The sequence below is a fragment of the Rosa chinensis genome, chromosome 2 (assembly GCF_002994745.2).
Source record: "Rosa chinensis cultivar Old Blush chromosome 2, RchiOBHm-V2, whole genome shotgun sequence".
In the NCBI taxonomy this organism is placed as follows: Eukaryota; Viridiplantae; Streptophyta; class Magnoliopsida; order Rosales; family Rosaceae; genus Rosa; species Rosa chinensis.
Window position 1 is genome coordinate 62414640 of NC_037089.1, and position 72089 is coordinate 62486728.

At 38.6% G+C, this 72089-nt stretch overlaps 4 protein-coding genes, 1 long non-coding RNA gene and 1 other non-coding gene across 7 annotated transcripts; 1 reads left to right on the top strand and 5 right to left on the bottom strand.

The window, feature by feature from the left end:
* Positions 1 to 4744: 4744 nt before the first annotated feature.
* On the bottom strand, positions 4745 to 25402 carry LOC112185624 (GDSL esterase/lipase 1). 2 transcript variants are annotated; one of them, XM_040513499.1, is made up of 6 exons: positions 25209 to 25402; positions 24851 to 25116; positions 5909 to 6059; positions 5595 to 5819; positions 5256 to 5508; positions 4745 to 5119 (listed from the first exon to the last, which is right to left on the bottom strand). In XM_040513499.1, the coding sequence occupies exons 2-6, from the start codon at positions 24925 to 24927 to the stop codon at positions 4896 to 4898; spliced, it is 930 nt and encodes a 309-aa protein (XP_040369433.1). In that variant the 5' UTR covers positions 24928 to 25116; positions 25209 to 25402; the 3' UTR covers positions 4745 to 4895. The 2 variants fall into 2 exon arrangements, with proteins under 2 accessions (XP_040369433.1, XP_024179655.1); XM_024323887.2 differs by lacking the exon at positions 25209 to 25402 and having other exon boundaries at positions 5909 to 6045; positions 24851 to 25198.
* A 5349-nt stretch (positions 25403 to 30751) lies between these two features.
* On the bottom strand, positions 30752 to 34087 carry LOC112185820. Its single transcript, XR_002930480.2, has 3 exons — positions 33780 to 34087; positions 32267 to 32688; positions 30752 to 31614 (listed from the first exon to the last, which is right to left on the bottom strand). It is a non-coding gene; the product is annotated as an uncharacterized LOC112185820 (transcript).
* Positions 34088 to 37036: 2949 nt separating this feature from the next.
* LOC121051507 lies at positions 37037 to 39114 on the top strand. Its single transcript, XR_005805913.1, has 2 exons — positions 37037 to 37593; positions 38898 to 39114. It is a non-coding gene; the product is annotated as an uncharacterized LOC121051507 (long non-coding RNA).
* A 6438-nt stretch (positions 39115 to 45552) lies between these two features.
* On the bottom strand, positions 45553 to 46285 carry LOC112186038 (RING-H2 finger protein ATL2). Its single transcript, XM_024324389.2, has one exon. It carries the CDS (start codon positions 46283 to 46285, stop codon positions 45782 to 45784), a length of 504 nt encoding a protein of 167 aa, XP_024180157.1. The 3' UTR covers positions 45553 to 45781.
* A 17397-nt stretch (positions 46286 to 63682) lies between these two features.
* Positions 63683 to 64177, bottom strand: LOC121051304 (secreted RxLR effector protein 161-like). Its single transcript, XM_040513525.1, has one exon. It carries the CDS (start codon positions 64175 to 64177, stop codon positions 63683 to 63685), a length of 495 nt encoding a protein of 164 aa, XP_040369459.1.
* A 4676-nt stretch (positions 64178 to 68853) lies between these two features.
* LOC112184720 lies at positions 68854 to 69939 on the bottom strand. Its single transcript, XM_024322955.1, has one exon. The coding sequence runs from the start codon at positions 69937 to 69939 to the stop codon at positions 68854 to 68856; it is 1086 nt and encodes a 361-aa protein (XP_024178723.1).
* Positions 69940 to 72089: the final 2150 nt, after the last annotated feature.

Here is a 72089-nt window from a genome sequence, read left to right on the forward strand (position 1 = left end):
GAGTGGCATGGGGAATAAAATTAGAAGTTCAAAAACAAAAATTCAAGAGCATGGCCTATATGCTTTGAATTTCTCTGTGGTTGATCCATGCAAAAGTACAAGTAAGGATAGTAAATTCCCAAATAACAGATATTGTGTAGAGATGCTCAATACTTCAATTGAGCTTTCGACACTGATTGTGAGTTTTATACCGTATTGTTCAACATGTGATAAGCACTTAACATTTTGACCATAAAAATTTAATCAAAAGTAAATAAAGAGTAAAAGATACATTTAACAACACTCATATCATCTCTCGTATCGAGTATACATTCACTAAAATTATTCGTAATACTTAAAATGCATTCAACACTCATATCATGACATACTGTTATTATTAAGGGAGCATAAAATATAAATAAAAAGGAAGATAATTAGCCCAAAAAAAAAGCAACAGGAAAAAAGGCAGAAACGAGTGTGAGCTCAGTAGGGTTGGACACTTGGACACTCCCACAAAGACACTGGAACCCAAGCGTGCTGCCGATACACACCAGGCCACAAAACTGGATTTTGGATTGAGGATTTGGCAGCAAGTCACTTTATTTAGTTAAAGGCTTTCTTTTGCCACCGCACGTGACGGGAAGGGCCACCGTGCCCCAGCAGCTGTCGCGCATTCACACGTGTACGCAGGGCGTCACAGATCCCAATAAATATCCGCTGTCGCCACCGCCAACTCATCACCTGCCCCTCTACGGCCCAGCAACGACATCACCACCACTCGTGCTCTGACACCTGCGGCAGCTTTGGCGGGTGAGAGTACGAAACTGACCTCGGAAATTGTATGGAGGCGTGGTCTTTCGATGGGTAGTTTTGGGAGGAGGGGGTGACAAGGCAGCTTTAGGAAAAGAAAAGTGTTGGTGGTAAAATGGTGGTTTGTGTCTATGTGTCATTGTGTGTGTGTGTAAAAAAGAGAAAGTGGTGGAGAATTTTTAGGTGATCCCAAGGAGATTGCTCGTAGTGATGGAATTGCACACAGGGGGACTCAGAGGAGTTGTCCGTTGCACCTTTTGCTTTTCTCCTTCCTTTTTCTCGAGGAAGGGATCAGAGAGATTAAGAGAAGAGTTTGAACATAGACCCTGACGGGCAAGTGAAAAATGATCACTACCGAGTGATTTCGAATCTATAGCGGAGCTTATATTAATCAATTACAAATTATGAGGTAAGAAAATAAATAATGAAAATCTTCACATTAAAAGTTAAATCAACAAAATAATTATATTATAGATTGTAACTCTGATTTTGATTAACGTTATTTAATATATATTTGAATTATTTTATACGATTTAATAATAAAATATGAAAAAATGTAGATGCCATACTAACGTATTCCGAAAGAATAATCGGTCCCATGGATCAAAATTGGTATCCTAAACATTGATTTGTCACTCATGACGGTGGTGTGCTAACTGCTAACTAGCAAACGTCTCTCTCTCTCTCTCTCTCAGGAAGGAAAATCTTCATTTTCATGCAATTAACAAAACTTGTCCTAATTGTAATGCTAATGTTAGCATTTAATCATGTAATTAATGATCATGACAAAGTTTGTAGTTCTGAAAACCATGTAAGGAACAATTACAATGAAAGTGATAGGCTAATGACAAATACTGCTTTGTTCATATGGGCCCTAATTTTCAGTAAAAACTAAAAGACTAGTGAACCACTGCAGTGGTCTAATAGTTCTTGTCTAGCTAGATGTGCTCCCCAACTTAGGTTCGAACCCTGAAGCTGTTAAAGTGGTCAGACACTGTGCTGCAATGCACAGTTGAAGCATTTCACATGCACCGAAGAGATTTATCTTGGATTTAGGAAGCCTTTGACTGCCCCTTGACAAAGTAAAAATAAAATAAAATAAAACAGTAGTGTGGATGAATTAAAGGCTCAAATTAAGCAACAATACTCCCGAAGTTGGTTGTTTTGTGGTGACAGCAACAGGTCTAGAGAGGGTTTGGTAGGGATCTGAGAAAAAGCTAGCCATCCTCCCACCAAGAAAAACTAGGGCCATGCATGCACCCAGAATTAGCTCCAAGCAATTTGAATCTCTTTGAGAACTTGAATGGTAATTCAGCAAAGTTGACACGAGAAAATCATGTGTGGTGGCTAATGAAGTGTGTATATATATATATATATATATATATATATATATATATGAAACTGCCAATGCGCCCCCCCCCCCCCCCCCCCCCACTATAAACACCATTTTCTTGGTCATCCTGCATGCACAGATCACATATATACTTTGTGAAGTCATTTTCAGTTCCCATATTAGTGTATAAAGCATAGTAGGTGCTCTGAATATTCAGAGCAATAAACCCGGGGAACTTATTTCTATCCCGTTGCCCTTCTTTTTGCTGTTAAATTGATTGAACTTTCAATTAATTTATTTTTTACGTACAGAATATTCGTTTTACTACTGATCGATCATGTGTGCAGGAAAGGAAAGAATTAGGAATTTGGACACCTCAAGCAACACCATCATACAAAGAAATGATGAGTCACCGGTCGGTCAGTTGCAGTCCTGACTAAAACCATATAGTAGCTATGCAAAGCCATGCAAATTGATATAGAGATATGCAAGTGATCGAAAGTATGGTGTTGACTCGCACCTAAATTTGAAGTTGAATATGAATAGTATATTTGGCGGAAATGAAAGCAATTGATGTGAATAAACATCACTACATAAGTCATTTTGATTGAGACTAGAACTTAGGCATCCATTTGCAGTACAAGTATCCATCTGCTTCGTGTATTACTAATTACCAATCAGTGGCATCAAAATCATGTTCCTATCTATGATGTAAGGGTTTAGGCATGAGTCTTGGTTGCCTAGATTCAGTTATTTTCCTTTGTCAAACTTTTCAAATCCAGTATGAAAATGAAGCGCATGGAAATCATGGATTCAAAGACTTGACTGCTTAACCCTCAATTTTTCCAAACTCTTAGAGGTTTTGGATCGGTAGGATGTGACGGCTAGTATTTGGCTTGACGCAGAAGCAGGGGCGGAACCATGTTGAAGGCTATATGGGCTCAAGCCTAGACAACTTTTTGGGCTAAAAACCCTTAACTATACATATATCTCTCAACCCATACCAACCCAAAGAAATAATTTTTAGGTTGATTCATTCACTCATCGCATGTATTCCTAGAAGGCCAGAATCCCAGCTGATTTGCGTCATCGACTCATACCAGCTCCGAGCCCAGTAGCCCACAGCAGCTGACAGCCTCACGCTGTCACGCCGTCAGTCCCTCACTGCCTCACTGTCTCTAGTGTTTTGAACTTTCGATGGAGCCATGGAGGATTGGAGGTTATCCCTAAATCGATTGAAACAACTCAAACAAGGTATGAAGCTCTAAACCTATCGATCTCCCCTGTTTTGAATTTGTGAAGCTCTAAATCCCAGATCTGAAATCCCAGAAATCCCAGATCTTTCTGAGTTTGGCTTTGCTGATGCTGATTCTGTATCTTACCACTGAGGGAGAGAGGGAGAGGGACTGAGGGAGAGAGAGAAAGAGAGATAGAGAGAACCCGGTGGTTATTGGTTAGCTGAGGCGGTGAGGCCTGAGGAAGTGAGGATCTTGATTGAGTTGATTCTTGATCTGTTGAATGTTGATTACTTGATCATGGTCTGAATGTCTGATGGTCGATAGAGTCATAGAGGGGATTAGAGGCTATCTGATGAATTGATGATTCATGAATGATGAATCATGATTTTTGATGAACATCAACTCCAAATCTAAAACAGAAATCGTACGAATATATAGAAAATAGATAATGGTTTAGTCATAGTAGTTCAGATAGGATTAAATATAAATCAGTTATAATTAGCATAGACAGGAATTTGATCCTGGTTCCGCCACTGCGCAGAAGCAGAAACAGAGGAAAGAACAACTTAATTGTTCATTGAGTGTTGATATTCATTTGTTATTATTTTATTTTTTTGAGAATGGTATTCTTTTGTTATTAGGCTTTGACATAAAGACACATCTGCGATGGGCCTGTCGTATGTTTTGGTAGTAGGAATATGCATGGCCGCCTATCTTACAGAATCATAATGGAAATTCTATTCGCACCCAGAAATTTAATCAGAACAGTAGCCGAGAAAAAAAAATAAAATTAGACAATCATAAGGGGAAAGAAAAGGGGTAACTCTTTATGGAGGTACGGTGTATCTGTTACTTACTCAAGAGTCATGACAGTTAACATTAGTAGAGAAAAAAAAAAAGAACTTGGACAATCATTAGGAGAAATACAACTTTATGCAGTGCGGTGTATTTTTTTACTTAAAAGCCATGACTGGAGACTTTGATAACAGGCCTGTTGAGCGGAAGTGTTAAACAACAACGAATCGAACATAGTCCGTATGACTCGTTATAGCACTGATCAATCACTTATTAGCTAGGTGTCGGATTAAAAGTAACCAACTGACAAGTTTTATTTTCTTCTATTACTTTTCTACTATGAGATCTCTATTCTTCACCAGAAAGTGGTTGATGAGTCCGACGAAATACTTGTTCCCGTCTCATACTTTCATGCATATATGCTCCAAACACATCACATTAGTGTGTGTAGTCTAGATCTTGTTATACATCATATCGAATGTGAGACTATATATACAGATGGCTTTGTGCCTAGACCATGCCAAGCCAATTTTTTCAACATAACCATACATTGAGTTAGTTTTAAGGATGTTAACATGGAAGACACGCATTTACGTACTGCAGAAACTATTAAATTATTGAGAACTAATTAAGAGAAATTCTCACCGTTCAAATTAAAGCATTACAATGAACTTGTAGGAATAAGTTTAGCTTTTATTACATAAAATCATAAATAACTTTCAAGTGAGGGATTAATGATCTCAAACTTGCTGAAAAAGCTGTTGGACATTGTAAGGCCCTGTGGTATTCGGGGTTCCACTCCATATTAGCTTTGCATATTGGAAGTTTGCCCTTTCAGTCGAATGGCCACCATCAAACCACACATACTCTGGTAGGTCTTCGCATAATTCAAACGGTTCTATTGCACAATCAACTCCCCTGTACGGTCCTGTACCACAGCATCCATCCGACCCATTTGTGAACCCTGATTCCAATTCCCGATATATTAACAACAGTTAAAGAGTTAGACAAGCTAAACTTTAAAATATACGTACATTAGGGATTTCTCTAACATTGTCATCAGTTAGCCAAAGTAGGTAAGAGAAATGCGACGTACGTACCATATGTTGCAGGGTTAAGGTATCGATCCTCAGTCGCATCATAGTAGTTAAATATTGAATATTTGAATCCTGATAGTTGGCTCTCTAACTCTTTGAGGACATTAGCTAGAGCTGTATTGTGTAGGTTCGCCAAACTCAGAAGTCCTTCAACGCAGCCTTCAGTAACACCGAATATTTGTCTCATTGCAGGTAGGCACCCAAGAGATCCCACATTCTGAAATGCAATTTTCCTTCCTCCTAAGTTATATATCCCCTACAAAAACAGTTATACGATAAATACATATAGAATGACTAAAATTGGCAGAGCCCAATTAACAAACCCTAATGTATACTACGTACTTGAAGCACAGTGGTCAAGTTACCAATCACGATTGCTACATATTCCTCTTGCTGGGGCTCGGTCGCATTTGGGTTTGTAGCATAGAAGCTGAAATAATCACAGCCTCCGATGCTAATCAAGTACACAGCGTTTCTCAGAATTCGCTTGGCTTCTAAATGACCCAGTTTCTGTTGTAGCAACTTTGTCACATTCCTAAAATAACTCAACTGCATTGGAAAACTTGCCTGGCCAAAATATTATATATAGAGCACACAATCAAAGATCAATTGATTAGAGGCAAAATCCAAAGAGTCGGTCAATGATTAAAACTGACCACTGTTCCTGTGTTGGTTGTTGCAAGGGCCCCGGCTCCACCCGAAGCGAAGTTGGATCCATCGGTGAAATCATGTGGACCGGGTTGCAAGTATGGTGGAAGCATCGGCAGGTTTGCAAACTTGGCTGTTGAAGCGTCTATGTATGTGACTCTGTGTGTATATATATACTAGAAACAAAACACACCCCCATGGGTGTAGACACTTGGTTGAAATATACATGAGAAGTAGTAGACACTAGACAGTTAATCAATTTGTGGGGTTATTCATTTTCTTTATATATATATATATTAATTTTACATCATTAACCCTAAATGTTAACTATTTTATAAAGTTTTTTAATGTTTAAAGGGTACTTCGGTAAACATATTCTATTTTGGTTGACAAAGTATAATCTCTTAAGTATAGCAAGATGCCCAATATCATACTATCATTTGATCTAGTGGCATTAGTCTCTCTTCTGTAAGTGAGAGGTTGTGAATTTGACTCACGAAAGACTAGTTGTTGTATTTGAGTTTGTTGATGTAATAAAAGAAAAATATAGCATTGTTTTAGGGAATCAGAAATTGAGAGATAATCGCTGTGTATTCTCATTGATAATAGGGGCCCCTATTTATATAGAGGATTACAATGCATAGAGTTAGAATCATACAAGGAAAGAGAATCTAGAGATTCTCTTAATCGAACCCTATTACTACTAGGTCAAGTAACCTAGAGTTTGGATTAAACACAAATAGAGATATCCTTAAACACTCCCCCTTGTGTTGTCTAAACGCGGTGCTTCTCTCGTTGCCTCGTTAAAAACCTTGCCGAGTAACTGACGCACTCAAAGCAAGCGCGCAATTTAACCCTGAAATATCGTTAGTAGTATAAGTAAGTAGGGATCGTTCTATCCGGGGATTGAGGGTACACCTGTAATTGTGAAACAAACAAAGAAAAGTATTATTTACAAAAATAAAATAAAGAATATAAATATATACAATTGTATAAACAAATAAAGAATTAAAATAATAAAGTATTATTTACAAAAATAAAATAAAGAATAAATATATACAAGTAAACACAAATAAGGGGGGGATTAGGATTCTTAAAATTGAAAATTAAAATAAATAAAATAAAGAAAACGTAAAAACATATATACAAGGGTGGAACGCAAGGAACAAAGATCAAAACCACATCCATATGCAAGAAATCCAATTACAATTCCTATAGTTGATTTTAAATGTCATGAGAGAGGAGTTGATCATGTGAAACATTCGAAAGCAAATGAATTCCCATTTTTTACTTTTCAATGCTAATTAACCTAAGCGAAAGCACCTAGATTAATCCTATCAAACATGCAATCAAGCCCTAGAAAGCTAGTCAATCATGTCATGTTTAACACATTACACATAGAGAAAGGCTATCAACTCAAGTGTACAACTTAGTATGGAAAAGTCCACCTAATTGCAATCCTCTTTAATTAAATTCGGTCTTTGCACAAAACCTTTACTACTTTGATTCAAGTTTACACAAAACGAAAAGTCGATTTCATGTTCTTAAACCTAGCACCAATTACATGCAAATCCTATAAGTGTCGACCCAAATAAGATAAACATATAAAAGTTTTCTATCAAGCAAATTCAATCGAACAAACTCACATAAGCAACATAAAAATCAACATATAGAAATCACAACTTTATTTCAAAACATATAAACGGGCTTTAAACTTTGCCCTTAACATTATTTGTTAACTAGAATTCATAGTTCTACAAATCTAAACAAAGAAAACCAAAAGAAATTACAAGGAAAAAGATAGAATTACACCATGAAGGGAGTGGATGATGAAGAGCTTGAGACATTGATCTTGAATCTTTAAAGCAAGACTTCACTATCACGGCACAAGGTGGATGATGACGGTTAGGAGGCTTCATGGCTTCTTCTTCTCTTCTTCTCTTTGCTTAAAAATGCAGAAACTTAAAACTAGAGAATGGAGAAGGAAACTAGAGAATGAAAAAGAAATATGGAGAGGAAATGGAGAGACAAAGAAGATGAGATGGATGAAGGAATTGTGTTTTAGAGTGAGAGGAGAAGGTGTTTATATAGGGAAGAGAAAGAAGAGTGAAATTGGAAAAGATTGAGTAAATTAGTGTGAGTAATGATGGAGAAAACATGATGATTACACCCTAAAACATGGAATGTTTTTGGGTGATGATGATGGTGGATTAGTGTGAGAAATGATGGAGAAAACATGATGATTACACCCTAAAACATGGAATGTTTTTTTTGGTGATGATGATGGTGGATTAGTGTGAGAAATGATGGAGAAAACATGATGATTACACCCTAAAACATGGAATATTTTTGGGTGATGATGATGATGGATTTCCTACTCATTTACTTCAATTTTATCTCCACCATTTGTAGGTAAGTGTGGACATAATGCTCATTTCACCATCATTTACTCCAATGTACCTAAGAAAATAGAAATTGAGTTAAAAATCGATTCGTTAAGGAATTAACTAAGCAAAATGTGAGGAATTAACTATTAAAATATCACATTAAAATGCTCCTATCAAATTCCCCCACACTTAGCTTTTGCTAGTCCCTTAGCAAAACAAAACAAAAAAATCCAAAACAGAACAGAGACTTGACAAAAAGCAAGTAAATGACTCTATTGCTCCTAACTGTTGTCTCAGAGACTCCAAACTCATGACTTTCACGTTAAACACTTAATCAAAATCACAAAGATAATTTCATGGTTAATAAACCTGTGACATTCATATGACTAAGCAAGATATGGAGAACTTAAGTTATACAGTGAATGATAGCATGTTTCGAACAAGTCCAATCCAAACTCACAGGGCATACTCTCGATTTTTCTCTCAGAAATGGCTATGCTTAAAAGCTTCACACTCAAGTATATGCAAGAGAACAAATTGTAAGGCAACAAACAGCTTGCATATTTCATCAATAAACACATTTTGTGAAGAATTTTTAAAGACCTCATGAAATGACTAAGTGCACAAATGGACCTAAACCATAAGCTCGACTGCGTAACTGACTCCACTAACCAAAGACTGCCCATCTCAAGGATCAAGTCAGCACTTAAAACAGGTTGTAATGGGGCTAAGCTAGGGTTTTCGAAATGAAGATTAAGGATACAAAAAAATCCTAAGGACCTAGCAGAGCATATAAGGACCACCTTATGTCATTATTTTTGTAGACCAAATATCATTGTTTTGGGCCAAACCTTCACTCTAACCAACATGGGAATGGACAAAGGCATAATTTTCAACTTTGAGCCTTCTACAAATTTGCAAGTCCAAAACCACACTTCAACATTTTCCCAAGAGTTTTCTTTTCAATTTTTCTTCTCTTTTGCCGCTTTTCTTTCTTTCTTTCTTTTTTTTTTCAAGGCAAATTTTTTTTTTTTTTCTTGGATTTTCCCCACCCCACACTTGTCTTTCATCGTCACCCCTACATACTATGTCATGCTCTACTAAGTCCTTAAGACAAGGGTAGAGATATCCTGTACTAAGCTCATGGTAGGGTAGTGAGGGTGATGAAACAAAGGTTTTTAACGTAGGCTCAAAGGGGTTCATTCTAAGGAAGTCCCATGACGGGCACAATTAGGGACACATGCTTATTTGGCAATGGTGATAATTCCTAGGTTGCCTCTATCCCTTCCAGAATCAGGGCCATGTATTGACAAACGTCTCAACAAGCACAAGAGCGAATTCTAGCATTCTCTAGTCCATCAAACTTAATCTATGGCAAGCAATCAATCAAATGAAAGAGTAATGAGATCATCAAAACATCGCCAAGAAATTAAGAATATGTTTTTCATTTATCACTCCAAGAAAAAGGGACCTGGCTCAAATATCTCACATGGGCTTTTATGAATCAAAACTCATCCTAACATGCTCATATTCTGTACCAAGGTTACGAAATCCATATCCACTACACATGCATGCATTTTTCATATATCTCAATTAACCAAAGAATACCATTTTAAAAATCATCTCAATTTTGTGATCCTCTTTTAATCATGATTTTAGAGATATAGAATCATCTTAGACAGTTGAAAGGGCATTCTAAGACTCAAAAACAAAAACAAAAGTAACCAAATTTTTTTTTTTTTTTAAATAATTTAAATTCAACACTTAGGTACGGGAACAGGGAGTCTCGATGTGCAATGGGACTGAAACAGCTACCCTTTTTCAAGACTATGTTTAATCCAATATACCTTAGTGTATCACACATCAATTAAAAACACAAAAAACACAATCCAACATCAACTATTTTTTTTTTTTTTTTTTATATACTAACTACTAAAAACACAATAAAGCAATAACCCTTCCCCCATACTTAATTCATGCATTGTCCTCAATGTATAAACAAATATAAATCATGCAAAGCATAAATCAAGCATAGAAGAGAAAATTAACACAACGAAACCTAAAACAACCTAAAATTCATGAAAATAAAATAGAAGGAAGAGTTCAAGAAAGCAAATCTGCGTTTGATGGCTCCTCCACAGCTACAGTTGAAATGGGTTGCCTCCCATGCAACGCTTAATGTTTAAAGTCTTTCAGCCTAGACTTGTACCTCCATTTACTCCTTTGGAGGAGCGGTATGCGGGCGAGTGGCAGCCCTCTTACTGGTTTCAGCCTTCGGAGGCGGGTCCTCATGTTGTGATGCAGTAGCGTCCTTGCGAGGAAACCCAGGAGGATAACTCTGCAAGTTATTGACTTCCTGAGCAAGCTTGTTTATTGCAGTGTGACAGCGGATCAAAGAGCAGTTCATCTCAGAGATGTAATCGATCATGCAATTGACTCTCCAATCTGTCACCATAATACCATCGCGGAGAGAGGAACGCAAATCATCAATCAAATCCGACAAGCTTTCCAGGGTGGCCATAGGCCGAGGAGCACGAGCAGCTGGTGAGGAAGAAGACTCTCCGGGATGCAGTCTGGGAGAGCGACGAGGCAGAGGAGGGGGACTGCGGGTACGCTCACGGATAGGACGATGGTCCCATGGACGAGTAAGTCCTGCTCTAGTGGCCGCTTGACGACCTTCTTCTTCCAAAGAGAGAACACGGCGTTGATTGACGCCCCTGCGAGGGGTTACCTTGGTTCGAGCCATGAGGAAGTAGAAGGAATTTGAAACTGCACGCTTAGACAAACCTTAGTAAAATCTGGAGGAGACAAAAAAGGATGTATATGTAAAGCACAAAATAGGGTAGAAATCTCAACAGGCACACGGTTTTAACAAAGCTTCTCCGGGAAGGAGAAGAGTTATGATAGTTCACGGCCCAAGAAACTCCCCCACGTGTAAATATTCCTTTCTTTTCCTGGATTTATGGCATGCTTTCGGCTATAGCTTGTCTGTCACGGATCCTCGAGATTCGTTTGATTCCCCCACGCGTCCTTTCTTTTCCTTGATTCACGGCAATTAAACCTGCTTTCTGCTGTAGCTTGTCTGTCACAGCTCCTCGAGATTCGTTTGGTTCCCCCACGTGTCTTCCACGCACCAACAGCTTTTCCGTGTTTTCGGGTGACTTTAATCCAACGCGTAGATTTAATCTCAGAGATCGTCCATCCAACGGTGGAGATCCTCTCACTCGTTCTATAAATAGGTGCATTCTGAGGGAGCGACTATTCACTCCAAAAGAAAATTCTTCCGAGTTCCAGCCTTTCTCTCTCAACCCTTCAGCCTTTCTTTCGAAACTCAAATCCTTTCTTCATCAACATGGAACCACGAACTCTGCAACTAATGGAGCAACAGACCCAGCAACAAATCGAGGATGGAGGAAACAACCAAGCAGCCGGGACTAATAACCGGTGGGCTCCCACACCGCCTCAACTAAGAATCCTCAAGGGCCTTTACTATGATAAGGGTTTTAAGTACCCAACTCCAGAGCAGATTCAAGAGATCTGCCTCCATCTGAAACAGTATGGGCAGATCGAGGACAAAAACGTCTTCTTTTGGTTCCAGAACCTCAAGGCTCGTGAGAGGCAGAAGTTGAAGGAATTTCGGAACGTTCCGGTTGGTGGATCTCTCGATCTCAATTTTGGATCCACTAGTTCTACTGATGATGGTAGATCCATTGATCTAAACTTTGGGTCACGTGTCGGCTATGGTGTTGACCCATATTCCTCCTCACCCTTCAACACTAATACTAGTACTACCTCCTTTGGCACAACAGGAGGACAATCTTTCATGGAACAACGAGGAGGAGATCACCAGGAGATTGAAACCCTTCCACTATTCCCCATGCATGGTGAGGACATCTTTGGCAACATGAAGACTACTTCCGAGGGAGGTAGCGGCTATGGCGGTGACTCTCGCATTTCCCTTGAGCTCAGCCTCAACTCCTACGGAGATGCAGACATGGTTTAGTATAGAGTATTTTTATTATTATTATTTTTTTTTAATTTTTTTTTTTTTTGTAAATAGCTGAATTTAATAAGACTGAATGAATGCAGTTTTTTTTTTTTATATATATATAAAGGACTCAAAAAATAAAAGACAAATATAAATATATATTGGACTCAAAATGAAAGACAAAAATATAAATATCTTCCCCCACACTTAAATATTGCATTATCTTCAATGTAATCAATTAAAAGCATGCAATGAAATAAGTAAGCATAGATAGAAGACATTTACGAAAACAAATCCTAAAATAAAAACTAAAGAGAAAAATTGAAAAAATAAAAGAAATAGGGAAAGAGAAAGCAAATCTGATTATATTCTGAATTGGGTTGCCTCCCAAGTAGCGCTTGTATTTTACGTCTTGCAGCCAGACGGTACCTACATTAAATAAAGTTAGTAACTATAATTAACAAAGAAATACAAAATAAAAACAAGTATAACTATTAATTACAAACTACAAGTAAAATTAACAAGTATATTGTACATAAGACACAAGTTAAGTACACAAGTGAGTATAAAACGTGAAAAGTATTTTTACAAGTTTAAAGTGTGAAACAAGTAAATAATTTACACGTATAGAGTATTCACAAGTATTTCTTTTGTTATAAACATTATTGATATCGAATCAAATTCCAAGCGGTAAATCAAGTGAACGTGCGGCCCAAGTATAGTCGCCTAGACACAAACTCCCTTTCAAATCGTTTGGGCAACCTTACTGAAATGGCCAGGTGGGGGAGGGCGAACACGAGAGGAAAAATCCATTTTGGCATGAGCTACTCCCACATAGTGGTTTAGGCCCATTTGCAAGCACTTCTGGATTCAAAAACCCGTCATGAACGTTGTCCCCTTCCTAGACACCATTCCACATAGGCTATACTTACTAAGATGAAAAAGTTCATAAGTGTGAAGATAGTTCAACAAGTGTTAATAAAGGCCGCCCTCAACCTTAAGGGACCTGAGCTAGGTACCAATAAGGGGTTTAGGCCAATATTAACAAAAGAGACTTCACCTATTCCTCTCAATTTACAACCTACAATTAAAATTCGTGTTCAATAATATAAATAACATCCTAGTTAATTTAAACTAAGTTTTTATATACAACAAATATATACAATAAATGACACAATTTAGCAAGTGATTTTTCAATCCCCGGCAACGGCGCCAAAAATTGACGCACTCAAAGCAAGCGCGCAATTTAACCCTGAAATATCGTTAGTAGTATAAGTAAGTAGGGATCGTTCTATCCGGGGATTGAGGGTACACCTGTAATTGTGAAACAAACAAAGAAAAGTATTATTTACAAAAATAAAATAAAGAATATAAATATATACAATTGTATAAACAAATAAAGAATTAAAATAATAAAGTATTATTTACAAAAATAAAATAAAGAATAAATATATACAAGTAAACACAAATAAGGGGGGGATTAGGATTCTTAAAATTGAAAATTAAAATAAATAAAATAAAGAAAACGTAAAAACATATATACAAGGGTGGAACGCAAGGAACAAAGATCAAAACCACATCCATATGCAAGAAATCCAATTACAATTCCTATAGTTGATTTTAAATGTCATGAGAGAGGAGTTGATCATGTGAAACATTCGAAAGCAAATGAATTCCCATTTTTTACTTTTCAATGCTAATTAACCTAAGCGAAAGCACCTAGATTAATCCTATCAAACATGCAATCAAGCCCTAGAAAGCTAGTCAATCATGTCATGTTTAACGCATTACACATAGAGAAAGGCTATCAACTCAAGTGTACAACTTAGTATGGAAAAGTCCACCTAATTGCAATCCTCTTTAATTAAATTCGGTCTTTGCACAAAACCTTTACTACTTACTCCAATGTACCTAAGAAAATAGAAATTGAGTTAAAAATCGATTCGTTAAGGAATTAACTAAGCAAAATGTGAGGAATTAACTATTAAAATATCACATTAAAATGCTCCTATCAGTAACAAAAAAACCCAGTGGGACAAAAATAACCTCGGTCGAAGGGAAAAAAGAGCACAACACACCATTCACGATTCGAGGTGAACATGTAGACATCTCCCCCTGATGTCTGCGCCTCCCCCTGATGACTACGATCATGGGAGTTCAGATAATTTCCGCAAGTCAATTCTTGCCACATGTTTCTCGAACGTGGATTTGGGCAATGACTTAGTAAACAAGTCTGCCTCACTGTCCTCAGATCGAACCTAGTTCACTTTGATCTCGAGGCTCATCTGTTGTTGCTGATAATGCTTGGTGTTGTCGCTTTTGATGTAGCCTTGCCTCATTTGTTCAGAACAAGCAGCATTATCCTAAATGCTCGTAGGCTCATTTTTGGAAGACTTCAAACCACAATTGTTCGAACATGCGTAATTATGGATCCAATCCATATACATTCACGAACCACTTCGTGAAGAGCAATGATCTCTGCATTGTTCGAAGATATAGTGACGATGGTCTATTCTGTAGACCTTCAAGATGTCACAGTCTTTTCCCATGGTGAACACTTAACCATTTTGGGAATGACCTTTGTGTGGGTCAGAGAGATACCCAACAACAGCAAAATCTTCTAAAACACTTATATCGTTTTGGGATGGGGATAGAGAACGCAGGCCAGTGTTGGCGGCGCTCCTGGTGTGTGATGGGTCCGAATCCATCATATCTTTGTAGGGATAAAACAAGCCCATATCAATCATACATCTCAAATATCGAAAGATATCTTTTACACCAATCCAATGACATTGCGTTGGCGCAGGGCTATATCTAGCTAACAAGTTCACAACATATGAGATGTCCGGTCTTGTGCATTGGGATAAGTACAATAATGCGCCTATTGTACTAAGTAAGATACTTCTGCCTCTAGCACATCTTCGTCATCATCCTTTCGACGAAGAGGATCCTTTTCAAGATCAAGACTATGGACGATCATGGGGGTGCTTGAAGGCTTGACCTTGTCAAAATGCCTAAGCATCTATTGACACGATGCTCAAGTTCCAAACCGAGACATAATCGTGTTCTCCCAAAATCCTTCATCTCAAACTCGGATTTCAAGTGTTCAGCGGTTTCCCTTAACTCTTTGAGGACTTCTAATGAAGATGATGTCCAACATGAACCGCGACAGAATCCGAAACTTGTTATAGAAACGTGTGGGCATATCCCTTCCCAATCAAGTAGTCACTTTAGTGAGCGTTTCAACCTTATTGTAAATGCGCTCCGTGGTCTAAAACCTCTTGACTTGGGTAAATGAAGTTCGCCATAAACCTTCATGTATATTCCGTATCTAGATCCCTATAGAGATACGTAGTGACCACATTTGTAAGCTGCATGTTCAGTTATTCGGAAACTACCAAACTGACAGGGTAGTGGAGTGCAATGACATCCATTACGAGAGAATATGTCTCATCGTAGTCGATTCCAGGGCGTTTTATGAGAAGCCTTGCGCCATAAGGCGAGATTGCCATCTCTTTTTCTCATCACGCTTTCTAACGAAGACCCATTAGTCAACAGGTTTTATGTTAGGAGGTATTGACATCTCGAAAACCTTCCTCTTTATTAGAGAATCCATCTTAACCTGGATTGCATCTTTCCATTTAGGCCAAATCTCACTACTTTGGTATTCAGTCATCAACGGAGAGTGGTTCGATATCATCTGACTCAACAAACTTATGTGCAACGAAGTGCGTGGCTACATCATCAATTATGATGGAGTTTCTATTCCACGTCTCATGTACACTAGCTAGTGTAAGTTTCATAGAGCTCTATATTCTCAGGAATAGGTTCTGACGTTGAGGCGTCTCCTAACGATAACCATAACTTGGAAGATTCTCATGAGACAGATTTTGAGTGTCGATGATCAAAGGATTGGAATGTGCTAAAGTATCATTCGAACCCACGGGCCTCCCACGCATCCTAGCTAGGGCCATGGCCTGTAACGCCAGAGTGCCACTCTCTTTGGCATTGGCGCCATGCCTACCTCCGTGTAAGGTGGCGCTACGTCCTCTCTAGGGACGTACTTCCTTGCAGGCATGTTTGCAGCATATTTGTGTGATCTCGTCACTTTAATAGGGATCGAGATGAGACATAGTGGGGACATACCACGATAATTCCTGTCATTCCAGTTGAACATCTGTGTTCTTATCTCCCCCGAACGATGGGAAGACTGTCTCATCAAAGTGACAACCCGCAAATCTAGCGATAAAGAGATCGCCTTGTAAGGGCATTAAGTGGCGGACGATTGTTGGAGTCTCAAATCCAACGTAGTTACCCATTCGTCTGTAAGGAACCATCATAGAGCGCTGTGGCGGCGGAATTGGCACATAAATGACTCACTCAAATATGCGCAAATACAAAATACGTGTACCCAGTCACTAGGTGTAACACATAGGTACATTGAGTGGTGGTGGGTTGTAGACGAATTAGCATAGCTTTATGCTATATTGCATTATCCCAAGCGGATATAAGGAGATAGGTGCGCATTACCAATGTCTGGACTACCATCGTAGTCGTTTCCGCAAGACCATTTGGGTGTATACATGAGAATGTGATGTCCAACATCAAACCCATCGCAATATCCATCGAAAGTATTTCGATGTAAACTCTCTAGCATAGTCAAATATAATTGACTGAATAGGATGATCTGGGGAGTGAGCCCGTTGTCATATGATATGTGCTAGGAGTGTAGCATAAGCAGCATTTATAGGTGGACAATGGCACAACATGTGACCGGCGTGTTTGCGTGTCAACCAACATCATGAAATAAAGCGTCCGCAAGTTGGTTGAATCAATCCACAAAATCCCTACGGATTCTTTGTAAGAATAGAATGAGTATTGTCATATCCTTTGCATAGGACGGTCTCAGTCCTAATTTTCCTAAGGAACAGGCTTTGTAAAACGAGCAAGAGGCTTTAGAAGCAACCCATGAGAATATTGGTTAAGCCTGAGCATCATGATGGACGCCATCCATAGCGTCATGGATAGGGACTAAGCCAGCCCTAGGCTGGTGGTGGACAGAGGCGGTGGCCAAGGCAGCAATGTCGGTCACACTTAGTCCAGGAATCAACGTTTGATTCATGCTTCATTTCGCTCGATAGAAAAGATGTCAATGTGAAGTTTTTAGTATACGGATCATCATATCATGATCAGGATGACCTATCCTGTCGTGACAAAGCCAATATGTGTCTAAATTCAAGAGATCTTCTCTCATAACTTTATTGGATTAATAGCTCGAATAGTGACATAAAGTCCACTAGAGAGATACATAAACTTCTCTAAGATGCGCCTTTATTCGCAATCATTAGAGGTAATGCAAAGGAAATCATTTCCGTTCTCTACATTCATTTTCGCATGGAATTTGTTGGCTATTCATAAGGTACGATTTGCCCTAAGAGCGTAGAGAGTTTTTGTGACAACTGTAATCAAGGTGCCTTTTGGCAAGTGGAATTTGGGCTATTCCATACCCTTGAATTAATATTGATGGCCCAGTCATCGTAGTCACAAAGTAATATGCTCAGAATCAAAATTGAGTCATAATGAAAAGAACTCGAAATTTTATTCATAATCCAACGGAGTACATCATTGTTTCTATGATCAAAGAAAATCTAATCCAATAAAAAGTAATATGGCAATCGCCTACTACATCTCTTGGAAAAATAAAAACTTAAACAGAATTGGCGATCTATTGATCCCAGCCAGATTTGTAGTCTTCAACCCTTCACCTTAGATCATCTTCTTGATCTTCTTGTTCCACATAGTGAGCTTCTCTTGCTTCACAATATGCTTTGTAGGCGGTGACAAGTTCTTCACGAGCTCTACAAATGTGTGCCCAATGCTCAGACACTCCACATCGAGAACATACATTTCTTTGCTCGAACTCCATTGATTGAGGTGCTTTGAAAGCATCATTTAGATAGCTCTTAGTGTTGGTGGTGCCACCAACATGACCAGAGGCGTTGCCTCCCTCTCTCTTTCCACGTTTACCTCTTCGGTTCCGTGTTAACCTATTTTGGTGGTTACCTTCACAAGTAAAGCGATTATATGGATCAGAATGTCCAGAAGTATACCTAAGATTAGGGATTCGCTCTTGGCTCATTCTCTTAGAGGTGCAACTATAATTGGATTCAGGAATATGCTCTGTTTCCATGGATCTCGAATTATAGTTCTTCACAAGGATATTGTCATGCTTGTCAGCGACATTCATAACTCCAATGAGCTCATGAAACCTTGTGATCCGTCTTGCATTTACATTGATTCGATAGTTCTTAGCAACCATCAATGCAAAGACGGGGAAGGTAGAGAGAGTCTTCTCAATCAACATTGCATCTGTGATCTCTTTACCACATAATTCCATTAAGGATTTAATGCGAAGTGCTTCCGAGTTATAGTTAATAACTGACTTGAAATCGCAGAAGTGGAGGCTATGCCATCTCACTTCTAGGTCAGGAAGCAAGGAGTCACGAACGTTGCCAAATCTTTCTTCGAGTGAGACCCACAGCCTTCTAGGGTTTTCTTCATTCATATACTCGTACTGGAGCGAGTCATTAGGATGATGGCTTTCGCCTTATTTGCCTCTAAGGCTGCTCTATTTGCTTCCAAAGCTTGAGCTTGCTCAACAGTTATCACGTCCTGGCCAAGCTCGAGAATCATATCCAAGATTCCTATAGCCTTGAGATGTTGGCGGATATCACGAACCCACTTGTGATATCCAGAGCCAGTTGTTCCCAATGGAGCAAAGTCCAATTTGTTCAGGTTACTCATCCTGAAAGAGAACAAGAAAATTAGGGTTAGTTTCGGAGCGAAATAGGCTACCACGAAAACATATGAAATTTGTAAGCGTAATTGCTTCCAAGAAATTAGGAATTTCCGAGCGTAGTCGCTTCCAAGAAATTTGATTCCAAGAGATATTGGATTAGATCGAAACAATAATGTAAGTGGTCGATCATAAATTCTCTACAAACTCTAAGTTTGGAGATCTCAACAAGCTCTAAGCTTGGAGTGAGCACGAACCCCCACAGTTCAGCTTAATTTGGTCTCCCCTTAAAAATGGTAGCAAAAGTGTCGCCGGAAAAGTACTGTAGGTGGCCGGAAGTTACTGTAGATGCTGGAAAAAAAAAAGTCAATGTAGATGACCGGAAAAAGTCGCTGGAAAGTGCCCTGAAAGTTGCTGAAAAAATCGCCGGAAAAGTGGTCGGAAAAGTGTTGACAGGAGGGTTGTCCGCGCGTTGACTAACTGTTGACCGGGTTGCTGACGTGGCTGTGCGGTGCTGACGTGGCAGATTCGGTGCTGACGTGGCAGGCTGACGTGGATGCTAGCGTGGCAGATGACGCAAGGATGACGTTAGAGGCTTCAGGCTGTTGGGCTTCAGGCTGTTGGGCTTTGGACTGCTGGGCCTAGGGCTGACCGGAGATGTTGGTTGACTGAAGCACAGATTGATGATGCAGGCGGCGGTTCAGCGGTTCGGTGGTTCAGGCGGCCGATTCACGTGGTTCTAGGCCGGTTCCGATCTTGATTTTTCAGCTCCGGTGATCTGGGGTCCGGCTGCAGCTGCTGGTGGAGTTTGGTAGCAGTAGGTAGGGAGGAAAGCTCCGAACCGGGCAGAGGGACTTTCGATACTTCCGGTAGCCGATTCGGTGGTTTTCCGGCTGGTTCTGGGGATGGGGCCGCCGGTTCTGGACTCCTGGAGTTGAGACCTTCAAGGTGGGCGGTGGTGGTTTCGGGGATTTGTGGGCTACGAATTTAGGATTTCAGGGTTAGGGCTTCGTGCTGATAACGTGTTTTAGGGAATCAGGAATTGAGAGATAATCGCTGTGTATTCTCATTGATAATAGGGGCCTCTTTATATAGAGGATTACAATGCATAGAGTTAGAATTATACAAGGAAAGAGAATCTCTAGATTCTCTTAATCGAACCCTATACCACTAGGTCAAGTAACCTAGAGTTTGGATTAAACACAAATAGAGATATCCTTAAACAAGCATAGACTTTTCTAATAATTATAATTTTACATTAATTATACCTTAACCATTAATTGTTTTGTAATTTTTTTAAGGGCAAATTTCATTTTACCTCCCTGATCTTTACACCTTAAATCATTTGTGCCCCTACACTTTTAATTTCATCACGCGTGCCCCTCTACGTACCAATTTCAATCAATCTTGTCTAACCCTTAGCTTTTTTGCCAAATATTGTGTGATGTATTTTGAAATTGTAGTCACATACGATATAATTTTGCATGCCACATTATTGAATCGTCATCATACAAGGGAGCCCATTAGAGCCACATTTTCAATTTACAAAATACTTGACAAAAAAATGAATTATTAGACATGATTGATTAAATTGGAAAGCATAGGGATACATGTGATGAAATTAAAAGTGCAGGGCCACAACTGATTTAACATGTAAATGTTAGGGAGGTAAAGTGAAATTAGCTCTTTTTTTAATATTTAAAGGATATTTTGATTTTGGTGACAAAATGTCTTCTTTGAAAGGATATTAGAAACTGCTCACACCCTATGTGTGTGGGAAAGTGGGTGGTTATCCATCTAGAAGTTTTTAGTTAGTTTTTGAAATTAATAAATTTTTCTAATTTTGATTTTTTTTATCCCTGACAATAAAAGTAGGGTGGTGCTATTCGCACACCCATTTTCTCTATTCACACACCACTCTATTTATCTATAACTTTAAATTTTTTTTTTTACAAAGTATCTCTCTAACATGATGCTTTGAAGTTTAATTATGGCAAAACAAGCAACTTTAGACCCCATCTTTAGAGAAAATTTTACATCTGATTTCCAATGGAGACATGAAAGAAAAATATGAGCTTAGTGATCATTCGAGCCCCTTTGAATCCATCATTCCTGGTTAGATTCTAACTAAAATTATTTGGTGTATTTTAATCCATCGCTCTCGGCTAAAAATATCAATTTCTCAATGATTTGGTGGACTAGGAGCTTTAAATTTGTGAGTTATGTTCATCTTAGTTTTATTTTGGTATGGCTTCCTTGCTAATCTTGGTTTTGACTTGAGTTGATTGATAATTTTGAAATTGTTGGCGCTTTGATTTCATTTTGACTTTAGTCATATCATCACTCTACATAATGTTTTTTGTCACTGGGAATTGTATCTTGAATCAACGTTGCTTAATCAGATGTGAGAGGTTTTAGATCTTCTTTAGTTTAGGCGATATGCTTATACCTTTCTTTAGTTTTGTATAGCAATCATGGCATACCTAAATCCCCAAACTCAGATACATCGTGATTTTTCATCTGAGCCCTAAACTTTGCCACACTAATTGCAGAATCTCCTTTAGTTTAGGTGATATGCTTATACATTTCTTCAGTTTTGTATAGCAATCAGGGCATACCTAAATCTCCAAACTCAGTTACATCGTGATTTTTCATCTGAGCCCTAAATTTTGCCACACTAATTGCAGAATTTTTGACAGATTGCACTTCGTCCTGCTCATTATTCATTTTTTTTTTCAGTAATGACATTCATGAGTAAAATTAGTTTATTGTATAATGATGTTTAATTCATGATTCACTTGCTAAATAGAAAAAAAAACATAATTACAAGGGAGAGTAGCTAGGTAATTTGTAAAAAAAAAATTGTTTTAATGTAATGAAAAAAATAGATAGAGTGTGTGAATAGAGAAAAGTAGGGCTGGGCATAAACCGATCTGGATGTGTAAAACCGGCCGAACCGGCCAGGAAAACAGGATCGGGGATCGAACCGGACGATATACGGCAAAAAAACTCTCTATTCCGAACCGGACCGGATTTTTCCGGTTCAAGACCAGGTTCAGCCTCTGAATCGATAAGACAGAACCGAACTGGCCGAATAATTAATTATTTAATTTTTATTTAAATTAACATTAGTTTTTATTTAAATTAGTTGTCGAATTCTCATTGGATGCAATCAGGTTGCACATAAAATCTATTGTACCTTATTCCTCTCAAGAAAACCCTAATCTCTCTCTCGGGTTCTCATCAACCTCTCATCTCTCGGGTTCTCATCTGATTCTCATCTCTCGGGTTCTCATGTCTCTCGGGTGTAGACTCAAACTACCCTCTCACAGCCGCCGTCCAATGAGACCAACGCCGCCTAACAACGACGCCGACCTGCACAACGTCAAGCCCAACCTTCAACTTTGATCTGCACTTCTGGGCAAAGCCTTCAATCTGCACAACGTCGAGTCCAACCTTCAGCCTTCGACCTTTGATCTGCACAACGCCGACCTTCAACCAGCCTTCGATCTGCAATTTTGCACAGCGCCACCGTCGCCAACAAACACCGAAACCCCAGAGAACCGAACTGAAAATTCGGGTAACCTGAATACGTCGACCCAGTCCATTAGAAAACCGTTGTCGGTCCAAATTTTATCCCAACCGATCAATGCGGGTCGAACTTGGGTTGGGCCCAAAACCGAGCCGACCCGACCCTCGTCCACCCCTAGAAAAATGGGTGTGTGAATAGCACCACCCTAAAAGTATATATAAAGTTATTTAATATTTTAGGGGTATAAAAGTTAAAAAAAAAATAAAAAATTATGGCTGACAAGATCAGTTATCTTTAAAAAAAAAAAAAAAAAAAATCTTTAGCCCACCTCACCCTTACATATGTCAATGAGAATCGAATCCATGACCTTTACAATATTGAAATTATAACTTACCAATAAATCACAGCTCACCGACACAAGATCAGTTATATAAATAATAATATGTGTGTGTGTGTGTGTAATTAGAGAATAAGTGGTTAATCTAGACTACATGCTAAAAATATAAACATCCTCAAATTTTAAGTTTAAGGAGGTCCTCTCTAGAACCTCTCTCTATATATAATAGGGCTGACTTCGACATGGTTACCGACTTTTTTCGCATTAGCTGAAACAGAACCGAAAGCTTTCAATATGCCCAGATTTGTAACCAGAACCGTACTGGAAGTTTTGGTTTCCGAAAGTTTAGTTTACCGAGTAAATGATTAGTATCTTGGAACTTGATTCGATCATCAAAATTTAGAAGATTACAAGAAGAAATTCAGCGATAATCCGTTGATGAAATATGCATCTAAAGGTTGATGAGCCTCTTATCTATAGATCTGAGGTCATAACCCTCAAATCTGTGAGCCAAGTGAAGAAGGTGAGAACTACAAAATGAGGAGGAAGAAAAAAAAAATAGATGAAGAAGAAGAAGAAGAAGAACTGAAGAAGACTCGAAGAAGAAGAGAACCGAGAAAGAGAAGTAGGTCGAAAAAGTAAAAGGAGCGTTGTGGTCCTCGTGGAGGCTTGTCAAATACAACAAGCAATGTTGTAGCCTAGTGGACAAAGCTATATTTGCATTTGTGGAGTCGAGAGTTTGAGCCCTACAACTTGCAAAAGATGAGAGATCTAATTTATTTTGAATTAAATAAACTTGTCTTTGTCGATTTGGTCTAAACAGGTTCTCTAGTTTTCTTAAACCGAAACCATGCATAATTAAGCCACTCGGTTCAATTGTGCGGAATTGAAACTCCAGTTTAGCCTCAGTTTCAGTTTGAACCTATTTGGTTTGGCCAAATTTTGGCTTGCTTCGGTTCTCTCAGTAAAAAAAACCAGCCTTAATATATAGGGTCCTTCTAGTGAGGGAGTTTTTTTTTTAGCCAGTTTAAGGGATCGCTTGTGGAAGTTACTTTTTTTTTTTTTTTTTATCACATATCGGCATATTGATAGTTTAGTTTTTGGTCTTCATGAATAGATTACATAAGCAACTTTTTGGCCAAATTGATACTTGTTAAGTAATCCCTGTTTTTGGCCATTTTAAGGGATCATTTGTGAGACTTACTTTTCGATTATATCGGCAAATATATTGACTGTTAGATTTTTGGTTCTCTTTGAGTAGATCACTTATGCAAGTTAGTGGGTTAAAGCCTAGATTAATAGACCCTTAGAGCAGTACGGTGGTGCAACAGATGTTAGTGGTTTAAAGTTTAAAGTTTAAATTTCTATTTTGAAAGTCTGAAATTTAGGGATGAATATATTTTCATCTTTCTATATATTTAGTTAATTAAGAACTAGCCTCTTAACACACGCTTGACATTTCTCTTTTTCTTTACGTGTAGAATAAGTTTTATTTGTTTTTATTTTAATAATTTTTGTCAAATAAAATATTTCAAAACTGAAATTCAAAATTCTCTTAAAAAAAGAAGATGCAATTCAAGAAAGAAAGAAAAAATGACAATTGCAGTTGTCTTTATTTTTATTTTTATTCAAGTTGTCCACTATTGCTCTCAGCTGTCTCCCACGTCTAGATAACATTTCATATATTTTCTTATATTTAGAATTTTAATCAACTAAGGGCATTATTTGGTATTTAAAAAATTTAACCTTAAACATTATTTGCTTAATTAATACTGATGATTACTCCCTATAAAATTACATTAGATCTGATAGTACAACTTTAAAGAAACAAGAGCCAATATTAGATCTGTTATCATAACTCAATCAAGTTTCGTTGGATTATCAAAGTGAAAGTTTACATATGTACGTACCGATAAAATCGGGGACAATACGCCCATCGCTGAATCTTCCAGTAGGATGGTGGAAGAAAGTCATTCCATATGGCCATGCTATTGCTTCATCATCTTCTACGGTAACATTAGGAATTAGGTATTGGTCGTTTCCAGCCTCAAATGGTGAGTCCCCAAACACAAACAGCGCCACCTTACTTTGATTGTGTTCTATACTAGTACTACTGTAGTACTGATCGCCATGATCACGATGACCGTATAGAAGGAAGGTAATTGGGTTGAATAGGCTGGCCAACACGTAAACAATGTAGCTAAGACTTGTCATTGGGATCAACAGCAGTTTGCTTTTCTAAAAACAATTTATGCTTATATAGTGTACCTTTGTATATAATATCTGAATTTCAACGCGACTCAACTTTCTGTGTTCGCTTTGACGATCAAAGTTGAAAGTTGGTTAACAATTTCCTCCAAATTGTTGTACGCACCGACTTTGATAGTAAGTAAGTAGTTTATGTGGTTCTCCTCTTGATATGGCCGAAGACTACGAATGATTGATTCAAGGATCTGCAAATTAATGGCTGCTGACGGGGTGGGGGTTAAAAATTAAAATACGGTGATCGTTGGTGGTTGTGGGTTGGCTTGGGCTGAGGCCTAGGCCTGAGTTTGGGCCTAATTTTGTCCCGGGCTTATTGGAGGTCATGCTCCTTTATGAGTACATACCTTCTGGAGAGTACATATAGCTCCTTTATTGTCCATTTGGACATAGGAAGATAGGTTTAGACCCGATGATATAGCGTTATATTATGAGGAGGCCCAATAGTGCCTCTTGTTTATATTGTTCATTTTACTTGTAACATTTATTCCGTATGAATGAATTCCACTTGATTAAAAAAAAAAAAAAAAAAAAAAATACGGTGCCACCCCGTTATTAAATTTATTCTCCATTCTAAAAATTCCTTATTTCCGTACCTGTTGGGTTTCAGTTCCCACACCCACTCTGAATTCCAGTTAACATGTATTACCATCTCACTTGAATTATTAATATGCCATAATATTCTTTATTTTAAAAATATAAAATTACAATTAAAACATCATAATATATTAAAGAATTTGACTTTCAAGTATGGGAATAAGGTCATACTCAATAATTATTCATATATTCTAAAATAAATTTCAATTAAATATCGAAAAAGTTCCACAAAACCCTCCCAAGTCAAGGTAGACACATCTTCAGTCCTTTGTGTGCCGGTTCACCACATTTGTGCCTCATCCTGAAGAAGAAACGTAACTATCTTCCTTTTCTTGATCCACATTTGTAATCTTCAGTACTATTAATCATTTCAAAGTAGGTTTCCATGTTCTCGATCCACCGATCAGCCAACATGTAATCTGTACCTCCCTAGAAAGTGACTGCTCCCACTCTAGTAACCTCTCTAGCCAACCTAGATAGGTGAGTAGCATCAACCACCCTAACCACATGAGGAACAGGCTACACAACATGTGGTACCTCCACCACCTCTTCCTCATTCTGATAGAACTCCTTAACAGGAGGGACCTTGCCTCTACCTGTAGCTCTACCCCCCTCCTAGGGGTCTACCTCGGTCTCTAACCCTACCTCTCGGAGGATCATTCACCTAAGGACCATAGCAACACTTGGTTAATATTTTCATAAAACTTAAACACAAGTATAAGTCAAATACAATGACTGCATCAACCTAGACACTAACACAAAGAGGGTACACATCTGCAAACAAAATCCTTTATGTCAAACAAGAATTCAATCCAGTGGTTCCCATTCTTCAAAAGACTCTAACTCAAAAGAAGCTACACAAAGCTCATACGCTTAACTTACGGAGCCAACATATGCTCTGATGACTTAATGTTCAACACAACATCTAACACTCCTACATACTCAATGACTATATCAATACTGAAGAGTATCTGATGGGGATCTGCTGCAGATGGGACATCACTCGAGTAGTATTGATTATCACCAAGTATGTACCTTACGCTCTAATACCAAACTGTCATGCCCTGAATTTAGAATAACTCAACAAATCCCAAACACGATAACTCAACAAATCCCACAAAAATGCTTAGAATTTTTTTTTTCATTTAATCTAAGCCAGAAAACAAATTGAGCCACAAATGTCAATACCAACTTGTTCTCTAGAGTCAAATATTACATTACCAAATGTTTATATAAACTCAAAAGCATCAGAGTAAAATATAAACGCTCACTAGGAGCATACTACAAACAATAGTATGATAACAAAATAGGTTCTAAACCTAACATTGCTGCAACAACAAGCCGCGGTCTCAACCCTTGTTGCCCTGAGTTGCAGGAATAACCCCTACACTATGAAATACTTCACCGAGTTGCAACAACAAACCAGGTAAGGTTTTAAGCTAGTATGAGTAAAACTCAATTGAAATGACTCAAATAAACACATGCTCATAATTTTCTCAACTTATGAATACATTAAAGCAACAACTTTTAACTCCACAAAATCACAATTTCAACTCAAGAAAAATGATCACACAATAACGATTCGTTTTTAAAACTCGATATCCTTACCTCTTAAGGATAACATACATCACTAAAGTGACAAAATCATATCATTGTAACTCACAATTTAAATATGAAATCAAGTCCTTCCTTGGACAATTAAAAAAAAGAATACACTTGAGACTCTCTTTTATATAAAACGCGTATTCATGAGTCATAAGTAACTTCCTTGTTACCCCCATGACATACCACTACTAGCAAAACAACAATTACCCACAGATTAAAGGGTAATAAGATTTTCTCACACGGATTTCAGTGTGTGATGACTTTTACCCATGGTACACGCACAGATTGAGTTACCATGTGGTTTGGAGGGGGGTAATACTCATTTCACACAGATTATTTTGTTCAGGTGAATATTAGACGTGGGCCCCATTATCTTTCCATTAATATAAATTACAGTAATGGAGTGCAGTCCCTGTGAACAACATTATTTCACACGGATTTCTGTGCCAAATATATAAACTATATTTCACATTGATTTATGTGTAAAATGCAATTCATACTGATTTCTGTGTCAAAACCTATAACCTTATTGACACGAATATCTGTGTGAGATTCATGTATCTTAACTTTCACTGATTTCTGTGTGTAATAGTGACAGCATTTAAAAAAAAATATTTCTGCTAATTAATTTGCAACCCAAACATAATAATACTTTTATTTATGTACAATAAATATACTTCAAATATTTACAATCAAGTGAATAAATCCACAACTCAATCAAACATTTTTTTTTTTGACTTTGTCAAGGGGAACCCAAAGGCTTCCTGGGCCCAAGATAAACCCTTTGGCGCATGTGAAATGCTCCAACTGTGCATTGTAGCACAGTGCCTGACTGCCTGGCCACTTTAACAGCTTCAGGGTTCGAACCTAAGTTGGGGAGCACGCCCAACTAAGCAAGAACCACTAGGCCACTTGCAGTGGTTTCAACTCAATCAAACATGAATAAACTTTACATTCATAGCAAGATGTTCTTTACATTCCTAGTATACATTGTTGTTGAAGGTGGAATATCATTAAGATTTCTCCCCTTTAACATAATCCTTGTCCAAGGATGAGCATACATCAAAATGCTTTGAGGACTAACTCAAAGTAGACAAAAACATAACCATCAAACTAGATAATGGTACGTGAAACTAACACTTTTAGTTCAGCTGCGAATCTGGAACAGTTTGAAGCATTTCATGTCGATACACATCATTGATCGATGGCTGAGGATGGAATCAAAATTACATGGTTAAGGCATTGCAACTTTGCAACCACACCCCACCTAGTTGGTGAAACTTAGGCCTGGCATCTGAGCCCGTGACCCGTAAACCCGCCCGAAACTCGCACGGTAAAAGCCCGCACGAGCCCGTCCATTTATTAAATTCGTGCTAAAAAAGCCCGCACGCAAAAAGCCCGTAAATTAACGGGCCTTGCGTGCAAAACCCACTGGAACCCATGGAACCCGTTTACTTCCAAACAAACCTACTTCGAGTCTTCGACCCTTTCCGTCATTCACCAGAACGCAACTCTCTCTCTCTGGAACTCAACCCAATCTGAGCACAGCAACCTCCCATTCATTTCCGTCACCCAAATCCCAACTCTCTCTCTCTCTCTCTCACTCTCTCTCTCTATATCTCTCATCTCTCTCTGCGCGCCCAATTTGTCAAGGTATTGCATGGATCTGTCTTTTGCTTTGGGTTTTCTTTGATTCCTTGCAGTCTTTGTATCTGTGTAAATGATGATCTGGGTTTGCTTCAATTTCTGGATTTGGTAATATGAACAGTCTTTTTCCTGTAACTGACGCCAGAGATAACCCAGAAAGCTTTCTGCTAGACAACGCCAGAACCGGACCTGAAAGCAAAGCAAAGCAAACAAAACTAGATACAGTTGCTTGCACGATCTCTGAAAGCAAAGAAGAATCTCACAATACCCAAAAAAGGTCAGTTTTTTTTCTTCTTCTTCTTTTCTCTACGCGTTTCTGAATCTTTGAGACCCTATTTATGTCCCTTTTGGCACATTTTGCAACATGGGTTTTGGTTTTCTCATACAAATCTCAACTGGGTTCGATCAATACTATGATTTCGGTTATGGGTTTTTGCTGTAATGAAAGAAAGTCTCCGTCTTTGGGTTCTCAGAGTGCTCTGCTAAATCTCAACTGGGTTCTAAGAGTTGCTGTAATGAAAGTTTCCGTTAAAGAAAATGAATTCGATTTCGAATATATATGAGGTTGATTGAAAGCTTTAGGTATTTAGATATGAAAGCTTCAATTTTATACCTCATAAGTAGTTATAAAAAGCTGTTCTTACACAAAACAAAGCAACACATACCTATGACTGAAGATTTGGGAAACCCAATATTGTTTTGTTCTTCAGAACTGGAAAGCCACTCGTAATCTGATATTTCTTGACTAAGCAAGTGTTGAATTTCAGATAGAGAAACAGAGTCGTACTACGTGTTTTGTTTTGTGTGAGTGTTGTGGGGGTGATCAGCATTGACATCCACAACTATATCATAATGTGGGGGCTTTTGACCATTGGAGCAGTGCTAAATTTTCTTGGATGTGGATTGCTTTGGCTTATAGTCTCACAAAAGATTGCTGCTTTGCCTTTGTGGGTGAACTACTCTTCAATCAAGTTTGAATCTTGATCATCAAGTCTGATTTTGGGTTGTTTCCATGTATTGCTTTCCCTTTTTTGTTTCATTCTGATATGTTTTGTCTGATAACCTTGATTACTGAGCTTAATTCATTACTGCATTTTATATTTATGTTTAGCGCTTCTTAAATGAAATTTTTGACTGAGAATACAAAGGCTTTCTGCTTTCACAATTCTATTTGTCAAACCTGTATAAGTTGTTAGGATTCATAAATTCTTGATCCATGTTCTCTGTCCTTGAAAAGGATAGTGCTAGGCATCACACTTGAGTAAGGAGATTTACGAAGGCTGTCGTGGTTGTGAGTCCAAAGGAAAACTAATGTACTGCTTGCTTATACTGCTATCATCAAAACAAGGTCGGAGTTGCTGCATAACACTGAATTTTGTGTATTTACACTTCCTCACTATAGTTTCTAGCCGAACCAAAATTTGTAGTTATATTTTGTGTATTTACACTTCCTCGGTATATATATGTACAGACTATTTTTGCATGGTTGCACCATTCAAAAAGGTTTGAATTATGGCAGTTCCTTTTTCTTCTCAACTCTTGTACCACTCTTGAGGTTTCCACAATTCAGTTATATTTTGCTCGTCTTCATAGTTGTGGTTTATAATTACAAAAAGATAGCTTTGGATGAATCAATGCGGCAAATTTGCACAGGTCCGTGCAAAAATTTCACAAAGTCACCCTGTCAACAATCCAAATAGTTACCAGCAAATGGAAGTTGATTGATTGACCATTTGACAAACACAAAGGAAACTAAAATTGTTGACGGCATTACAGGCATAGAATAGAAGACTTCACTTGGTTAAGTCAAATGGTCTCCTGTGCATGTACAACTATTTTCCACGAGCCTATTCTTCGTGTTCCAACACTGGATCATTCCGACAATTCCATCCAATAATCGTTCTTCCAAATGTGTCCATATATATGCTGATGTGGTCAGTGTCTTACAGATGAGCTCATTGTCTTTCAATATCATATACCCATGTTGCCTGCTCTGTAGGTCGCACACCTTGGCCTCTTCTCTGTCTTTCACTCTTTATGCTTTATCTATCTACTGTTGTGTCTTTCAACACGGATTTTTTTTTTTTTTAAAAATTTAATTTAAAAAAAAAAATTGTTAACGGGTTCCAACGGAAAACCCGCAAACCCGTCGGGTTTAGCCCGCGAAACCCGTTAACTTAACGGGTTTTTACCGGGTCGGCCCGTTAAAAACCCGTCCCGTTAAAAACCCGGCCCGTACCCGCACTATACCCGCCCGTTGCCAGGCCTAGTGAAACTCCTCTTCAAGCTTCTACTACAAATGTAATACTATAATGAGAGGAATATTTTCTTAAAGAAAGCAAGTGAAAAACAACTTTTAAAAGTAATTGAAACTCCAAGCTCACCAGGTTTTTCAAATTGCCAAGCTCGTCTGAAATATTACCATTTATCTTATTACTATAAAGTTCCTTGTCAAGCTCCATATGAGACAGCCATAGGAGATGAGGTTGCACTACTAGGTTCCAACTGCAAGCATGTTTGCCTGTGAACTTCCCTCCAATGAATTATTTGACACTTCCTAGAACTGCATTAATGAGTACAAACGGTTAGAGATCAACCTCATGGTGCATGCATTTGGTTCTTTCCTTTTCTTTTTTCTTTTTTTTTCTCCCTCTTTTTTTTTCATTGGATACAAAACAAAGCTGAAATCACCAATTAGCGAATCCTTGTTTTTTAGGGACATGCAAATTCTGGAATATAGTTACTATATTATGCTGCACTCATTGTCCTCTTTCTGATAGTTAGTTGTGAGTGGCATGCCTAAGTTCATTTTCAGAGATAATTTTCTTTATAGAAAATGCATACCTCCTATAAATGGTACAACCATGATATGCTTAACAATCTAATTATCCTTTTGCAGACATGTAAATAAATTTGAAGTACAATACTAAAGAAACATATAAGTTTGCTGCCTTAGGTGAAGAGCTAACTTGAGTAAAAGTGGCTGAACCAAATTCTCAACTAATCTCAAAAGCACTGTCTGGGAAGACTACACAAGCATCAAGTGCAGGCTTGAGAAACCTTAACATCTATTTCTATAGTCAATAAATCACAATGCTTGGGATGCAACAATTTATCATTAAAGTTCGATCTTTCTTTAGTAGACGAGCATATAAGGAAAAAAGATAGAACAAGGAAGTATATAGAAAGACAATATCTGACAAATTAAAGCATACCAGTATCTGACAGATTTGCAAGCGGGTTATGGTTGGCCGAGAGCATCTAGCACATGCATGAACATTATTCTTTGAAGACGAAACCGGAGGAATAATGTCAGGAACAACCATTTCTTCTGCTCTAACAGCTTCTTCTGATGCGAGTTGAGCAAGCAAACGTACCCTCTCACTCTTCTTAGATGCCTCACTCCATTTTCCAAGTAAAACATAAGCAGGCAAAGGAAGCACAACGAAAACCAAGAACAGGGCAGGTATATCAGCTTCCCTTGGCTCAAGCATGTCCCCACCAGCATACTCATGTCCAATATCCCTCAAAACAAACTAACCCGGAGATGACCTCTTAATGTTAAACAAGTCCAAGTAGGTTGACATTTAATTTCAAAACGCGATAAATCATATTCCACCAGCACCACCACTCAGACCTGTTATATTTTCACCAAAATGTCCAATTGAAAACATAATAATTAGTACTGCATTTTCCATTTTAGAGAGTACTAAAAGCATTCAGATATAAATCAAGCATTGAAAGGCAACTTGATTACATCCAGAGCCTTGAACATTAAATAGTTAAATTAGTCATTTCCAAGTTTTGACTACAATGAAGCAGTATTACCAGCCCAAGTAAGTAGGCTACACTAAACATTTGGATAACAAATAATACCTGAAGCTATGAATCCACATTCAAAATTACCCAACATTCAAGCACGCCCATTATTACAGAATGAAAACCTAAGACAACCCCATTTAAGAAATCCACCCCATTTAATCCTAATTGTTGTTTAGATATCTGACCACCAATGCAGAATATATAAAATGAGAAAAGTAGTTAGCCCCTCAAGAAGGGAAACTCAACAAATTACCATGTTTATTTGCTGTAACCTCTTGACACAATACATGACCATGTTAGAAATGCATGAAAATAATCAAGATGCGAACATGAGCTAATTTCCCCTCAAAATTTCAATAGCAGTTAAGTACAAGTCTGTCAATTAATAATTCCATTCTAAAACCCCAAACCGAGCTTAAGGAGAATTTAATCGAACACCTGGTGTGCAATAAACACCTACTTCCACAAAAATAAACATTTCAAGAGAAAAAATAGTGCATCGATCTCAAAATTCATATTGAAAAAAAAAAAAACGATTCTAGAGTGAAGAGTAAAACAATCATTCAGACTTCACTCTTAACACATACTTTAGGTAAGCAACCAACAAAGATAGCAATGGCAACATCACTGGCCTCACAGAAATTTCAAATAAGCAAATTCCGATTATGATAAAATAAGATAGAGATGTGCCTTTGAATTTGTATATTGCTTTCGATCCTGCGAGAGCTGAATCGTCTTGATAAAATCTCAACTCTTCAGGCGCAGATGAAGCTCTGAGAGAGAGATAAAGTGTAAATCAATTTAATCGAAAATGAATAAGGAAATTTCAAGGTGCTAAGATGCAATATCTGAATACTGAATCAAATTCAGCAGAAGAAAGATGAGAAAACCTAAATCGAAGCATACCTTTGGACTTTCGAATTGCTTGTGAGCTGGTTCGCAAATGGTGAGAGAGACGCTCTCCGGTTGCAGATGCAGAGTCGAACAGGAGGATTTGGAGTGCGAATCTGACTTCCTCGGACTCCGGATTTGAGCTCCTTGTGCTGAAGTAACCTCTTGAGGTAATCGGTGATAGCGGTGGGACGTTGTACGGCATCATCGCGGCTGTGCTGGGGAGGTCGAGAGAGAGACAGAGAGAGCGGGGTTTACCCTTTGACATGAGAGGGTGAGATTTACCTTTTTCCTGTAGTGTTTGATCAATCTGCTAATTAGAAGTAGAATTCTCACGGAAATCCGTGCGAAATACATACACATTTGCAACTGATATCCATGTGTATTTACCTTATTAATTAATAACTATCATTCGATTGTTTAAAATTCTGTAGCCAATTGTTCTTTTCACACGGATTTCCGTGTTAACATTTCATACGGATTTCTGTGTTAACATTTCACACAGATATTCGTGTGTTACTCATTTCATGCAGAAATCTATACTAAAAACTTATTGCAACGGAATTCCGTCTCTCCATAATTCACATAACATAAAAAAATCAACGATTTCTAAATAAACTAATTTATAATACGTACAGAAATCAGTGTGAATTGATATTCACACATATAACCGTGCGAAAATGTTTTAGTTTTCACACATACAACTTTACTGTTGTTTATTTACACGGATTTCCATGTTAACATTTTACACAGATATTCGTGTGTTACTCATTTCACAAAGAAATCTGTACCTAAAACTTATTGTAACGGAAATCCGTCTCTCCATAATTCACATAACATAAAAAATTAACGATTTCTAAATAACATAATTTATAATACATACAGAAATCAGTGTGAATTGATATTCATACAGATAACTGTGTGAAAATGTTTTAGTTTTTACATAGACATCTATTACTGTTATATTGTAACGGAAATCTGTCATTCCATAATTCACATAACATAAAAAATTAATGATTTCTAAATAACATAATTTATAATATATACAGAAATCAGTGTGAATTGATATTCACACAGATAACCGTGTGAAAATCTTTTCGTTTTTACATAGACATATGTTACTGTTGTTTATTCACACGAATTTCCATTGATATTGTTATTGTATAAATTATTGTGGGCCCAATTATGCTCATTTCACACGGTTATCTGTTAATATTTTTATTTCACACGGATATCTGTGGCTTTTAAATACAGTAAATCCTTGTGTTGATATTTTCCTAGTAGTGTACAGTGCCAGACAGACTAGAGCTCTAACTGAATCATAATCATAACCCGACCAAAGGCATGGTTCCCGATAAACCTGCCATTGGTCACTAATATGACCCTTGGTCTCCACTATGACCCTCGACCTCCACAGACCAAAACATTTAAAGAAGTCACTCAAGACCCAAAAATGTTACACCACAACTCAAAGTACTCTTTCAAGACTATAAATCCACAATCACATAATATATTGCTTTCTCGAAAAGAGTAAATTCTCAAAACAATAACATAAATATAATAACAATTATTGTACTCAGCAGAATACCACACCATCAAGATACAAATTTCACGTAAATACACACACACACACGTAGTCATCCTCACAAGAACAAGAATTTGTACCAACTGGGACTTTATTAATTTCTAGAAAATCACAAGAAATTATAACGAAAATCGAGGACATTACACTACCTCTCTCTATATATGGTCCTTGAGTCTTGAACCGCCTTGGATATGACTATGGCCAAAGTAGGAAATTTGCCTCTACATTAGATTAGCTTTTGACACATAAGATTTGGGTGAAGGAGCCTCCCTAGTACCAAACATTCTCATTTATTTTGTTTACACTTTTATTAGTTTCTTTGCATTTTTATTAGTTGCTTTACATTTCATTACCTTTTGTTAATTTAAATTCAACTCTAAAAAAGTGAACTCATCTACTCATTTGTGCACATCCACCTTGAGGCTACAAGTTAGTGGCTTTAAATAGGCTTGGTGTAAGCCAAAACCGAGCATTGCTAAGGTTTGGTGCTTTTGATTAACATTTTTATTTAATTTTCTTTTTCTTTTTTTGCTTTGTGACTCTAATCCGACTATCCAATGATTGTGAGTAAGCTACTAATCCTCGTGGTACGATAATCTTAGGCATAATATTTCTCTATCTTGACAATGACATGTATGCTTGCATAAATGTGCATCAAGTCAAGTAACTTTTGTGAACTCACCGGAAGCCCTTGGAAATCTCTTGTTGGAGTAGTTTTTGTTGTTGGTGATAGTAGCTTTTGTGACATCGTCGGAAATCTCACCTAATTAGTTGTTGGTGACCGTAGCTTTTGTAATCTCGTCGGAGGCAGCCAGAAATCTCACCAAAAGTTGTTGGAAACCTTGCCAGAAGTCACCAGAGGTTGCCAGAAACCTCACTGGAGAGGAGAGAGAGAATGATTGGTGACTTTTTACTCTAGTGGCCTTTTCATAAATATGTTAATTTTTGATATCTAAAACTTTTGACAATTTTTAATGTAGTGGCGTTATGATGGAAAAAAAGAGTTGGTGGCCCTCTGGCTAATTAGCATTAAGTCGGAAACTTGAGGTTGTGAAGTAAGACGTTTTTCAAGGAATAATCGGCAATTCTTCAAGATTCTAGCCACGTTGAGCAAAACTTTGGAATCACTACTACAAGTATGAGCTTGCAAACTTTGACTCTCTGATATGTGGACTTCAAATGGTGATCCTCGAATTTCGTCGAAAATCGTCAAAAATGCTTGTTGAGCCTCACTATTGGAGATTATTCGTCGGTTTGACAATTAGTGTCAAGTGACGTGTTGATGTGGATTGCGAGCACGTTGAAATTTCGAGGAAGAAATTTATTTAGGGGGGTGGAACTGTGATCCCCGGAAAAATGTATCGAGCTTAAGGGAGATCGTATGCGAAATTATTCAACGATCTCGATAAATGTCAAGATGCTCGAGGAAATTTTCAGAAATTTTCATAAAGTGAAATCCTCAATCTAAGAGTTGGATAATAAAGTACACGACACGACGAGTTCATGAGAAGTTTTGGGGAATTTTTCAAACACCCGAAGTGTTTATAATGAATTTCTGAAGTTTGGAAATTATGAAAATTCATTTTAAATAAATAGAATTTGTCCTGATGCGATCTGGGCCGTTAATTAACCACCGCTTGATCTCGGCCGTTGGATTAGACTCAAGTTGGGCTATAAATAGTGGCAGATCAGAGTGAACGACCCAGATGGCTCTGGAGCATTCCAGAGCTCTCGACCCGGATCGACGACCCGACCGGAATTTTTGTTTTGGGCGACGACACGACGGTGGACCACCCACGTTAGTTTCCTCTCTTCATCGCCGATGCGCCGCTGGCCTCAGATAGTCCATTGGATGACGGATGGCGACGGTACGACGTCTAGAAGCTGCTGCAACCTTGGTAGTTTTCCGGCTACAGATTAAGCTGCATGAGGTGAGGAAATCCTTCTCCTCTTCATTCTCTACATCTGGGTATAATCAGTTTTCGAATTCGAATAGGTTCTGATGAGATTGTGTTTTTGGGTGTCGTCGGACCTCACTCCAAATCCGGTTTTCGGCAACGTTTCCGGAGTTTTGAATCGTCTCCCATAGCGATTCTAATCCTGGAACTCAAAGGGGTGATTGTATTGGCTAGGCTGAGTTGACGAACCCAGAATTGATTAAGCTGGAGATGGGCTTGCTGTGTTCGTCCTCCAGGGAGCAGACCTGCAATATGGGTTCTGTTCTTCATCTACTTTGATCACAAGGTTAGTTGGAATTCGTTTTAAGGGTTCTGCGAATTTATTTGCGGCTGGAATTGATTGCATGTGTTTGCATGCTTACAGTGAAATCATGTTTGAGGGAGGTGATTTTGGTTTGTTGTGAATTAAAAAGGAATTGGGATTAGTTGGAAACCTGGACGAGTTGGTAAACTGATAGTGTGTGTCTAGATTGGGTTGTTGCTTTCTGATTGGAATTAAAGGTGATCAAGCTTGATTGTTAATTGGACATGTGAGCTTGAATTGTACGTGGTGATTTCCTCTTGTTTGACTATTGGTCAAGGAAAATTTCCAGGGTAGGCCATGGTATTTTCAATATGGCATAATCATGGTTTTGTTTATCATGGGATCTGGATGCTGAAAGTTACGTCATGAGACTCTGGTATTTAAATAGAAGGCTAATCATGGTTCAAGTTTAATGTTGGGTGCCCTTAGTAATTTTCAGAGTGCACCTAATTGAAAAGGAAATTGTGTTGATTTGAGAAACATCTTGATATGGTCACCAAATCTAAAAAAAAATGATAAATGATAAAATATTCGGTAATTGGGATAATTATCGAATTTTTAGTGTTGGTCAAAAGAATTATTGTTAGTGAGTGGTCAAACATTAGTCAACGTTAGTCAATGCGGTCAAACCTCGGTCAATCCTGGTCAAACCAGGAAGGGTTGGCTTTAAACATTTGTTCGACTGATTAACGTTAGTATGTTGGAATCTAAGATTTCCAGTTACCCGAGGAACTGAAGGTTCGTAAATCTCGGACAACATAAAATGTTAAAGCATCGGAATCTAGGTAGGGGACTCGGGACTCAATCGGTTAGTTGTTTTCCGTTTTGAATTAAATGTTTATGCATATTTGAGTTGCATGGTTTGGTTATTGATGGCTTGAGAGTGAGTGGAACATAGCGATTCCTTGGGCTTCGATCCCCTAAACCTCCGGGGGGGGGGGGGGCGTATGGACGGAATGGTGTCTGACATCCTCTGAAGTGTGACACTATTTCTAGGTGATATGGCATAAGTGGACACTCTCACTACGCTTACCTGGTGATAATTTTATTTGATGTAAGGCCATGTAGTTGGTCCATGAGACCGACCATCAGGTATTATGCATTTCTTTGAGTTTCGTGCATTGGATTTTGAGTCCGAAAGATATTTAAAGTTTGTCGTTCTTTAAAGAAATGGTTTTACTTTTTCATACTGGGATCCCAAATTATTATCTTATATGTCAGTTTTCAAACCTAGTCGGGTGAAGCCCCTAGTGAGTAGGGAGGACGAAAGCTCACCCCTACAATAGTGTGGTTGCAGGTACTGTGCACTGGAAACGAGATTGGAGCAGATGGAGCTTGGTGTGCAGATTTCAATAGAAGTCAGGTTCTGGCCTTTATTCCTCGGTTGTTTGCAACGTTAAGTCCTGGACGAGCATTTGAATTTAAAGTTTTAGAAAGGTTTTCACCTCAAAATAATTGAAAAGCTTTTGTTGCGAATTTTTGTCAAAATTTATTACGAACAAATGCTTAGCGACTTTCTAGAATGTAAATTGAATTTTTGGTTTATGTTTTAGAGACTCGCGGAACTGTGACGTACTCAAGCTGGTGAGGTGCAGTTTGGGGCGTTACAATAGGCCCCTACCACACCTACCTATATTTTATCCTCGCCCTTCAAATTAGGGATGAGGGGTTTTGTCAAGTACAAACACTTCCTGAACCCTAGGGAGATTTGACCTAGTAGTAGAGTGAAGTGGGCCCTATAGTAGAGCCCAAGCCCATCACTTTCCTCCTGCATTGTCCTTGTCTGGCCCATTATAGCAATGATGAGCCCATTCCCAAGAAACATAAGCATAGGCCCAATAGTTTGACCTAGCTCAATTGGGTCCAAACCCAATTTCACGAAGGCATCAGCGCCGGTGCCACAGTCCCCGGCATCACCGTTGCTGGAAATCACGCCACCCATCACACTGCCAAAGACCAGCCTAGCCATCTGATACCACCAGGCAACCATTATCGAAATTGATTTGGACACCCAGATTGAGCAACTTGTCTCCATCAGCTCTGCCATCTCAGGCTGCTTCGATCAAGCTTCGCCGGACATCACTCCTGCCAGCAGCTCCATCCCAACTCTGACGCCCACTCGAGCCTTATACAACGACGGTATAATGCGGTCATACCAAGACAGATGGAGATCGGGCCGCCACCAATCAGGCCACCACCCAGTAGACCACCACCCCAATTTCAGGTCGCCGTTGAGCAGAAAATTGCTGGTCGTTACCATCCATAGACGGTCTGCTATCGCCGTCCCTATGAGCGAAGCCGCAAAAACTATGCCCCGCCTTTGTGCGTCTCCGTTGCCCATCCCTTTTTCGATCGTTCTTGACCAAACTTCCAGCGGCCCTGGGTCATCGCTGTCAACCCCAATCCGAAAAGAAGGATAAAGAGATCGGGAAAAATAGAGCGGTCCATACTTAAAGCTAGATTCGCCTTCCTTTGTTAAGAGTGGACGAAGTCGTCCTTGAGATTCAACACAGCCGGAACCGTTGTGCTTGGCACCGCCCTAGGGGAACAGTGTTAGGGTGAGCACAAAGAGGAGCGCTCTTAGAGAGAGATTAGGGTTTGCCTTTATTTTAATTTCTAGAACAGTAAAACTATCTAAAGTGTATATTTTGGGTCGATAAATATGGCTTGAATCCAAAATCATAGGGAAAATTATGTATAGAACTAAATTTTTAATCAAATTATATATATAGATGAGGTTCCAAATTTAAATTCCTATTGTTTAAGATAACAATATTGATAAAGAAATTAGTAAGGACTTTGATGACAATGATGATAAAGAAAATTAGTAAGGACTTTGATGAAATGATGATCGGTAGTTTGGTCGATGAGTTTGATCACACACCCCTTTAATTTGGGGGGCCATAGACATTGGGAGAGGATCTTTTCTTGAGCATATTTCTCTCCTAACCTCCCTAAGCTTTCATAGAGATCAAGACGTGCCAATTATCAGATCCAATGGTCTTCAGAAAAGCTAGCTTTGTCTTTTTCTATTCTTTATCTTATTCTTCTCTTCCTTCCAACTTCCAAGCCTGCCGAAGTGCTGCTACTAGGCCTGGGCACGGTCCTAGCCCGGCACCTAATTTGCAAGGCCTGGGATCGAGCTCGAATTTTTCGAGTCGGGCTCAAATTTCGTTTTTAAGTTTCAGGGACCGGAAAAGCTAGGACCGAAAAAAACCGAGCCGGTCCTCGGGGTTTTTAGGGCCCAAAAGACTAAAAAAAAAAAACAGATCTATTCTCAGATCTTGCTCCAAACCCATTCCTCCGCCCTCCAAACTTCCAAAGCCACCATTGAGAGAGAGAGAGAGAGAGAGAGAGAGAGAGAGATTTTGGGGTTGAGTAACGATAAAAGAAGAATTAGGAATTTCTCTACAATTGATCTAATGGGGAAGGACTAGGGCTGTCACTTGGTCGGTTCGAATCGGTTATAGGTATTATCAACTTCAAAACCAAATCTTTTGGTTTAAAAAATGAGTTACCAATTACAAACCAAAATTTTCGGTTGTTAATTATATCTACCAACTTCGGTATTTCGGTTTTCGGTATTACCAACTTTAGAACAACTAATTCTTTATAATATAAATTAGAATGAACAAAACTAGGTTTTTGAATTTTATAGTCATAAACTTTGTATTCATCTACTAATTATAGCTTTCTTTTGTATATATGACATCAAGTTTTAGCAATTTTCAATAAAACTAGGTTATTTAACCATCATTGACTAGGTTACTTAAAATACATATTAATGTAGTATATGTAGTAATGTTCATACTATTGTAAAAGTTTTTATGTTTATTTCTTAATATACATGTATGTGTATTGAAAACTGTAGTATATAAATTTAATATTCAGATAATCGGTAGATTTGGTATTTACCAAAACTAAACCAACTTTTTTGGTAATTTTCGATTTCGGTTTTATTGGCCTCGGTTACCAAAAAGTCGGTTTACCAAACCTAAAACATCGGTTGGTATTCGGTCGGTTTGGTAATTACCAAACTAAGTGGCAGCCCTAGGAAGGACTGAAGGAGGGCTAGGGAGAGAAGGGAAAAGAAAAGAAAAAAGACAATGGAGGCGTTTAGGGAAAAGCATAAGAAGAAGATAAGAAGAGAGAAGAAAAAAACAAAAAAGAAAGAAGGGGGGACTGGAAAGGGACGAGAAACTGAAAAGAAAGAGGAAAGAGGAAAGAAGAAAGAAGAAAGAGTCCAGAAAGAGGAGGGGTGGGACCCGGGGATAGTTAGAGTAGAGAAGAATCTCGAGGAGAAGAATGTGGAGAGAGAAGGAGGAAAAGAAAAAGGAGTAGGAAGACTAATAAAACATACAAAAAATATTTATTAATTAATAGTAAAAAATATTTATTAATTAATAGTTGGGCCCAACGGACTTTATCATATTTCAAAGGGAAAATTTTAAGAATAGTACACCAACTAAGGCTCACTATACATTTGTGTACACGAAGTTACAAATTATGAACTTTGGTACACCAAATGTAAAGCCCGACCTATTATATAGAAATGACGTCAATGACGCCGTTAGTTTCAATGCCACTTGGCATAATTTGAGGGGTAATTTGGTCTCTTCAGGTTTTTACTCTGAGCACCCCTTCTCTCTCTCTCTCTCTCTCTCTCTCTCTTTATGGGCACCCATCTCTCTTTCCCCCTCCCAATCCCGATCACCTTTGCAATTCCAACTATTACCATTAATCCACACCATTCAATTCTCAAGCTTCTCCACCGAAACATCTAATCCCAATCCCGGTGTTCACCTTCAAAGGCCTAATCCAGGCTATGCTCCTGGAACACTCATCCGGGGGCGGCGCAATCACCCTGAACTTCTCCTCAGCCAAATCAAACCTCAAAATCACACACCTAGCGGTTTGATGTTCCTCAACCAGCCAATACAGCCCACCATTCACCTTAGTAGCCTGAAAAATATGCTCAATGAAATAAGGATGTGTGTCCTCATCTGAGCTGAGTGTTGGTTTTGAGATTAGATTGGAATAATGATCGGTTTCGCTCCAGATGAGATTTGATGAAGTTGGGATCTATGAGCAGAGAGCCCCATTGCTTGCACACGCACTTGAATCGAACCAAAGACTTCGCCGGCAGCCGTTTCAGGATGTCGATGATGATATCTGGAATCTCCAGTTTCAGGTTCTGGGTTGTTATTGTTTCATCTTCTTCTCTTGCATCAAACATGTTTGGTTTATCACTCGATTCGGGTTTTGGGTTTGGTTCAGGGTCGATACATCTCCATCTTCTTCTTCTTGCAGAGGCGTCGGCTTCTGGGTTTTTTTTTTTCTTTCTCGGCGGTGGTTGCGGAGGCTGTGGTAACTATCCGGACATCACAGAGCAGAGCTCTGCCTCTGAGACTCTTGTCATGGGTGTCGTGGGAACACAGAAACTGAACTATGGACGGCCTGAGGCTGGTGTGGCTATCGACGGAGGCTCCGGTGGCTGCAAGTGTGTCAACTGCACCTACAACCTTGCAATTGCAAGTGAGCGAGGTCTTGAAGCTTTAATGGAGTCTGGTGCTTGAAGAAGAAAAGCTTGATAGTAATAGCTCTATAATAGCTTGTCTGTGTGTTTGGCTCTGTATCTCAATTTTGAAGGTGTTTTTTAGAATTATGTTTCATAATAAAGTAGTTGTTTGTGCAGATCTAAAGTCATGGACTCATGGCTCCTTCTGGGTTGTTGTTGTTTCATATTGTTCTCTTCGATTAGACATGTTTTGGGTATGTGGAAACTAGAAAGAGAGTGAGAGGGTAGAGAGAGAGAGAATGGATATATATATTTTTTTGGATCCAAAAGAAGAGTCAGAGAGTGTGTGAGAGTACTAAATTACCCTTTGACAAATGAATAATGACATAAGAGTTAATGACGTCATTAACGTCGTGTACGGATAGTGGGTCGGACTTTAAATTTGGTGTACCAAAGTTCATAATTTGTAACTTTGTGTATACAAGTGCATAGTGGGCTTTAGTTGGTGTACTGTTTTTAAAATTTTCCCTATTTCAAAACCTTGGACCGGGACCGGACTGGGTTTGAGCCTGTTTGGACCGGACCAGAGAATATTACCAATTTTTTTTTTTGCAAACCCGGACCAAACAGGGCTGTCCGGGCCGGTTTTTCGGGCTTACAGGCTTTTTCGCCCACCCTTAGCTGCTACTCTCTCTTTCTCCCTTATTCTTCTTTTACTTCTTCACTCAACCTCAATTCCCCAATACATACTACACCTGCTAATCAAGTGGTTTTCATTAAATTTGATTTTCTGAAAATAAAATAACAAGACCAATTTAATGGTTATGATTGGTCCCAAGAGTGCTTGAAGAGAGAAAATTCAAGTATAAATAAATGAAATTTTGCAGGGAAGAATAAACTGCACTCGTGAGCTGATCTCCTTCTTTCTCGCACTCATGAGCTTCACTTCCTCTCTCATAGCCAATCTTGGTAGCCTTAGCTTAAACCTAGAAAAACCCATTTCAAATTTCTTATTTTTTTTCATTTGATTATGATTTTTGATGTAAAAGCATGGATACACCGATTACCCACACCTTGTTCACTTGCTTTTGGCTTTGGTTTATTTAAGTGGCAGATCCAGGATGCAAATTTGGGGTGGTCTATGCTTTAAGATTTTTTTTTTGTTTTTGATAATACTTTCAAGAATTTTAAGAGTAGGTTTTATAAGAAATTTTAAAGAAGTATTAATAGAAAATCTTATAACTAAAGACAAAAAAGGTTGAAGAAAATGGGAAAAGAGAAAAAAAAACAATATTTGCTTTTAAGGAAGAAATTTTTAAGAAATACCGATAGAATATTGTAATAAAAGAAAAAAAAGAAAGGAAGAGAAAAAGGGAGGAGAAAATGGGGGAAAGAGGGGAAAAAAAAAGGATTATACTTCGCTGACAAGGTATGGTCAGCTTTGGCTGACCATATCCACTAACTGGATGACATGTGTCCTTCTAAACCAATTAAGTCTTCCTCACGCGCTCGATCTTGGTGTGATGCCAGTCGCGATGTTGAGCCGCGAGACATCGAACCCGTTTGTGGCGCTGTGCTTCAAAATCCGTTCTCCCGGGTAACGGCATCGACCTCAATGGAGGTGGAGGAATCGTAGTCCTTCTGTGAAGCAGGGAATAGTACTCTGAAGGAGGATTTGCCTTTGCCGGAGACGTGCCGTTTCCTGAAACAAGTATGGAGGGATCTCGATCCGTGGCATAGGCTTTGATTGAGAGGGTGGGGAAGGCGGTGGTGGTGACTGGAAACCGACGATGGGGAGTGGAGAAGGGGTTGAGGAGGAGGAAACTCATTGAGGATGGTCAAGTTGGAGAAGAGGGAGACGGAGTACATGCAGGAAGAGGAAGGAGGAGAACAGAAAGAGAGGCAAGAGGCAAGAGGCAAAAAGACAAGTGTTGGATTGGGAGTGTGACACGCAGAGGTTGGTTAGGAAGGGCTGCCCAGCCCTGGTCAGCCATGTATTGTCCAAAAAAAAAACAGGAACAAAAGAATAAAAAAGAAGATGAACATGGGAGAACAGGGAATTAAACCATGGTCAAGAGCCAAATAAGTTTAATGCTTTGCCAATTGAACCAACAATCGTTTCTTTAGGAGGCAGCACCTGTATTGCATAAAATATTTATTCAAATCTGGGTTGGGCTACCCCAACCAGCCACTGGAGTAGATACGCCCCTGGTTTATCTTTGCACCGGAAGAAGATGAGAAAGACAAGAGAGACTGGGCGAGATTTACAAAAATTTTAAGGGGAATTTTTATAAAATCAGTAATTTTTAGGTTGAGGGAGATAATTAGACTATTGGATATGATAATTGACACTTATTTTGATCTCTGCAAAAGTTTAAGTAGGTTAGGAGAGAAATGTGCTTAGGAGAGGATATGGATCCATAGACATACAGACATTACCGAATTGCAAACATATCAATGGTTACCTAATTAATTACCTGATTTTTGAAAAGTGCGTTTTTGACGTTCTAGTGATCTTAACATGGAAGAGTTATTTGTTACTGCAGAATCATGTAATCGAAACTATACAATGGAGGGAGATACCTAGAACCTTTAGCATTTGATAAACCAAAATGAGAAATTAACAAAGAAAAGAAAAGAGGATTTTAACAGCTAGATTATTGAGATGGTTGTTAAGGTCAATGATGGGCTGATATCTACAGAGACCTCCGACTTCCGGCCTGGTGTAAATGCACCTTCATCAGGCAACTGATCAATCACCGTCCGACAGATGGGGCAATCAGAGTGAGAGTAGAGCCACATGTCTATACAAGGCGCGTGGAATGTGTGCTTGCATTTTGGCAGTTGCCTCACAAATTCCTCATTCTGTAAACCTCTTAAGCACACCACGCATTCATTTTGATCAGAATTCTCTTCTTCGTGATTTGGATCATCACTCAATTCTTTCTTGTAGTTGAATGTGATCACATCCGGCTTCAGTTTCTGGTAACTAAAGTACTTCTCCTTGGCTGGGTCCTCCTGCTGGCTTAATGTTGGAGCAGATAGTATTTGCCTACCATATAAGTACCATGCTACGGTAAATACAATGTAAATTACAAAGCAAATGAGTATCACCCCTAAGATCATAATGCCAGAAAAAAGCAACGATATTGACATGGCTTTAACTCTCTTGCTGACAATACTGATTAATATTGTTTGATCGATCTTTAGGGCTTCAAAGAGGACTTATATATATAGTAGCTAAGCTAAAGAGTGGTAGTTGAGGTTTCGGATAATTGATCAAATTAGCACAACGACATAAAAGGTTTTTTTTTTTTTTTAATCAAGCCCCTGGGGCGAAAACGACGACAGACAAGTTGGTTTCTCTTGTTAATTAAATATCAAGGAACCAGCCTCTCCGAGGTTCATTATTGTTGAGGTTTACTATGATACTTATTTTGTGGGTTGTTGGATAAATTTAGTTACAAAAGCATCTCCAAACTGCATGGAATTTGAAATGACACCTTGTTGCTTCCTAATGTCAAATACATCTTTATGCATATAGGGTTAGTTGTGTAATTTACTCATTTTTATTTTCATCATAGTTAATTTAAGAGAAAAATGCACCATCAGTACCTCAATTCTTGTGCACCGGCCAAGTTGATTCATCCGGACTCTCAATTGTATCAATGTGATACCTGAACTCATATTTTGCTATCAACGAGGTACTTCTGTCAAATTTCTTAAACGGGAACGTTAAAAAAGTCACGTGCCGATCACATTTGCCCAAAAAAAGGGCAAATACGTCTTTTTACCCAAATGCAGCCCAATTTTATTTATTTTTTACACAATTTTCTCTCTCCTCCTCTTCTTCTTCTTCCTCCTCCTCCTCCTCTGTTTAGTCGTTCAGTCGACGAAAGCCTCTGCTTCCCCATCATCGCCGCCGCCGCCGTAAGCGACGAATTGGGCCTTTTGGGCTGCGGCTCCTTCTCCTTCTCCTTCTCCTTCTTCTCCACCTTCTTCCTCCTCCTGGGCCTCATATCGCCATCTGATTCATCCGACGACGTTGGAAACCCGCGGCGGGTCCAGTCCTCTTCCTCGCCGTCGTCGTAGTACCCTAGGCCGTCGTCGTCCTTGATGAAGTCCCCGAACTCTTCGCGGCGCTTGGCGATGATCGAGTCGTATTCGTCCTCGTCGACCGTGTCGTAGATCGGCTTCTCCATCTTGATCTGGAACCGGCCCTTGGCGTTTTCTGCCGGTACAGGTTGCCAGTACGTTGCCGCCTCCGCCCCGCCAGAGCCTCGAGTTCGCCGTCAAGTCGCTGTAACTAATTTCTGGGCAAGCATTGATTAATGGGTTTTTGATCTAGCTCCTAAGGAAAGAAAGCATAAAGCTTGAGTCTATGTTTAACAGATGGTGTTTTGATTTTGAATGATGTTAAATGCGAATTGATTGGACAATATATTGTTTTCCAGATTTGGTTTTGGTTTGTTATTGAATTTCAATTTTGGTCAAGACTTGCAAGTGGAATTACTACAATTTAATTTGAAGCTATGAGATTTTTGGGATAGTGGAGCACCTGCATCTGTTTGTGTCTGGTTTACAATGGCAATGCATTCATACCATCTGCATTCTGGGCCCTTTTCTTTATCTTCTTCAACCTCACTTTCCCTAATTGATTTGCTTCGTACCCTGTTGAAGGTTTGTGTACAATTTGTTGGGTTTTGGTTGTGATTAGAGAATTGGGTTTTGGCAATTTGTTGGGTTTTGGTTGTGATTAGAGAACTGGGTTTTGGTTTAATGGAGCATTGCTTTAGTAAAGTTTGGAACTTTAGATTGAGCTGAAATCGAAATCGCATTGAACATTTTGTATGCTTAAACTTAGAGCTGAGGTAGTGGAGGTCGGAGAGGCAGGCGGTTTTGGAAAATGACGACGGAGGGAATAGTGGTCATCCCCTATGGAAAATGGCGGGAAATCAAGGTGTGGTAGAGTCTAGGGTCATTTAAGTCATTTCATGGCATTTTTGGGGTCCACATGTTTGCCACGTCAGACATCTGACGGAGCCGTCAGTGAAATGTGATGGAAGTATCTCGTTGATAGCAAAACATGGGTTTAGGTATCACATTGATAGAATTGAGAGTCCGGGTACCAACTTGGCCGATGCACAAGAGTTGAGGCAATGATGGTGCATTTTTCTCTTAATTTAATCGGATGGTGAAACCAAAATGCAAAGTAATTGCTTCCAAGTCACCCAAGATAACAGCTAAGCCTTGCCTAAACACATATTATAATCATATGAGCAATCTGACTAGAGAGAAATATACAAACAGTACCTGAACTAAGGCTTACTCTTAACTTCAGTACCTGATTATGCAAAACTATCACTTTGGTACCCCAAGTTTGAAGCCCGACCCAATAAGAGTACACACAGTCTATAAAGGCGTTAAGTGCCAAGTCACGTGGCAAACTATGAGGGGTAATTGAGTCATTTAGTTACCTATCTATCTCACCACACCTATCTATCTTCTTCATCTTTCTCTGCATAGACCCATTTTCTTCCTTCACAAAAACAGTAGCTAACCAACCTCTTCCTCACTCTCATTCTCTCTAGCTTCTAACACACCACCACCTCCTCATCCCTCACTCTTCTATCATTTGTTCATCGCTAACTAAATCTTTATAATCAACCGGTGTCACTCTCCCTGGTGAACAAAGCCATTTGTAATTTGAACCATAAGATCATGATTCGGTCGGGTTCTCCATCCCTGCAATCACGTCACTGTTGGTTTCAAAGCACATGCATATAAAAAAAGTTGATAAACTTTATCCTTAAAACCAGTCCTCTTGTTCTGGGCTTATATGCGATACGATACGATACGTGGATACATTTTTTTCTTTCAAAAAAACAGTATACGATACGTTTTGGACACATTTATAAAATAATATGTAATATATATAGTGTTAATAAATATATTTGATGAATATTGCATATAAAATGATGGAATTGCAATGAAACAACCAATTGAAAGACATAATATTCAAACAATCAAACAAAACATAAGTCAAAGGATCAAATTACTTAACAAATAGTTCAAGTAACATAAATTAAAACTAAGTTCAAGCACAAACAAGCTTCCAAAACTTGCACAACTTCAATCAACTTCATCCTCATCATCAAAGATTACACCCTCCAATTCTGGTTCATCAAGAGAGAGGTTGGCAACCTCAAGAATGCCTCCATTAACCGTATCCATTGAGGTTGGCAAACTAGATGGTTGCTGCCAACTTGCCAAGACTTAATTCACCATTCGTGTATTCCATTAATAACAAACCATACTCCAACATGTGATATAAGGATAATTCATACTCCAAGATGTGATATAAGGATAATTCATACTCCAAAACGTAATTGATTCCAAACCTACTGGCCTACTCACTATAATTGATATAAGATGTTGGACAAATCTGAACATACCTTTAATAATAGCCCATGCACAGAAGTGACAGAACAACCTTCAACTCTTCAAGCTTCAACCCTTCAACCCACACTCCCACAGATCAGCTTCAACCTTCAAGGCTTTCAATTCAGAAATACCCATCCTCATCGTTTGTTCTATGACAAAGCCGCGAGGCGCGAAGAAGCAACGAACATAGATGCAAAGATAGTCTTCAGAGAACTCAACCTTCAAGGCTTCAACCCACAGATATTAAAGCTTCAAGCTTTCGAACTGAACATACCCACTAGCTTCAAGCTTTCGATCTGAACATACCCAGTGATTACCCATTAGCTGCGAAGTGCGAACTCGGGAAGAAGCAACGAACAGAGAGGGACGCCGCAAAGAAGCAACTCACAAAGAGTCAGAGATGCAAAGAGAGAACTGAATCTGATCGAAGCTCAGTGCGGCTTCGTGTGTATCAGGTTTAAATTGATAGGAAATTATCCAAAATACCCCAAAACGTATCCAAAATTATTTTAAACCGTATCCAAGACGTATCAACAAAGTTAAGTGATGCTAAATAGTCAATGATACGTTTTTAAGGTCTTAGATACGTACCCAATCCGTATCCGATACTGATACGATACACCATAGTCATATTTTTGAAGTATCCATGCTTCATAGACCCTACACAGTGAGTGAGTGAGAAATCTCTCAAAATCTGAGATTGTGGGAATGGAGATTTGGAAACAACTAGTGCTACTGCCTTCTGGTTGTTCTTGTCTTTATGGGTTCTGGGATTGAGCAGTGGTGCGTTACCATCTTATTCTTTTCCGACAATCTACAACTTCGGCGACTCGAACTCCTACATCGGCGGGACATCAGCTGTATTTGAATCGATTCAGCTACAAATTATGGGCATGGTGCAAATTTTTCCACTGGAGGATCGACAATTAGAAGGTCAAATGACTTCGCCGAGTTCACTCACTTCTTCCAGTCGAAGTTCTCGTCGGAGAACCAATTGAGATCCAGCATCATGGTTCCGGCTTGGGAGGCCATAGGATGACGATGATGAAACTAAACTGCACGTGAGAGGCACAAGACTTGGATTAAGATGGAGTGACCAAAATATCCCTCAAAATACGACATGTACCATTGTTGGATCGGGCTTCAAACGGGGTACTAAAGTGATAGTTTTGCATAGTCGGGTACTGAAGTTAAGAGTGAGCCTTAGTTCGAAGACTGTTTGTATATTTTTCTCATCTGAATATAAAGAACAAGTTGTAAATACAACTATTGCTAAATATGTTCCTTTTCGATCTCTTGCAAGGTTTCTCCCCATTTTATAGGAATTAGCCATCGCCAATTTTGGTTTTTTGGTTAATTTTGATTTAGGGGGGTGTATTGTACATGTAATTAGTGGAACTTTTAAATAAATCTATGGAATTTAAAAGTCTGGGTGTATTCAATATAGACTTTTAATAGTCCATGAAAGTCTTGAGGTATTCAATTAGGATTTTTAAAGACTTCATGAATTCCATCAAAATCTAGGGGTATTCAATTAGGACTTTTAAAAATGAATAAAAGTACAGAGGTATTCAAAATATCATTCATACTTATGGAATTAGAAAATCATGGATAATCATGGACTTTGTAGTGTCAACTATACATACCAAACTCCAATAATTTTCCAGCCTTCAGACCAAAGATTTCAAAAAGTCTATCAAAGTTTCCTCTTCAAAAAAAAAAAAAATTATCAAAGTTATTCTCTCTACGCAAGGAAGAAGTTTGTCTTTCATCATCTCTCTCTTAATTTTTTGTCTTTTCTCTAATCTTTTATGATATCAACCTTTTTTGATACCCAACATGTTCATTGTAGTTGTTGAATGTGATTTTTTTTTTTTTTCAATTGTGATACTTCAAACCCTAATAGCAATCAAAATGATTTATGAAACCCTAAAACTCAAATATTGTGGTTTACCCTAAGACCTTGAACCGTACTAACTTTTATTTTATTAATTAATTATTCTCATTAATTTGAATTTATATTATGGTTCAAAAAAAGGTTGAACAATTGAATTTAAATTGATTGATTATAGATCAAGACATTGACCAATATTGCTACAATATATGTTAATCGGTGAAAACAAAATTGATGAGAATAATTAACCATAAATATCAAGTGATCTATATTGTATATTTATGTTGTTGGGAGATTAGGAATGAGAACAAACTCGCTAGACAGACTAACAATCATTTATTTGAGTAATTTCTATTAGAAGATACTAGAACATTGAAGTATATAGAGGGTTTAGGCAGACTAACAATCATTTATTTGAGTAATTTCTATTAGAAGATACTAGAACATTGAAGTAAATGATTGTATATTTATGTTGTTGGGAGATTAGGAATGAGAACAAACTCGCTAGACAGACTAACAATCATTTATTTGAGTAATTTCTATTAGAAGATACTAGAACATTGAAGTATATAGAGGGTTTAGGCAGACTAACAATCATTTATTTGAGTAATTTCTATTAGAAGATACTAGAACATTGAAGTAAATGATTGTATATTTATGTTGTTGGGAGATTAGGAATGAGAACAAACTCGCTAGACAGACTAACAATCATTTATTTGAGTAATTTCTATTAGAAGAGACAACAAGTTATTATTTTGTTTTGTGTTTGGGCTGCATTTGTTTTTTTGTTTTTTGTTTTTTTTGTTTTGTACATCTTAGGAAATCTGTAGAAGTCATTCATAATAAACTATATAGATTTTCATGAATCAATAAAAGTCTGTTGCTAAAATCAATGGTTTTAATAAATCCATGATGGTCTATCAACTTTTTAAAGAGTCTGTGGACTTTTCAAAAAGTCTATCATTTTAAAAAAGTCTACACAAATCCAAATACAATACACCCCCCTTAGTAAAGCTCAGAAGAAGACTGAGTAACCCGTTATATATTGAGACAGAAAATGAATGTTTTCAATGCCATTTAAGCCACACATGAGGAGGTCAACTATATATATAGGACATAATTGAAGGAGAGATCGATGATTCCTATAATTAAAGGCCAATATTATCTTGATGAAACATTTGGCCTTGTGACATGAAGATGTGGATTATATAAACAGGGTTGTCTATGAAATTAATTATAGATTAAGTTGCAGAATATAAATTTTTCGCATTGATCATTCGATGGTCGCCTTATGCTATTTTTTGTCATGATTTCGAGTAGGTTTTCCCTCAAGTTTTAACTATATATTGATCGACAATCCAGATCGCCCGGGGGGTGGGGTGGGGAGAGGGAGATTTATTTTTTGTTGAAGAGGAAAGAACTGATTACAACTGAAATTCCAAGCTGAAATGTCTAAAAGAGGAAGCCTGATTTTCCAAATGATTGGGTCTTCAGAATCATAGCTGAGGGCCGTCACTGTTGAATGAAATGGACTTTGATCAAGACTGAAGTTAGAGAAAGAGAACGACTGGAATTGAAATTGAATACTATGTTTTATTCATTGACTAACCAGAATATATAGAGAAGTACATCAGCTAACAAACAACTAAAAACAGGGAATATCTAATCCAACTAAGCTTATTCAATGCAAATAAACAACATAAACAATCAACACCCTCCCTTAAACTGGACGTCCACCAGACACCAGTTTACAAAAATAACTTGTAAGTACAATTCTTGTACATATCGTATTGGCATTCCCATACAAAACTATGACAAAGCCCTTTACTGATCTCGGAGAGTCACAGGTAATTGCATCTGCATATGCATGAGATTGCAGCGTGTGTTGCAATCCCCGAGTCAGCTGTCAGTTTTATGTGGAGTCCGTTTTTGGAAAGTAGGTTTTAGGTTTTATGTATTTATGTCTTTAAAAGATTTTTCTGAGTGTTAAAATCGTGGTGTTGATGCCCTAGGTTTTTTAGGACTTGTCTTCTTAATTGATTTCCCTTAAGATTTGTTGGAGTTCATATATGGGAAGTTTCTTTCCAAATTAATGGGGAATCAGGGTAGAATCTTTGTATCATCTTTGAGTAGTTGCCGCAGGTCTGATATATGTGTAGAAAAGATACACGGTTGAATATACATCCAGAGAGGCAAGAATTTTGATAGAGTCTTGCATGATTGTTTGAATTTGTGTCTTCACAAAGAGTCAAAACACTTGGTCCATGTATAAGTGTTTGTGATCATAGTTTCATATGCATTATACTCTCTCAAGATCAGTAGAGAGACGATGAAGAAAGAAGAGCAAGATTTGAAGATTGATCAAGTGAAGGAGTTCAAGAACGAAGACAAACTTTGTATTAGATTTTGTGTGAATCTTATAGCCGAGCTAGCGCTATTCAAAGTTTGTAAAAGAACATATCCTTTTCAATATGATGATCTTTATTTTGGGTTCTCAAGAGTAAGAGCCCCGCAGTGTTTTTAAATCTCATATCTTGAGATTTTCACTGCGTAACCAAAAGTCTGGAGTTTGTTCTATTATTTCTGACATCTGCCCAGTAGGGATTGATCCACATACTGCAATCCCCATTCTCCAGAAACCCATATTCCGTCCTTGTATTTTCACTTGGTATCAGAGCGGGTTCTAAAGTCTTTTAGTTGATCCGTGGTCAAGGATGGAACGTGAACGTGACAGGGCCTCTAGTTCTATAAATTGCCCGCCTTTATTTGATGGTGAAAACTATTCACAATGGAAGATTATGATGAGAGCATTTCTCTACTCTCAAGATGAAAACATGTGGAATGTTGTTGAGATTGGATGGGAACACCCAACCAAGTCCGACGAATCAAAGAAAGTGGAAGGGTCATCTGCAAGAATTCTTAAACCTAGAAAGGAATGGACTGAAGAGGAAGTTCGTAATAGGAATTGTGATTTTAAGGCTAGAAATTTACTATTCACAGCCTTGTCCAAAAAGGAGAGAATGAGAATTAGCCATTGTGACACAGCCAAAGAAGCTTGGGATTTGCTTCAAGTCACGTATGAAGGAAACAAGAAGGTTAGAGGTAAGAAGCTTCAAAGACTTGTATTGGAATTTGAAAACATGACCATGGAGGAAGATGAATCGGTTGATGATTTTCATGCTCGACTTCTCAATGTTACTAGCCAATGCCGCAGCCTTGATTATCCATTTGAGGAGCATCGAATTGTCAAGAAGTTTCTCAGGGCTCTTCCCTCAAAATTCCAAGCCAAGCAGATTGCCATTGAGGAAGCTCAAGACCTTGACACTTACACCTTGGATGAACTGGTAGGGAATCTCAAGATTTTTGAGATGCGACTCAAGCCAGAAAAGAAGGTAAAAAGTGTTGCATTCTCTTCTATCAAAAAGAAAGAAGTCGTTGATGAGTCTGTTGATTTAGCTTTGCTAACTAAAGAATTTAAGAATTTTTTGAAAAAAAAAAATTCTTCAGGGAATACTTCAAAAAAAATTTCGATTTCAAGGAGGGATCAAATGTCTGAAAATCGTTTTGATAAAAATCCAAAGTTTACTAAATTCCCTCAAAACAAAAATTTTCCTGAAAAACCAAAATGTTTTGAGTGTGGTGGAATTGGACATCTTGCTGCTGATTGTGGCAATAAGAGGTACAATTTGCGTGGTAACAAGGCACTAAAATCTACTTGGAGTGACGGTGATTATAGCACTCAATCCGATGGTGAAGAGGTAAATCTTGCTCTTACTTCTTCTTTTAATCCTGAATTGTCTGATGTTTCTGATTTAGAAGATGACACGTTTGATGAAGAAACAAATGAAAAATGCAAACAATTGTACAATGCCTCAAGAATTGTTCTTAAGAAAAATAACAAACTCAAAGAGCTAGGAAATTGAATTCTTAAAGAGTGAGAAAGAAAAACTTGAGCAAAACTTTGAATTATCTTTGAAAGAATTGGAAGATGAACGAACTGACCTTATTGATAAGATTAAAGTTTTGCAGGGAAAGTCCAAGTCTCAAGACTGGAATAAGGAGCATGAGGAGCTTATTAACAAAATAAAGTTTTTGTAGGTGGAAATAAAGGCTCAATCCTCCTTGAATGTTTCTCTAACCCTTGAGAATGAAAAATTGCAGGAAGAATTATTGAGGGTCAAGGAGAGCTTTAACAAATTCTCTATAGGATCTGAAAAAGTCTCTAAAATGATGGGAATTGGCAAAGCATATGGAGATAAGGAAGGATTAGGATATAATGGTGAGTCGTGCAAACCTTTGATTTTTGTAAAAAGTGTAGAAGGTGGGAGCTCATCAAGCAATTCACAAAGCTCTAGTGACAAACCATCTGGCTCTAAGTTGGTTGAACGAACAGAACCTCATAGAGTTATTCTTTCACACCAGAAAAATCCTACGGTAAGTCCTGACAAGCACACCAATGTACGTCAGCCCAGGTATGTTCCAAACTCCAAAAATTTCATTCCTACTTGTCATTATTGTGGAAAATTAGGACATATACGTCCTAGGTGCAACATGCTTCGAATCGTCACTCAAAATCAGAGAAGAACATTGAGATTTAACTCACCTGCCTCACTGCAAGCTGAGTTGAAAGAAGGGCTGAACCTGATAGCCAGGATTGCAAAGCTGGCTTCAATCCCCGTGGATCTGGAAACGAAAACAAAATAGACTTGGGTTAAGAAAGGACCCAAATGCTTCTCAACTAAGATTGATAATTCTGACATATCTTCTGAATGTATTGATGCAACGTGTTTGCTTTCTTCTTATAGTTCCAACAATGAGTCTGAACATGTGGAAGCCACTTGTCTTGTGGCCTTGACTGCACTTGCAGATAAGAAAAGTGACGTTTGGTACGTTGATAGCGGTTGCTCACGACACATGACCGGTGAAAAGAGTTGGTTTGTATCCTTTTCCAGTGAGTTTACAAGTGGATCAGTCACGTTTGGAGATGGAAAAAAGGAAACGGTAATTGGTAAGGGAACCGTAAATACTCCAGGTATTCCTAATCTCCAAAATGTCTTGTTTGTTGAAGAACTTCATGCAAATCTCATAAGTGTTAGTCAATTAGTTGATGACTATGAGGATGTAAATTTCAATAAAACAAGATGTATTGTTACTGATAATAATGGCAAAAATATTATGGGTGGTTTGCGTTCTAAAGATAATTGTTATCATGTACATGCTAATCAATCTGTTTAAGTACAGACATGTTTGAAAGCCAAGACTTCAGATGATGTTCTTGAACTCTGGCATAGGCGTCTGGGGCATGTAAATTTTCAAGACTTGCTGAAACTTTCACACAAGGAAAGTGTAAGAGGTATGCCTTCTCTGAGTGGTAAGCCAGACAAGACGTGTGATGGTTGCAAGACAGGTAAGCAAACTCTTGCCTCACATGGAGCAATAAATTCATCCACTACAACTCATCCATTAGAACTTATGCATATGGACCTTGTTGGACCTTCACAAACCGAAAGCATGGGTGGTAAGAAATATATTTTGGTTGTAGTTGATGACTTCTCACGTTTTACTTGGGTAAATTTCCTTAGAGAGAAGAGTGATACATTTGAAAGCTTTAAGGGATTGTTCAAAAGAATAACAAATGAAAAACATTCTACAAACTTGTGCATTGTTAGAGTTAGGACTGACAATGGAACTGAATTTAAGAATGCCTTGTTTGCTAATTTTTTCTTTGAGCATGGAATTGCACATGAGTTTTCAGCTCCAATTACCCCACAACAGAATGGTGTAGTTGAAAGAAAGAACAGGTATTGCTAGATATGGGAAGAGTGATGCTACATTCAGCTGGACTTACTCCAAATTTTTGGGCCGAAGCGATTAGCACTGCTTGCTATACTGTAAACCGTGCATTCTTGAGACCAGGTACTAACAAAACTCCATATGAACTATGGATAGGTAAGAAACCCAATGTAAGTCATCTTCGTGTTTTTGGCTCTCCTTGCTATATTTATAGAGATAGAGAATATCTTGGAAAATTTGACCCTAGGAGTGATAAAGGCATCTTTCTTGGTTATTCTTTAGATAGTAGAGCTTACAGGGTGTACAACAAGCGAATCATGTCTGTAATGGAATCATATAATGTATCTATTGATGATTGTGCTGTGAGTACTGTTCAGGTTAATCTAGATGAGGATCAACCCTCAGAAAGCCGAGTAAATGTGGAACTGAATGAAGAAACGGATTATCCCTCAAATGATCCTATTTTTGATCCTCTGCCAGTTCAGAGAACAGGGTTCAAACAAGTTCAGAAAGATCACTCCACTCAGGATGTTATTGGAGACTTACACGAGAGAATTCAAAGGCGCAGACAAGCTGCATCACAGGTTAGTATCGATTCTGCTCTTGTTTGTTTTCTGACTGAAAATGAAGTGAACATAAACATAATTTCCAATTGTGGTTTTGTCTCACTCATTGAACCCAAGAATGTTAAAGAGGCCTTGAATGATGATGATTGGATAAACGCCATGCATGATGAATTGAATAAGTTTACAAGAAATGATGTGTGGTATCTTGTTCCTAGACCTAGTGGATTCAATGTTATTGGTACAAAATGGATATTTCGAAATAAAAGTGATGAGCATGGTAATGTTACTAGAAATAAAGCTAGACTTGTTGCTCAAGGGTACACACAGGTTGAAGGACTTGATTTTGATGAAACCTTTGCCCCAGTTGCAAGGCTAGAATCTGTTAGACTTCTTCTTGCTATTGCTTGTCATCTTAGGTTTAAGTTGTACCAAATGGACGTAAAAAGTGCCTTTTTAAATGGTGTCTTGGAAGAGGAAGTTTATGTTGAACAACCTCAGGGATTCATAGACCCTTGTAAACCTGATCATGTATATCGACTTAAAAAGGCTTTGTATGGTTTGAAACAGGCTCCACGAGCCTGGTATGAATGTTTATCTACCTACCTAGTGAGTAAAGGATATCGTAGAGGTTCAGTAGATAAAACATTGTTTGTGAAAAGGGATAAAAACCATGTCATGATTGCTCAGGTTTATGTTGATGATATCATATTTGGCTCTACATCGGATACTTATGTTAAAGAATTTACTAACATCATGGAAAGTGAATTTGAGATGAGCATGTGTGGGGAGCTAAATTACTTTCTGGGTCTACAAGTTTGTCAACTGAAAGCAGGTATGTTTCTATCACAAACTAAATATGCTGAGAATCTTGTGAAAAAATTTGGACTTGAATCTGCAAAAATTGTCACCAATCCAATGAGTATAAGTACCAAACTCAGTGAGGATCTCACAAGTAAGTCTGTTGATCAAACTCTCTATAGGAGTATGATTGGTAGTCTTCTTTATCTCACTGCTAGTAGACCTGACATATCATATTGTGTTGGAGTTTGTGCACGTTTTCAGGCAAATCCGAAAGAATCTCATTTGGAGGCAGTGAAGAGGATTATACGCTATGTCTCAGGTACAGTAAATTGTGGCATCTACTTTACCTTTGATACTAACGTTGAAATTGCAGGGTATTCAGATGCAGATTGGGGTGGCAATTTGAAAGATCGCAAAAGTACATTTGGTGGATGTTTCTTTGTGGGCAAAAACATGGTGGCCTGGCATAGCAAGAAGCAAAATTGCATATCACTTTCCACTGCTGAAGCTGAGTATGTGGCTGCAGGTAGCTGTTGTACTCAGATATTATGGATGAAGCAAATGCTTCGTGACTACGGAATTTCACAAGGTAAGTTGACCATTTTTTGTGATAATTCAAGTGCTATTAATATTTCCAAGAATCCAGTGCAACACTCTCGCACTAAGCATATAGACATGAGATATCACTTTATCAGAGACTTAGTTAAGAAAGACATACTTGAACTTACATTTGTTCCCACTGAGTATCAATTAGCAGACTTGTTCACAAAACCATTGGATAATGCACGATTTGAATCACTTAGAAGTGCCATTGGTATTCTAAGTTCTGAAACTCTTTCCTAAATTCCTTATATCACTGCATGCATTCATTTTGCGTGTCTTCATGGTAGCATAGGTACATCTGCTTTATGTTTTTGCATTGTTTAGGTTCCCTTCTAATTACTTTCAATTTGCATGCTGGATTGTATTCCTAAGTGTCTGCCAACTGATTTTGAACTTAGATTGACAAGAGTCATGCTCTTTCTTTTAACTTTGAGTGCAATACGGTGCCTAGCACGTTTTGATCTTGTTTTTACATCACTCTGTACTTGTGAGATTGAACAACATGCATATTCTCTACCCTCTTGAAACCTCACATGCACACATACTCAACGTGGTGGTACATCTAACTTGATGGTTAACTTGTTCTCATTGCTCATATACGAAATTACTCTTGTTGGTTTCTCCTTGATAAAATAACCAAAAAAAAAAAAAAAATCTATTATTGATTATGGAGCATGGCCAGGCTATTCCCAAAGTAAACAGGCCTCGGTCGTGACAAACGATATGAGGATTGGGAAGAAACAGGAATGGTTTGGTCACCCCGGTGGATTGTGAAACTATTGACTCGAGTAGATGTGCTCTTTGGGATGTCCTTGTTACATTCAGTGCCCTAAAGTCATCTGACTTGGGAGCTGCTAGCATAATACTCGTTACATGGGTCGTAGTTTTCTTGAGCAAAAATGTTACTTTGTGTGAAAGGCCAAAAGAAAAATTCAAAATCATGCCCACACGGTGTTATAAGGGGGAATAAAGTCTATGTGCTTACATGTGTTTCGTATGTGAGCCTTGCTTTTCAGGTTTCCACAAATATTACACACCCCATCTTGAGATATGTTCACTACTCCCACAAAGAGATATCGAATACTCGGTCATCCTCTCTTTTACTTTGTGATTGTCGAAATATCTTCATGCGTGTAAACTCATTTTGTTGCACTCATATTTGCGGTTCAGTGGTGTTACTCTTGTTGGAAAGGCTATGCAACGTCAGTCTGTTATACCTTGTGGATTCAGTCTAGCCTCATTGTGTGTTTGCATCGCATGTTTGCATTATCATCTCATTCTCACTTCTGAGAGAGTTTCGGAACTTGGTTCCTTGGTCACCTTCTCCTTGATTCCCTCTGTGCTTCTTGTCTTTGTGTCTTATTCAACCACATCTCTTAAAAAAAAAAAATATTTATTTTTATTTTTATTTTTCACGGTCTGGTTAAAGTGTGTTAGCTAGGTTAATTCTTCCTCACCACTTCTCCCTTCCCTCGCGGCCGCTCTCTCTCTCTCTCCATGGCTCGCATCAAGCACATCGTTCGGCGCCCCAAAGCTCCGGCCACTGCCTCGCCTCCGGCCCCGCCTCTAGCCCCCCGTACTACTCGGCGTTCCAATCGCCTCCACCGGCCTCGGGACTCTGGCCCGCCTACCTCCGCTGAGCATCCTCAGGCCTTGCCGGACTCGCCATCTCAGTCTCCGGCCCGCGCTCCATCGTTGCCTTCTGGGTCCGAGCATTCCTCTGCCGCCACTGCTCTTTCTAATTCCACTGCTTCTGAGCCTGCCCCTGCCTCTCCTTCACCGACTCCCACAACGCAGCGCCGCTCGCCTAGTCCCTCCTTGACCGCTCCACCATCCAAGAGACCTCGGACTTCCACCTTCCGGTCGACCACGTCACCTAAACCCCGTAAGGATTCTCGCTTTGGCACTCGTACTCAAAGACTTGATTATGAAAATTTTACCTGTTTCCGACCCGTGGTCTATGAAAAGCGTTTCAATATCGCTGAGTTGGGTACTTTGTTTGTCGAAACTGTGAGACTTTTTCGTTGGGAATCTGTATTGGATGTGTTGCCAACTCCTAACCTTACTGTGGTTAGAGAGTTCTATGCCTGTTGTTCTCCAAATATGCCAATGTAGGTTGATTTGCTTAATGCGGCTACTCTGATTGGATGCAATGTGGATATTCGCGGTGTCTCCGTCCCTTTCACCCCCACCACCATCCGCGACACATTGGGTCTCCTTGCCCCTGTTTCCGAGATGCCTAAGATTGATCAGGAGCTTGCTGCTTTGTCCATTGCTACTGTTGTGGCTGCACTATATGAGGATCGTCCGGATGCCACACCCATGGAGCTTTCCGCAGGTGATCTCAGTGAGTCCTGCCGCTTGTTGGGACATTTGGTTCGTACTCTGCTTTATCCTTCTACTCAGAGCAGCAAAATTACCTTGGAGGAAGTTCGTCTCATCTATGTCCTAAATGCTAAGGGTCCCTACCTTCCTCCTGAGCACTTCATGTATAAAGCCATCCGGAAAGCTGCTGTTGAGGGACGTCGACACAAAATGGCCGCTTTAGTTTTTCCCTCTGTGATCACTGCTGTCTGCAAAGCTAAGGGCGTTGTCTTTGAGGACTCTGATGAAATGGCACCTCCTTTGAAAGTTTTCTCCCGGAGTTCTCTCCTTTGCAGCTCCAGTCAAAGCAAGACCAAGGGTGTCTCTGTTGACATCACTTCTATCTCTCGGAGCTTGCTTGACCATTTCACAGTAGTGAACCGCAAGTTGGATCAGCATCAAACTGACGTGGGTGCTCTTCTTCAGCGAGTGGATCACCTTGATGGGGAGTTTCACTCTCTTCATGACTATATTGGCGTTTCTTTGTGAGCTTTGGCATACCTATCCAAAAAGGGGGAGAAAAAGGCCTTATTTTGACTTAGCTAGTTTAGCTTTATTTTGACGTAGATGGTTCAGACTAATGTGGCTGTGTGCTCTCTGTCATGTTTTTAAGCTAGTTGTTGACTTTGAACTAATGTGACAATGGATCTCGTAAATTGCCAGTTTATGCTTATTACTATCATGATTGGTTCACAAGGTTGTGTGGTTAAGTGTTTCAGGTTTGATGACTTCTTTCATGTGATTTTTCTCAAGTTCTTGTTGAGAGGGAGTTTGCATGGATTAGATGTGTTTTGTATAGGAATGCCAAAGGGGGAGATTGTAAGTACAATTCTTGTACATATCGTATTGCCATTCCCATACAAAACTATGACAAAGCCCTTTACTGATCTCGGAGAGTCACATGTAATTGCATCTGCATATGCATGGGATTGCAGCGTGTGTTGCAATCCCCGAGTCAGCTGTCAGTTTTATGTGGAGTCCGTTTTTGGAAAGTAGGTTTTAGGTTTTATGTATTTATGTCTTTAAAAGATTTTTCTGAGTGTTAAAATCGTGGTGTTGATGCCCTAGGTTTTTTAGGACTTGTCTTCCTAATTGATTTCCCTTAAGATTTGTTGGAGTTCATATATGGGAAGTTTCTTTCCAAATTAATGGGGAATCAGGGTAGAATCTTTGTATCATCTTTGAGTAGTTGCCGCAGGTCTGATATATGTGTAGAAAAGATACACGGTCGAATATACATCCAGAGAGGCAAGAATTTTGATAGAGTCTTGCATGATTGTTTGAATTTGTGTCTACACAAAGAGTCAAAACACTTGGTCCATGTATAAGTGTTTGTGATCATAGTTTCATATGCATTATACTCTCTCAAGATCAGTAGAGAGACGGTGAAGAAAGAAGAGCAAGATTTGAAGATTGATCAAGTGAAGGAGTTCAAGAACGAAGACAAACTTTGTATTAGATTTTGTGTGAATCTTATAGCCGAGCTAGTGCTATTCAAAGTTTGTAAAAGAACATATCCTTTTCAATATGATGATCTTTATTTTGGGTTCTCAAGAGTAAGAGCCCCGCAGTGTTTTTAAATCTCATATCTTGAGATTTTCACTGCGTAACCAAAAGTCTGGAGTTTGTTCTATTATTTCTGACATCTGCCCAGTAGGGATTGATCCACATACTGCAATCCCCATTCTCCAGAAACCCATATTCCGTCCTTGTATTTTCATAACTCCAACATCCTAGCTCTTCTGCATCTGCAACTACTTTCCTTGAACACACTCCAGGCAATCCCCGAAGCTTGACGAACACAGCAGGCTTTAGAGACTTGGTTAATATATCTGCAAATCTTATCTTCACTTTTGCAGAAAGCTAAAATCAATAGTTCCATCTTTTGTCAAATCACGAAGAAAATGGTACCTCACATCAATATGTTTACTTCTTCCATGTAAGACAGGATTTCTTGATAGTTTGATAGGTGAGCTATTATCACAGTAGACAACAGTGGCTTCCTTCTAATGGCAGTATAACTGTTCAAGCATTCTTCTCAACCAAATAGCTTGACATGCACAAGATGCAGCAGCAATGTACTCAGCTTCAGTCGAGGATAGAGTAAACAACCTGCTGCTTCTTTGATGACCATGAAACGGTCCCTGTACCCATCACAAACACATGTCCAGATGTACTCCTTCTATCATCTATATCACCAGCATAGTCACTATCTGTAAACCCAATTAGACTTGACTGTTCTCCCTTCTTGTAGAAAATTCCCAGATCAATAGTGCCTTGCAAGTAAAGAAAGATTCTTTTTGCTGCTAGAAAATGCTCTTCTGTTGGATTCTCCATATACCGACTTACTAAACTGACCCCATGCTTTATATCAGGCCTGGTGGCAGTCAAATACATTAAGCTCCCCACAATTTTCTTGTACAAAGTGTTGTTTACCTTCTTTCCTCTAGAATTCTTCATCAACTTCAGCCCAGGTTCAGTTGGCGTGCCAACAGAGTTGCATTTCTCCATCTGAAACTTTTTCACAATCTCCTGTGCATATTTTTGTTGTGAGTCGATAAACACCCCTGCAGCAGATTGCATCACTTATATACCAAGAAAATAATGCATTAGTCCCAAATCTGTCATATCAAACTCTCTCATCATGGATTGTTTGAAATCATCAAACATAACTGCATCATTTCCTGTATAAATAAGATCATCAACGTATAGGCACACCACAAGAAATTTGCCTCCAACTCCAGCTTTAATAAAGAGAGTATGCTCATATGGACATTTTTGAAAGCCGGCACTGCAAAAATAGGCCTCTATATATACGACTGTACCAAGCTCTAGGTGCTTGTTTCAGTCCATACTGACCCTTTTTCAACCTGTAAACCTTATCCTCACTCCCATGTTGCACATAACTGTTGAATAAAAAAAAAAAAAATCGCATCTCCAATTTAATTTTATCCTAGCCATATATGAAGCACAAAGTTTCTACCATAAAGAGAAAGAAAAAACTTTGTTGCAATTAAAGGATGTGGTTGCTGCAATCAAAGGACGTGGCAATCAAGTTGGAGATTGATAAGGTTGGTTACAAAGTCAGTCAAAGAAACAGGAAGTGATAGACTTGCCAAAGTGAAGCTGGGTAAAAAAAAAAATTCAAAAAAGAAGAAGAAGATAAATTCAACATTCTGGTGCTTCCCGTGGAGAACTTGGAAAGAAACCTGAGGTATCAAACTTGGGCTTTGTTTTAAAATGCAAAACCAAGAGATAAAGGCGGTCAAACCTTTTCATTCAAATCCACTTCGTTGCAAGACGCCTACACATGCAGATTCATTTTTGAGTCAAAGACTATCATGATCAGGTGATCGATCTTATTCAAATTCAAATAAGAAAAGTGATCAAATTAGAAGCTATGTGATCCAAGCCTCATCCATTAGCTTACGAATAAAAATAAGGCTCTCTCTACCCAACGAAGGGGGAGGAGAAAGACTGGAGAGAAAAGGCTAGAGAGCAGAAGCAAAAAAAAGAGAGAGGCAAAAGATTTGCAACAAAGGGAAGCAAGGCCAGTAGCGGCGAGTCATTAGAGAGGGAAAGAGCAATTGAGAAACATAGCGAGTTTCAACCAGAGCCCAAACATTGCAGTGGAAGAAGACGAAGCTCCAAATAAATCACAGGTATATGACCCATTGATTAATTGTCACATGAAATCGCTAATCTTTTCTTTTATGGTACAGCCAAAAGAAAGAGGTGTTTCTCCGATGTTCTGCCCTCTTTAGCAATCATGTCTTCTGCCACTTTCGTCCTCATAAAACTCTGCCATCGATCGACGTGTTCCGGGCAAGACAAAAATTGACACCAAGTCTTCATTCTCTGCGCTGGTGTCTTCTGTACTCGCTTTTGATGCCTGTATGCGGTGCGTCTTGCTGCTCTTGCATATAGGTGGCAAAAACGAAGTGAGCTACAAACTCTCTGGCCATCGATCAAAGACTTCTAGGCAAGACAGAAGACGACATCAAGTCTTCATTCACAGCCATGGTGGTGTCTTCCTTACTTTGTTTTTCGATGCCTATATAGCAGTGCGTCCTGCTTATAGGTGGCGAAGCAAAGTGTGAGGCTAGAGGAGGAGCAAAGAGTCTTACTTCTAACTTTTGATGCCTATATGCGGTGCGTCTTGCATATAGGTGGCAAAAGCGAAGTGAGTTGCCGACTTGCTGACAACAAGAGAAGGTTGGTAATTTGTAGACGTCAACAAGATGAAGCTACATCATGGCCCTTCTCCTCTACCATATTAAAGAAAGATGTTGCTTCCTGAAGAGACAAAGTGGATGATCACAGTAAAAAAAATGGAGCAGGTTTTCAACAAACTTTCTCTGAAATGACATTGAGGAGCACATATGAAGCATTGTCAAGCCAAGTTGTTTCAATAGAAGACATGAAGATGGAAGTCTTCTGCTCCCAGACTAGACGAACCACATAAATTAACCAAGATTGAGAAGCAAGGAGAAATCAAATTACGCACATGCATGCAAATGTAACCAAAAAAATAAAGATGCAGCAACTAATGCAAAATTGAGAAACTAGTCACCAAGATTGTTGGTGCTCACATGCACGTGCCAACCTCCTTGACAAAAAGATGACACCCAAGCAAATGCTTTTGAAGCAAAACGACAAAATTGCTAGGTGGTGAAGCTATTATCCAACTTCATTGTCACAAGAATAATTAAGGAATGGATCATGTTTTTCCATAAATTAATTTAGCTCGTAGAGTTGCACGGCAGAAAGTCTGAAAGCTTCAAACAAGATGGCATTCCCCGGTATTGGGCCTCCTAAATAAAGATTGGAAACAAGCCTAATTACATCTCCGACTCAATTTTAGAAGCTCTGCATGACGAGTACTTAATTAAATGATCAAAAGCTTCACCAAAAAATGAAAGGAATCACTGGGCCTCCCACAAAAAATGGAAGCAAGCCCATCGATTGAGGCCTACCCCAAATCTGTAAGGCCTAATCACAAAGCTCTGCATAACAAGGTGCCCAAATCAAATCAGCAGACATTCTACCAAATTGGGTGTCTAAAATAAATACATTTGACGGGTTTAAAAAATATACATATATCTGTCGGACAAAAAAGTCTGTACAAAACCGAAATACCAATTTTTATTGAACTACAATGGTTTGATCCCTTCACAGGGTATGTAGGTAGTCTAGCGACCCACTAGATGTAACCGCAACTCCAAACATAATCCCTGACTCCACCAGTCAAATTCGACCAGTCCCAAATGAATCACTGACTACAGTCAAATTCTTCCAACACCAGAAAATCAAATCATTCCCAAATCACACAAAATTCAAAGGCTCTAAACCTTTCAAATCTCCCGAACACAAATCCAAAATAAATGGGTCATCTACCCATTTAAATCTCAAATACCGGAATTACATGTGGTTTGATCCCGCAAAAGGTATGTAGGCAATCTAGAACCAAATTTATCTAGATACAACTGTGTTCTAAACACAAAACTGAATCCCTGGTCCACTTCAACCAAATTCGTCCCAAACACTATTCACATTCCAAAATCAAAGCCCTCCAATGAGTCGTTCACTCATTGTAACTCTTGAACAACAAGTTGCTTGATCCCTCTCCAAGGGTACGTAGGCAACCCATTCAAATATCTGGGTGCAGCCGCAAAAACAAACAAACACACATCCCATCAATTGGTTTCTTCATAAATGGAATCAAAGGGTGTTTCCTTATAACAAGGAATTGTAATTAAGAGACACATTCTGTCTTGAATGGGTTGAACCCAAAATAACAAAAACTCTATTCTTTTAATGAATACAAGTGTAATTATGTTTGGTGACATTTACACTCACCATGTGCAATTTTTACTCAACAATAACGATGAGGTTGTTCAATATATACCTGCTCTTGTAGATCACTATGAAGGAAGGCTGATTTGACATCCAACTAATAAATAGGCCAAGAGTTTTGGGCAGATATCGGAATTACCAGCCGAACAATATCCATTCTTACAACCGGAGCAAATACCTTCTTGTAGTCCACACTAACCTTCTGCTTGTATCCTTTCGCCACTAGTCGCGCCTTCTACTTATCAACTGCTCCCTTCTCATTAAGTTTGGTTTTGTAGACCCATTTAACACCAATTATGCTCTACCCTTTCGGAAGATCCACCAATTCCCAAGTATCATTTTTTTTTCTATGGATTAGATTTCTGAGTCCATTGCTTTCTGCCATTTATCATCCTTAACTGCAACTTCAAATCTTATAGGGTCACAATATGCAAACAAGGCAAAGTGAGTAGTGGTTTCATCATCAGAAAATTCACTTCCACTCTCATAGTCAATCATCCAAGCTGGTCTCTTCCTTCGGCGTTGAGCTCTGAAATTTTCTAGTGGACATAATGGTCGTTGTTCATCAGTTGCTTGCAGCTACTGCTCTATCCCATTTTCAGTATCATGTGTCACATTTTCAGTCTCTCCATTATCAAGAGCCATTGGAACTTGCTGCTGCAATGTAACACTCCAATCCCATGAATTTTCTTCATAAAAAAGAACATCACGGATGATTATGATCTTCTTAGTGATCGGATTATATAGCCTGTACGCCTTGGACTCCTCACTCACCCCGAGGAATACACACTTCATCCCTTTGTCATCAAGTTTCTTCCTTCTTTCATCTAGAACATGTGCATATGCTAGATATCCAAAGATTCTAAAATGATCAACTGCTAGTTTCTTCACACTCCAGGCTTCTTGTGGTGTCATATTTTTTACTGCAAGAGTAGGACTTCAATTCAAAACATGGATACTCCTATTGACTGCTTTTGGCCAAAAACTCTTTGGAATACTCCTATTTGCCAACATACTTTGCATCATATTCAAAATTGTATAATTTTTTTTTCTCTCAGACACTCCATTTTGCTATGGTGAATAAGCTGCTGAAAGTTGTCTGCGAATTTCATGCATAGAATAAAAATTTGCAAACTCATGAGAATTAAATTCTCCACCACGATCTGTACGAAGAATTCTAACTGCCTTTCTAGAGGCTTTCTCAACCAAATCCTTAAAGATTTTAAACATAATGAATGCTTCGGATTTTTCTCGTAAAGTACATTTTGTTGCTATTTGAAGCTGGAGTAATTGGACCACAGATGTCTGAGTGCACCAGTTGCAACACTTCCTTTGTCCTTCATGCATTCTCCTTTGGGAAGGAATCACGATGTTGCTTGCCAACAACACATTCTTCACATACATTAGATTTGAAAACAGTTGAAGGAAGTCTTGTGACCGTCTTTTTTAGGCTGCAAAGTGTTCAACCCATTGAAGCTTAAATGACCATAACGGAAGTGCCACAACCATGTTGGATTTTGCACCTTTGCAGAGAAGCAAGTCTGAATATCATTCCCAATTTGTAGTGGAAACAGTCTGTTTGCTATCATGTTGACTTTGGCAATCAAACGTTTTAACGGATGTTGAATTTGATAGCAACCATTTTGAATGGTGATTATGTACTCCTTCTCTTGCAGCTGTCCCATACTAATAAGGTTACTTTTCAATTCTGGGACATAATAAACACCAGAGATGGTAACAATATGATCTCTAATTTTCGATTTCATATTGACTCTGCCTATAACATAAATTCTTGTGTTGTTCCCAAGCTTCACACTATCTTTAAAGGACTCATCTAAATTAGAAAATAGAGATTTGTTACCGCATATATGATTGCTGCATCTGGAATCTAAGTACCACATATCTGATTCCGGCGCTTCCTTGTCAAGATAGGCCATCAAGAGAGTTTCTTCTTCTGTCCCTGCGAAGTTAGACTCTTCCTCCTTTGCTGAGTTGAACTTTTCAGTGCATTTAAGCTGATAATGGCCTTTCCTGTGACAGCAATAACATACAATGCTAGATTTGTTAGGTCTAAACCCTTGATTGAAAGAGTTTCTCCCTCTACCTCTTCGTTGACCCCAGCCTCTGCCTCTTCCTGAACCTCTCCATGTTGGTGTTGCTTCATGAGTCGTGACCTTCAAGGCTCGCTCCTCTACAACATTGCTGGTCATTCTTTGCTCATGTACTAGCAAAGAGCTCTGTAGTTCATCAATTGACAACTCATCAATGTCATTTGACTCCTCCATAGAACACAGCACATAGTCAAAATTTATAGTTACTGACCGTAGATTTTTTTCAACTACTATAACATCCTTCATCTTGTCACCATGGATGCGCATCTTGTCTGCTATTGCAAGTGTTCTTGAAAAATACGCATCAACAGACTCTCCAGTCTTCATGTGAAGAGTCTCAAACTCTTTGCGAAGAGCTAGAAGTTGTGCACGTTTCATCTTTGCTGTGCCTTGATCTGTTTAGATGTATACTTTTGAACGATTGTCTCCAAGATGGCACGATCAATTGCCTAGAACAAATAGTTTTTCGCCTTCAGATCTTTTAGCTTTTGTTCCTCCACCTTTTTCTATTGAACATCTCTCAGCACGACTCCGCTTGCTTGCTCAGTAATCTCATTTTCAACAATACACCAATACTCTTTTGATCGCAGGAAATTCTCTATTAACATGCTCCAATGGTCATAGTGACCATCAAAGAGTGGAATGGCTGGTTGCACATAGTTGCTGTCAGATGCCATTAGTTCTTGCTGCTGCAAGTAAGAAGACTGCTGCTTATTTCTACCTAATCAAGCCCAGTGGGGGCTCTGATACCACAATGTTGAATGAAATGGACTTTGATCAAGATTGAAGTTAGAGAAAGAGAACGACTGGAATTGAAATTGAATACTATGTTTTATTCATTGACTAACCAGAATATATAGAGAAGTACATTAGCTAACAAACAACTAAAAACAGGGAATATCTAATCCACATCAGTAATAGACTCCTTTACTGATGGGATACCCCTAAAGACTCGATAAACTCACAACTACTTAGTGACTAAATCAACTAAGCTTATTGAATGCAAATAAACAACAGTCACTGCATCAATTCGCTTATCTAGGATTATGCTTGAAGGAGATTTCTTTAAAGTGCATGGTGATACTTTTGATGTCTCTAATCAAGGAAAGAAGCTTTCCATTGGGGGTCACACTTGTTGTTAATACTGTCAATGATTAACTTAGAGTTCCCTTCAACAGGGATTCTGGAACAATTGCATTGAAGAGCTTGGAGGAGACCATTTTTAACAACTCTACATTCTGCAACAGGGACAGAAGCTAGACCAATTATTTAGGTGCCAGCAACAGTGGGGGTGCCAAAGTGGTTTCTGATGACAAACCTAGTTGCTACGAGCTAGCATGTTGTCATTTACTAAGCCATCAAGCTCAGCTTGATGGCATCTTCTGGAGGAAGGAACCATCAAAAACACTATAAGAGAGGGAGAAGTCTTTGACAGTAGTACTTCCAGTGTTGTTTTTTCTCTAATTGTTTCCAATGGTAGCAGCAGAATGGACAATTGATTATATTTGGAAGAGGAGGGATATGCCTAAAGATAACATTACTATTTCTGGCCCAAATCTTCTAGCAAATAATGATATAGTTTTCAATAAGATTTTCATCTTTTGAGATATTAAAGCTTAATGCAACTGGAAATCATTAAAATCACAAGGGGTTGAACACAGGGATTCCTACCATCATCCAAACATTAGTGGAAAGAGGACATGAGCAAAAAAGATGGTTTAGATCTTCATAATTTTTGCATTTGTATAACGGGGCATATTGTTGCTTTGCATCCAAGTAGGAGAACTTCCCATTTGAGGCAGGACCCCACACAAACTCATCATTAACTTTATTATAAGAGATTGGAATACTCAAGATCGAATACACAGTATTTTGATCAAGAAACGTATTCAATCTTCAAACATTCCAAGTATCATCCAAAATGTAATTGACTTGCACAAAAGTTAGTGCTCACTTTAAAACCCTATTAATGTAGTAAGAATAAGTAGGGATCTTTCTTAGATTATTGATCATTTATTCATGCAAAAATAAAACGTTAGATAAAATAAATCAAAGTATATATTTACATATTATTTAAGATTTACACAAGAAAGGGGTTTTTTGGGTTTTATTTCTAAATTAACAACTAATTATATACAAGTGACACATCAAAACACAGAATCAAATATTAATATGAATGGTATGAAAATAGATAGAGTTAACTACTCCTAACATGTTGGTAAGGTTTCAAAGCAACAATCACGAATCAAAACATGTTATAGCAAGGAATTAATCAAGAACAGAGATCAACGTATACAGTCTTTTTTACTTCCCTTAATTAAATTAACTAAATGAACGCACCATAGTTAACCCTATTAAGCATGCAATTACTAGTGGTAGCTAATCACTAACGAGAACACAATCAACGCATTAAGCATATATGGAAGTTTGATCAATTCAAACCAAGAACACAAGCTGGAACGCCAGACAAGCATGCAACCCTCATTGTTGATATACCTAAGGAACTATAGGTTTTCTACTTTAATTAT

Excerpts from the sequence above, each read along its gene's own strand:
- LOC112185624 (XM_024323887.2), bottom strand. The coding sequence starts at position 25,154 with ATGACAAGTCTTAGCTACATTGTTTACGTGTTGGCCAGCCTATTCAAC. Across the intron at positions 6,046-24,850 it reads TATTGTCCCCGATTTTATCG|ACGCTTCAACAGCCAAGTTT; the intron begins GTACGTACATAT and ends TCACATACATAG. Across the intron at positions 5,509-5,594 it reads ACTTGACCACTGTGCTTCAA|GGGATATATAACTTAGGAGG; the intron begins GTACGTAGTATA and ends CTGTTTTTGTAG.
- LOC121051304 (XM_040513525.1), bottom strand. The coding sequence starts at position 64,177 with ATGCAATCTGCTGCAGGGGTGTTTATCGACTCACAACAAAAATATGCA.
- LOC112186038 (XM_024324389.2), bottom strand. The coding sequence starts at position 46,285 with ATGTCAATATCGTTGCTTTTTTCTGGCATTATGATCTTAGGGGTGATA.
- LOC112184720 (XM_024322955.1), bottom strand. The coding sequence starts at position 69,939 with ATGAAACGTGCACAACTTCTAGCTCTTCGCAAAGAGTTTGAGACTCTT.